Consider the following 72,089-nt stretch of genomic DNA (forward strand, 5'->3'; position numbering starts at 1 on the left):
CTGCAGCCATTGGGGTAGCACTGCATAGGAGCACCAGGACAGGCAAAGGCATGCGGAAGACAGAGACTAATGGAACGCACAAGGCTGGTTAGTTGACTTTTGTATGGAATACTGGACGGTTTGATTGAATTTTTATTTTATGTTGGCTTTACTTTAGCATTGTGGCCAAGCAGACTTTGTGATGGTCAACTAAAGAGGAAAAGTAAAGTGTGGGACTATTGTTGAATGAGGAATTGGGGTTGTGTTTGTTTCATTTTGAGTTTGGGGTCAAGATGCGGTTTCCTTAGTGTTTGCCTGATTTCCTAAGAATGCTACCATAGACTGTTATTCATAAAAATAATTGTTGTTTATTTACAGATCTGTATACACCTTAGTACTTGACATGGGTCTGTACTTCTGCTTCCCACCAGGTCTCAGTCCCTTAGCCATGTGTCATTGCATCATAGTTACATCAGTAGTTACATCAGCATCACACACTCTTGACGTTTACCTTTTTTACTCTTCAGGGTTTACTAATCAAAGCTGGATGGATGAGTTGTTCACACACTGCCCAGCCAGAATGAGGCTGTCTAGGTTCCTTCCTCACTCCTCATCCTGTTCCTCAACTAGACACCGTATAGCTGGTGACAAGAACTGTGGTCCCATGATGATGAATTGGGCAGCATGCAGCAGACCACCACAAATCTTGACAAGAGTGCTGCAGGGCTCCTCCAGAGTGGTCCAGGCAGTGGAAGTGTTGTTCAGTATGTAAACTGTCTGTCATAAATTGTGACCATATGGCTCTCATAGTATGCATGCAGCGCACATGTGCAAGAGATACACACCAAAGGACAGCCTCAGTCACCCAATAACCACCCTCTGATTTGTCATGGTAGCCCAAATGAAGATGGCACAATGGACCTCTGTAGAATGAAGGCTGCCAGGATACCAGACATTGATCTGCATGATACACTGTGTATGGTCACACTCCGACTGGACACTGAGGGAGTGGAATGCATTTTGCTTGTGATACATCTCAGTTTGTCATGTGATGCCCACAAAGTCAATGGCATCCTGCGCCATAGAGAAGTCTGCAAACCTCGCCAAGCCATGTGTTTGCACCACATACTTCTCTCTGGCAAGAGATGTTGAAATGTATTCAACTCTCTTGGAATACAGAGCCTCAGTGGCGTCCATTATAGTAAATGGCAAGCTGAGAGATGTTGCAAGTATCACCTCCTTCAACCTGGAAGCAGCCTGACATATAAAAGTTCATGGTCAAGGTCACATTCACAACCATTGGGAATGCCTTCCTGGCCAATGTTCCCTCCTAGCTGCAGGACTGCTCAACAACCTGACTGTTCCCACACAGGAGTCAGACAGTTTATGTTACTGTGCATATGTAACCATGTAAAACAAAAATCAAAGGAGCCGCACACTTAAACAAATCACATGCACACTCCAAAAACCATTAGAGAGTCCATGGATCCCCTCCCTCCTTCAGCTTGCAATTGTGGCTGCAACAGGTAATAGATTTCAGTGAGAACATCATTATTGAAGCACTAATGTCTGACACTCCTCGCTGAGGTTCATGTAAGGGAATTGCTCCCTGAACACCTGGATGTATTTGGGCTCCTACTAAGAATCCTCATCCCTCTCTTCTTCCTCCCTCTTCCAGTAGCCTGTCCTGCTCCATAATGCCTCTGCTTATTCTCCCTGTCATGCTGTACTCTAAGGGGATGCATATTACTCCACCTGTATCTGGGAGCTGGTGGTTTGTGCAGAATCTTTGAAGTCAGGTGAACATCCTTCAGTATGTGTCAAACGATTTTCTGTCGACTTATAGCAATTTTAAAGAACACTAGAAACCACCAAACACTTCTACAATCACAGCAAGAGCCAATAAAAATTAATCAGCAACTAACCTGTAACCAGTTGATCATTCCTTTAAATAAGGACTACGGTTGGAGGGTAGGGGCGTTCCTTCCTGCTTCTGAACTGGTGCTTATGGAATGGCATTAGCTGGAGCATTGAGTTCCAAAATGGCAGAGTGGCAACAAATCAACAATGTCATGATATTCCTACTCTGCATATTTCCAATGGCCACACATTGTGCATGACAAACATCCTCGTCAAAATGGCACTGGTAGCACCAAACAACCATGCACTGAGAAACCAAATTTGGTGGTTAAAGTTTGTAAAGCTATAAAAAAAGATTAAAATACAATTAAAATAACTAAACTTACTGGCCCCAAAAATGCATAGGAACATTTACGATGTTGGGTTATTACTTGTGACACTGAGCCCACCATAAAATGTTGAGTCAGCTGATTTAAATGCCATTTGGCACTTCTGCCATGCAACCTGCATGCAATGGCTGATTGACCTGAGATTTTGCAGCACCTTTGAAGAATGTCTTCTACCAGTGGAACTGGCAGATTTACTGGATAAAAAGGAGGAGTAGGGCATTGGAAGGAGAAGAAAGAGGAGCACACAATTTTGATGAGGCCGGCTTTCAGGCACTTCCTGCATAAAGTGCAGCAAAGAATGCTGTCTGCACAGGGGAGGAATCAACAAAAGAAGTGTCATGCATCTTGAGAGGTGTCAGTGGTACTGTGGTGAGGCTTCTAACTCCTGAGCAGAAAGCCAAGCCAGAGTTGCTGAACCTCCAATAGGAGTTCTCAAAATGGGGTGTAAGGAGGTAGCTGGCTGACTACCAGGAAGCAAGATTGGGCAGCCTGAATTAGTAACTCGTGAGTATTGTTTTACAGGGTTCCATGGGCAGGTAGAGGGTGAGGGGTGCAGGGCAGCAGAGGCCCAAACATCCCCTGTGGTACCTGGAGAAGCATCCCAGCTTTTCCTGTCCAGCATGTTTCAATAGTCAGAGCAACCATTGAAGTTATGACCAAGTGCCAAGTAGCTGTTAAAATTGCCTCGAATTCCTACCCGTGTGAAGAGATTTCTCCTGGTCTCCATTCTAAATCTCTTACACCTAATCATGTAATTGTGAGCACTAATCAACTGCTGGAAGCAGTCTGCTCCTATCTATCTTATTCCACCCTTGCAAATTTTAAACTCTTCCATTTGATTGCACCATAATCAACACTTTACTAACAAAAGAAGACCTGATTTTTCAAGTCTTTCTTTGCATTTGTATTTCCTCATGCTAGGAAACACCTAGGGCAGAATTTTCACCTTGGCGGACGGGTGCACACCCAACCCACTTGAGGGTGAAATGACACGCGTTGGCGTCGGGTGAGCGTCCCAACATCAATGCGCAGTCGTGCGACAGCTCGGTCAGCAGGCACACACGGGAATTGACAGTGCGACTGCTGACAATGAAAGGCCTGTTCAGACCAATAAAAAATCAATTAAGTTAAATTTTTTCCTGCCCATCTAACCTAACGGTTGGCGGGCAGGTGAAAAGGCCAAGTGCATCTTTTTGGAAACCTTATCCACGGGCAAGATGACGTTTCCAAAAACAAATAAAAATAAACTAAAAGTTTTAAAATTTAATTCATAAAAAAAACTCTTCATCTCCCTGAGGCAGTTCTGTGCCTCAGGGAGATACCCAAGTGAGCTAAGTTTGCACTCGCCCTCCTCCTCCCCGCCCGCATAGGCAGCGCTGAGCACTGCCACTCGCATTTCACTCTGGGAGGGCCTTAACTGGCCCACCAGCATGAAATCGCCTCCCAGCCTGGGTCATGGGCAGTGGTCGGCTTCCCAACCGCTCCCGCCCACCCTCGCCGAGCCCACCCAACAAGGACTAAATTCTGCCCCTAGTGAATCTGCATTGTACTGTCTCTAAAGCCATAATATTCTTCTTGCAATATGGAACCCAGTACACAGCATTCTAACCAAAGTCTTATTAACTTTAACATAACCTGATCATTACCTCTTATCTTTACTATTCTATACCCCATGAGGTGAAACCTACAACTCTATTAACTTTGTTTTAAACCTTCTAAATCTATTGGGTTTGCTTGTACTGAAATGCCTCACCTCACACTTGCCTACATTGAATTCCATTCACCACTTATTAGCCCATTCCCCATCTTATCAAAGTCCCTTTGCAATTTCCTTAGGTTGTCCAAAGAATTAACTGTACCTCCTAATTTGGTATCATCTGCAAATTTCACAATCACTCCCTTTTGGACTACATCCTGATCATGGATATACGCAGTGAACAGAAGTGGCCCAGAACTGAATCCTGAATCACAGGATCTGAAATTTTATTTTATAATTAAACTGATTTGCAAAGTGAATTGCTCCTGAGAAGATTTTGATACTTTAGTGTGGAGCACTTGGACTTTTAGTAGCACATTTGATTTCCCACTTGGTAATTCTCCAATTTCAATTGCACCATGCACAGGAAGTACTGTAATAAAAAATCTTTGAAAAAAAAACTTAAATGTGTATTGATGTGTGTGCAAGTGGGGGTGGGGGTGAGGAGGTTTTATCATCCTTTCTCCCATATAAACTATCCCTACAATTTACATTACTTAGTGTGAACATCCTTAATTCATTATTTGGATTTCAGGAGGCAGGTGTTTAAATTCAATCTTATCAAACATCAAGGTGCAGAATACTACTAGATAAACATCAGTGCCTTCAGCACAATCCAGGCTGTCATCTCTGGTCTGAGCCCACATTACTTGCTGCTAGATATGGGCTTGTGCAGTCAGTGTGCAACTACCGATTTAACTGAATGACAGAAATGCATTAGGATCAGGGATTCATGAAAAGTATTGGTTTACATATGATAAGAAAAGTTAGCAAGCAGATTATAGACCACCTGCAGAACTACTGCATGATAATAAGACTGACACACATAAATCACAGCCCTACTCATGATCTGATGCTGCCAATCCTGCTTTGCCAAGCTTGTCAAAAAAGCGAATAGGCACAACTATTACAAAAAGTCTTTGTTAAAACCAATGTTCAATGATCTATAGTTCGCTTGGCTCCTTTAAACTTTTAAGGGCTGGACAATCTTTTCACCCTTACAATATAGCATATTTACAAAAATAATGTGGGATACTTCTCTAAATGATAAGTTTTATAAAGCCATATATAGAGAATCAAAACTCAAATGCTACTTAATTCACATTATTCTGGGGAAAAGTCAAATATTGTGCCTTAGTTACTTTTCTGTCAGAAATATTGCTATCATCCAAGCAGAGTGAACATAAGGTCTGGGAAGCTTACTCTCAAAGTGTTACCTTTTCTTCTTCTTTCAGATGCTGATTGACTTTCTGTGCATTTCCAGCATTTTCAATTTCTATTGACGCATGGGGAACATTCTCCCTTTACAATGTCACATGATCAAAACATATAGGCAAACACAAATGATGCTCTGAAAAGTAGGACCCCTAGTGAGTATTTTAGAGACTGAGCATCAAAAGGCACCATATTATTTTTAAACCATTATAGACTGCATGGATCTTTATCTATTGGATGTTTGCTGGCTACCACCATCAAGTTTCAACCCCTTGAATCCAGCCCCCAAACCCTGCCTCCGGCACACCCTCCCTCGCTGAGATCCCGACCCAGGGCTAACCTTGGCTCCTCGGTGTAATGGGACTGCCTGTAGCCTCAGCGGTGGCCATCACTCCTGGCTGGCTGACGTTACTGGGACTGCAGTGCTACCAGTCGTCCAACAGGCTAGCAGCTTTTTAAGGTGGGACTTCCTCTCGAGATGGGGTGGAAGTCTCGCCTTAAAGCAATTAACACTGTTCTCAGTGATAAATTGCTACAGGGTTGCCACAGGATCATGAGCAGGTTCCCCATGATTTCTTAATTGGGGCAGCGGGGACCACGGTGCCCTGTAAAATCCAGCCCATCAGCTCTGTTTCTTACCCCACAGATGCTGCCAGACCTGCTGAATACTTCCACCACTTTTTGTTTTATCGTAGATCATTTATAGATGCGTCTAACACCAATAGAGTGAGAGAACAGGCCCATTTCTGAATATAAACTGTGCCGGAATAAGCTTCTGTCATCACCTGCATGCTATTAATAAAAATAAATATTTTTCTTGGTATTAATCTTACCATATTATTCATTTAACAAACAGTATTAAGTTACCTGTCTACATGTCAAACAAAATTACTTTTAGCACAAAAACTAACATCTGGTGGAAGAAGACTGCTTGTCCTGGGCAGAAACAGCAATCTGAAATCTGTTTAAATGATGTTTTCAGACAGACACATTCTTTTAGAGGGATCTTACAGTTTACAGTTATGTGTGGCCAATGTGTAGCATTTTAAGTGGCAAAATTAACACAAAATGTGACGCTGAGTGAGGATTGCTCAGTAATTCTAATGGTGAAGACTGTTTTTTGAGTTTAAACCTAAACTCATATTCAAACTCAGCTCAGGGAATGATGTGGTGGATAAATTGGCACAGGGGTTTCCTCCCCAACCCTGAAAAATCTAGTTACTTAACATGGAGAAGTTGGGCAAAGATCCCTTGCTAACCTAAGCCACCCAGCTAGCTGGGGGTTAATAGCAAGGATGTGGGTGTTAGAGTTCTATTCAAATTAAGTCAACTGGAGGGTACTGATCCTGAATATATGCAATTCGGTTCAACTACTGTGGCGGATTCATGTTGTGCTATTGTGACGACATTTCGGACTCTGCTTAAATTTCCAGGGTGAGACAATTAGAAAACATCCTGTGGACATCCATGCCAGTTCAAGAACATCTAGGGTGCCCGTTTGAGCAGGGGGAGAGGAGAATGTAGTGCTTGAAAGTCATATCGGGCTGAACTCGGCTGTAAGTTGAAACAAAATGGAAACTAGCCACTTATGTAACAAGAAGAATGGTTTCAAGGTATCAGCCGCAAGTTTCTGGAATATTCCCAGCTATTACTTTGGCCTGCATCACTGCTGTGGGCTCCGTTGTTTCAGCGACTGGATGCTAGCACTTAGACATGTTTCAAGACACCAGGGAGCAGAGAAGGAGGGAATAGCTGGAAATTTTCTGACAACGTTTACCTCCAACAGGGATGTTTTCCCAGACATTACTTGACAACTATCAGACATACAACCATGCCAGCTGACCCATTGAGCCCATCCTATCCTGTGTAACTTCCATGTAACTATTATTCCACCCAACTCCCAGGCCCACACACAACATTCAGCCACTAAGATGAGGTATGATTTGGCCCAAGAGGACTGGGAGCAGCTACTTGCAGATAAACTGTATCAGAACAGTGGGTGGCATTCAAGGAGAAAATAGCGAGTGTACAGGGCAAATATGTTCCAGTAAAGACAAAGAGGGGAACCAAGTCCGGAGAATCTTGGATGTCAAGGAACATAAAGGTTAGGATTAAGAAAAAAAGAGACGCTAATGGCAGATACCGAGGGCTCAATACAGCAGAATCCCTAGAGGAGTATAAAAAGTGCAGAGGGGAACTTAAAAATTAGGGAATTAGGGAAGCTAAGAGAGTGCATGACAAAGCATTGGTGGGTAGAATAAAGTAGAACCCAAAGGGGATTTTTAAATATATAAAGAGTAAGAGACTGACTAGGGAAACATAGGGCCAATTAGGGACTATAGAGTTAATAAGTGTGTGAATCCGGAAGATGTGGGTATAGCCCTCAATGAATACTTTGCATTGGTCTTCACAATGGAAAAGGATGAAGCAGGTGTAGACATCAGGGTGGAGGACTGTAAAATATTAGATGAAATTAACATAGAGAGAGAGGAAGTACTAACGGGTTTAGCAGCTTTAAAAATGGATAAATTCGCAGTCCCAGAAGAAGCTGTTGAGAAAGGTTGGGGAAGAGATATCAGAGGCCCTGGCAGTAATTTTCAAGCCCTTTCTGGTCACATGCGAGGTGCCAGAGAACTGGAGAACTGCTAACATTGTCCCATTATTAAAAAAGGGAGGAAGGGATGGTTCAGGAAATTACAGGCCAGTCATTCTATCCTCGGCGGTGGGGAAGTTACTAAAAAGGATTCTGAGGGACAGAATATATCTGGACTTGGAGAGACACACATTAATCAGGGACAGTCAGCATGGGTTTGTTAAGGGAAGGTTGTGTTCGACAAATTTGATCGAATTTTTTGAGGAGGCAACCAGGAGTGTTGATGAGGGTAATGCACTGGGTATGTCTACATGGGCTTCAGCAAGGCTTTTGATAATGTCCCTCATGGAAGACTGGTCAAGAAAATAAAAGCCCATAGGATCTAAGACAAAGTGGCATGTTGGATCCAAAATTGGCTGAGAGGCAGGAAGCAGAGAGTGATGGTAGAGGGGTGTTTCTGTGACTAGAAGTCTGTTTCCAGTGGGGTTCCATGGGCTCAGTTTTGGGGCCCTTGCTGATGGTGGCATAAATCAATGATTTGGACTTAAATGTAGGTGATATGATCAAGAGGTACACAGATGATACGCAAATCGGTAGGGTGGTAAATAATGAGAAGGATGCCATAAACGGCAGGAGGATATCAATGGACTGGTCAGGTAGACAGAGCAGTGGAAAATGGAATTCAACCTGGAAAAGTGTGAGGTAATGCACTTGGGGAGGGCTAACAAGGCAAGAGATTACACACTATGAAGGTAGGACCCTGGAAAGTACTGAAGATCAGAGGGATCTTGGTGTGCGTATCCACAGATCCCTGAGGGTAGTAGGGCAGGCAGGTAATGTGGTTAAGAAGGCATATGAGATACTTGCCTTTATTAGCAGAAGCATAGAATACAAGAGCAGGGAGGTTATGCTGGAACTGTATAAAACACTAGTTAGGCCACAACTGGAGTGCTGCATGCAGTTCTGGTCACCGCATTATAGGAAGGATGTGATTGCACTGGAGAGAGTGCAGAGATTTACCCAGAATGCTGCCTGAGCTGGAGGGTTTGAGCTATGAGGAAAGATTGGATCGGCTGTTTTCCTTGGAGCAGCGAAGGTTGAGAGGGGACCTGGTAGAGATCTATAAGATTATGAGGGGCATAGATAGGGTCGATAGGAAGGTACTTTTTCAATTAGTAGAGGGGTCAATAACCAGAGGGCATGGATTTAAGGTAAGAGGTAGACGGTTAAGAGGGCAGTTGAGAAGAAATTTTTTCGCCCAGAGTTTGGTGGAAGTCTGGAACTCACTGCCTGAAAGAGTAGTTGAGTCAGAAACTCCTAACATTTAAGAAGCATTTAGATATTCAATTGCATTGCCATAGCCTCCAGGGCTATGGGCCAAACGCTGGAAAATGGGATTAGTGTTGTCAGATCTTTGTTGACCAGTGCAGACATGATGGGCTGAATGGTCTCCTTCTGTGCAGTAAATGTCTATGAGCCTAAATGTCCTGGGAGAAGAGGGGGTTGGTGAGGGGTGGTGATGGTGGGGGGAGCGGAAATTAAAGAAAAAGCCATACCTCTGTTTAGGAGAAACTCTCTGGTCCCTAAAAAGACCAAACAAGCTCCAAGGGGACATGATGACTGGGTCACATAACTCCCAATGGTTCACTTATTTTCTATAGACATAGTGGGCTAAGTTCTCACCTTTATTACTTGTGTATTAGGCATTGCATGAGAAGAAAACAAAGAGAAAAAAATGGGGTTGAGAGTAAGGGTTGGGGTCAGGACAATACACATGTATGGAGCTGATTTTGCTTGAATTACCAAGCAGTATTTTTGCTTCAGAGCCTTTTGCTATAACGTTACTAAATCCATTCCTAATAAATATGCAGTGCTGCTGGCATAGTCCATGAAACTAGCACATGGTATCTTCCTGAGAGGGCTCAAATTTTACATATTGTGTGGTACGTGACTGAATCCAATCTGATTAAAATTCAGACAAGTACCTGCAATAAGTAGTAGGACTGCTGAAAGAGAAACTAGAAACCAGAACCACCTGACAATTGGCTAATATTCTTCTGTATGTTCTTTTTATTTTATCGTGCTATCTCTTTTTTGTCTGTAGGTTTCAAGTCATCGCAGATAAAACAAGTTTTCACAGTGCTCCACCAAATAACAATGAGATCTGATCATTTCAAAATGCATACTTTCATGGTGTGCGCAAACAAGAAATTCAGATCAAATCTAATCAATTATTTTTTTATACAATTTGATTTACTTTAAGGAATAGAACTATCATTATCTTCTGCAGGCTTTTGAAGTTATTTCTAATTTTGAAAGATTACTGCTCACAGTTGAATCTTTCCCAAGAAAAGTTTTCTTACTGATTAGCATCAAGTAAGATCTCTGTAGAAATATATGAAAAGGTTGCAAGAAACACTGTATATTAGGAAAAACTTCGAACAGCAGCTTAAATAGTCAACTCACAGTGTAAAGTAAAAGAGCTTTAAATAAGAATGGAACCATAGTTTATACATAGCTTTGGTTTGGGCCCAGGGAGCGCATTTTCAAAATTTGTTGATGACACAAATATGGAGGATTGGACAATAGCAAAGAGCATTGTAAAAGTCAAGTCTCCAGAGTATATGGACAAATTAACCAAATGCATAAGCTGGCGCAAGATGCAATCTAATTGAAAAAAACGTTGAAGGAATGAATTTTGGATTGGGAGAATACATTCAGTGTAAAGGTATGAAGAGGATGGGTGAATAGAGAACTACTGGTTCAAACAAATATTTCTCTGAAAGTAGGAACATGTGTAGATGAAGTCATATCCTATCAGCCATATTGACTCTGTGGCCCAAGTTTAGCATAATAGTGGAATACTTTGTCATAAATCATTTTTCCCCTAACCCTGTCTGAAGTCCATTCCTCTTCTGGTTTCTTGCGCTTAGTTTCACAGTACTTCTAAAGTACTTCTAAAGAAGTGGTCTTCTAAAGTGTTCTTCATTCTTGTTCTAGCTCCAAGCTCTTGCTTTTCTATGCTCTGCGCTGCTCTGCCACTGCTTTTCTGTACTTAAATCCATTCCTCTTCTTGTCCTCTGGCTCAGACTGTGCCCCTTTGCTCATCCTCAAACTTCACTGACACCTGTCCATACATCTGCTGCCACTATTTCCCTTGACTCTATGATCACCTCTGCTCTGTCAGACTTTTTTTGTTCTTTCATGGAATGTGGGCATCACTGACAAAGCCAGCATTTGGTGCCCATCCCTAATTGCCTTTGAGATGGTAGTGGTGAACCGCCTTCTTGAAACATTGCAGGCCATGTAGCGTAGGTACATCAACAGTGCTGTTAGGAAGGGAGTTCCAGGTTTTTGACATAGCGACAGTGAAGGAACAGTGATATATTTCCAAGTCAGGATGGTGAGTGGCTTGGAGGGGAACTTGCAGATGGTGATGTTCCCATGTGTCTGCTGCCCTTGCCCTTCTGGATGATAGAGTTCATGAGTTTGGAAGATGCTGTTGAAGAAGCCTTGTTGATTTGCTGCAGTATATGGCACATACTGTTGTCGTTGTTTGTCGGTGGTGGAGAGCGTGAATGTTTAAACCATTGAATGGGATACTGATCAAACAGACTGCTTTGCCCTGGATGGTGTCAAGCTTCTTGAGTGTTGTTGGAGCTGCAATCATCCAGGCAAGTGGAGAGTATTCCATCACACTCCTGACTTGTGCCTTGTATATGGTGGACAGGCTTTGGGGAGTCAGGTGAGTTACTCACCACAGGATTCCCAGCCTCTGACATGCTTTTGTAGTCACAATATTTATGTGACGAGTCCAAATCAGTTTCTGGTCAATGGTAACCCCGAGAATGTTGGTAGTGGGGGATTCAGTGATGGCAATGCCATTGAATGTCAAGGGGCGATGGTTAGGTTCTTTCTTGTTGGAGATGGTCTTTGCCTGGCACATGTGTGACATGAAAGTTACTTGCCACTTGTGAGGCCAAACCTGGATATTGTCCACGTCTTGCTGCATTTGGACATGGACTGCTTCAGTATCTGAGGAGTCATGAATGGTGCTGAACATTGTGCAATCATCTGCGAACATCCCCACTTCTGGCCTTATGATGGAAGGAAGGTCGTTGATGAAGCAGCTGAAGATGGTTGGGCCGAGGACACTACCCTGAGGAACTCCTGTAGCGATTCCCTAGAACTGAGATGATTGACCTAGAAAATAATCAAATGATTGGGCAGATTGTCATAATGACATGATTGCTGGAAAATAATGGTACAATTGGGCAGAGATAACGTGGATTTATGAGAGGGAAATCATGTTTGACAAACCTGTTGGAGTTGACCTGCTGGAGGTCTGTACATAAAATTAGAGCACATGGGATCGAGAATTGGTTAACAGACAGAAAATAGAGAGTAGGAGTAAACAGGTTATTCTTAGGATGGTAGGCTGTAATGAGTGGAGTATAGGATCTGTGCTGGGGCACGGCTATTCACAACCTATATAAATGATTTGGATGTGGGGACCAAATTTGCTGATGATGCAAAACTAGGTGGGAATGTCAGTTGTGAGGAGGATGCAAGGAGGCTTCAAGGGGATTTGGACAAGCTAAGTGAGTGGGCAAGAACATGGCAGATACAATATAATGTGAATAAGAGTAAAGTAATCCACTTTGGCAGAAAAAAACAGAAAGGCAGATTATTTCTGAAATGGTGAGAGGTTGGGAAGTGTTGATGTCCAAAGGGATCTGATATCCTGGTTCATGAGTCACTAAAAGCCAGCATGCAGGTGCAACAAGCAATTAGGAAGGCAAATGGTATGTTGGCCTTCATCACAAGGGGATTTGAGTACAAGTTTCAAGATGTCTTGCTGCAATTTTATAGAATCTTGGTGAGTTTGCACCTGGAATATTGAGTGCAGCTTTGGTCTTCTTATCTAAAGAAGGATATACTTACCATAGAAGGAGTGCAACGGAGGTTCACCAGACTAATCCCTGGGATGGTGGGATTGTCTTATCAGAACAGATTGAGGAAACTGGTCCTGTATTCTTTAGAGTTTCAAAGAATGAGAGGTGATCTCATTGAAACTTACAAAATTCTTGCAAGGCGTAACAGGGTAGGTGTAGATAAGATATTTCTTCTGACTGGTGGGTCTAGAACCAGGGGACACAGTCTCAGAGAAAGGGGGCAGGCCATTAAAGACTGAAATGAGGAGAAATTTCTTCACTCAGAGGGTGGTGAATCTTTGGAATTCTCTACCCCAGAGGACTGTGGTAACTCAATCATTGAGCATGTTTAAGAAAGAAATTGATAGGTTTCTGGATACTAATGACATTTAAGGATATGGGGAGAGTGGGAAAAATGATGTAGAGGTAGATGATCAGCCATGATCTGTTTAAATGGTAGAACAGGATCAATGGGCAGAATAGCCCACCCTTGCTCCTATGTTCTTAAGTTCCTCTTCTGCACTGACGTGCTGGATCCCCCATCTTTCAGGATAGGGATATTTGTGGAGCCTCCTTCTCCAGTGAGTTGTTTAATTGTGCACCGCCATTCATGACTGAATGCTGTAGGACAGTAGAGCTTTGAGCCCATCTGTTCATTATGGGATCGCTTAACCTGTCTTACATCATGCCATTCATGTTTCAAAATCTCCTCCAACTGAACATCAGGAAGAAAGAACCAGCATCTTGGTCCTAACCAGTAAATATATTCCCTACTTAGGCGCTCCATGCTCTTCATCATCTGCAAGTCTCAAGTCAGGAGTTTGATGGAATACTCAACGTTCATCGGAATCAGTGAAACCAAAACAATACTCAAGTAGCTCGCCAATATCCAAGACTCAACGTCTGATCAATCACTGAACTCAATATCGAGCCTCTACGCCAACAGTGTACTGTGGCTGCAATATGCACCAAAGCAAGTTTCCAATATCTCCCAGCACCACAATCTTTATCCCCAAGAAGAAAAAATCAGCAATATCTACATAATGTCATACCTCCAAAAATTCTCTTCCTCCAACCCCCAAGTTAGACACCATACTGACTGGGGCACACTTTGCCATTTTTTTCATGAAAATAAATGGTACTGATGGTGCTGGTTGCTGCAGCAGTTTGGTTTTCTGCTCCCACTCTGTTTGAAACTGCCCAAGATCTATTCATTGTGGTGCAGGCAGCCACCCTGATGATGAGTCACCCCTCATTCTGAATACTCCACAGGGATGGGGAGGAGTTCAAGCATGGCTGTCACTGTTGTTCAGTTCTCCACACTTCCATCAGCAGAGAGCCTGCACATTTCTAGCATCATGGGCTTTAAAATATTGGCGCACTTCTCATCTTTTGAAGTTAATTCCAGACACTTGAATTAAACCATGACTGCACTGCCTTCTTTGTTTAATTCTGTTGCTGTGTTGGTTTCTGAGCAGATGTCCTTTTGTTCCATTGCCTTCTGCATAAAGTCCACTTGCTTCTTGTGCTTAGCTTCAATGTACTGATGGTCTTCTAAGCTGCGCTTCATTCTCCCTCTGGCTCCTAGGTTCTTGTTTTCTGATGTTCATGTCGCTCTGCCACTAGTTTCCTGGGCCTAAATCCATTCCTCTGTTCATTCTCTTGTTCCAACCATGCACCTCTGCTCATTTTTTTTTTGGAAAAATATACTTGATTCATAAAATATCTGAAAGAACTTTGCAAAACATTTCAAAATGGCCATGACAAAAAGTGCAATCATATTCAACTTTTCCACATAGATCACGAGGTACTTCAGTACAATCAATGAATATTACAGACATTTCAACTTGGTCATTTCAGACAGAGCAATGGTATTAAAGTTATCGACATAGATCATGTTGCATTCTGAGATGATTCAATACAATTATGATACATTTAGTATTCATTGCATACATTCCTTGTCAGTCATTCAGCCGGAGGAGTCTATACAATTTCCAGTCCCTCAGTGCACTATGGCAGAAAGGTCTTAGACAGAGACCTTTCCTCATTGGGCCTTTGCGGCAGCTGCCCCATGCTTTAGTGCGTCCCTCAGCACGTAGTCCTGGACCCTTCTGCTCTAACCTTAGTTCAAACTTCACTGACTTCTGTCCACACATGTACTGATTGTTTTGCCACTATATCTTTCGATTCCGTGATCACCCTGTTATGTCAGACTGCCTGTCAGCACCAAGGGCTGGACTTTCCATCACGGAAGTGGAAAACAAAAGTCAGGATTCTTTCCAGACCCCGAACCCGCTCCTGAGCAAAGTGTCACTCACTGGGATTTTCACAGTGTGGTAGGGATGGGCACCTCTTAATTGTCACAGAGTCAGGTTCTCATTCAATTAAAGGCAGCAGGTGGGCTCTTGAGGCTAGAGGGCCAATCAGAGGCCTTCCAGTTTGAGAAGTGAAGCAGACCGCAAGAACAGGTAAGTAAGGGAGTGCTTCAACATGAAGCCACCCTCTCTCTAAGTTTTTTAAATGTTTAATTGAAAAAGTGATTCAGCAGCCAGGTCACCACCTTGGGGGCAAGGATGGAGCCCTTGTAAAGGGTTGCCTGTAGCTATTCTCGCTTAGCCTGTAGCTATTCTCACTCCCAGGCAGTCAGGCCTGCCACTGGGTATCCATCTTCAGGCACCTAATTGGCCCCCAATGCTGTGGGATACTGGAGACCGACTGGAATTCCAGTCAGCCTCCTTCAATTGGACTTAATTAGGCTGTTGATGACGTAAATCAGCAAACCAATGCATGCGGGTGTGTAACCATTCTGACCCCAGTGTCACCTCCGCAAAATTGACTTGGGGGTGGTATGGATATGTGGTTCTGCATGCCCAATGGTGGGGTTAATTTTCACCCCACCTTTGAACCCAGCCGCTGGGGGGCCAAACAATCCAGCCCCTATTTGTTCATACTTCAAAACCTTCTCCAACTGAACAACAGAAAGGATGAACCCAGCATTTTGGCCCTAACCAGTAAATCTATTCCCAAGCTACGGACTCCATAACCTTCCAGGATACATTTTTGGATTGAAGAAGACAATATAAAACCTTGCCATTTATTTTCAATGCAGAACTGACCCACGATTTATCCATCACCAGTACTGTTTAATTCCATCTTAAAAGCATTGTCCCCCTCCACTCCTATTAGGCCAATAATCAGGAAGCCTAAATTTGGTTTGTGTTCCCTGACTGAGGGGTGATCTAATCAAGGTCTTGATAAAGGGACACAATAAGGTAGAGACAAAAGGCGGAACCATCCCAGATTTGCACTAAGTGTGATAGTGAGCGGGAGAAAGGACGTTTTACCCAGCTGCAATGGCGGCTTTTCACGCCGTATTGTCCCATTCCCGCCTCATTAACAATGCATTCCCTCGAAGCAAGCCATTTCACTAGCGGACGGTCTCCGGTTCACCCGGCACGCCATCACCTCACTGCTTCCTCACACCAGGTGCCGTAATGAAAGTGCAGCTGCGTGCGCGCCTCTCAGTGCTTCTAGCTCAGGACTGCTACACAGAAGTTAGGATGGCCGCAAAAGGCAATGAGACTGCAACCTCCTAATTCAGTGACACATCTCTGGAACGCCTTTTGGATGCCATGGAGGTACTCTAACCCCACTCTGGCTGCAGGAGGGGCAGCAACATCACCAATCCGACTTGGGAGGCGATGGCAGAGGTGGACAGTGCCAACAAGATGTCAGCCATCCAGTGTAGAAGGAGGATGAACAATCTCATCCGTGTTGCCAGGGTAAGTCAACCATCTCATCACTCTAAACTTTCATACTTGCAAGCCCATCACACATTCACTGGCATCTCACTCATTACCAGCTCAAGGGACATCACCACCCATTCTCTTGCATACACCCTCACATCTCCATCTGGTTTCATCTCCTCTGGAGACTGCCTCCTCATCCTATCCATGGCTCCACTCAGCACACACGCACACACACCTGGCATCTTTCTCATATGGCTGTGTTTGCTCACTTGCTCACACTCTATCCACCTGTCTTTATGTACGATAAGATCGCCCACAATAAAAGGGACAGCTCCCAGGCTGAAGGTGGAGTGCCAGGCATCAAGGTCCTCACTCCCTTCAAATATCATGCTTTAGAGCTGGCCGGTGGTGACGACGAGTCGGTGCCAAGCATCCAAGAGAGGATCATGCACCAGATCATTCCTCTGGCAATCCAACTGAGTCCACTGTTCTGTGTACCATGGCAGCCTGCACTAATAATCTCCACTTTCTCTCATAGGCATATCTGCCAGGTCACCCTCAGTCAACATTGGCTCTGACTCCAGTTCCGACAGAACCTTAGAATGAGGACCCTGAGGACAGTAACCTCTAAGACCTACCACGGTGCTCAGTCACACCTTCTGCCAGTGCAGTGACACATATCTCGTTGGGACCTACATTTGCAGCAGGCTTGGATTCATTATCTGGTGAGCAGAGCACACAATCTGTTCCACAGCAGGTGGAGGAAGGGACACCCAAGGTCGCCAGCACTCGGAGGATTGCTGGAGGCAAGGTATCTGCTGAGTCTGAGTCAGCTGCTGGACTCGGTCCTCGATCAGATGTCGGAGCTGCAGTGACAATCACGGGAACAGAATGAAGGGACGACAGCTGCACTCCTCAGATTGCAAGGCATGATGGAGGAGTCCATCTGCCTTTAGTCTGAGGTGACCGCGCCGTCGTGCCAAGGTACCGAGGTCAACATTGGTAGGATGGCAGCCACCATGGAGATCTTAGTGCAGGACATTGGTCCTCCACTGCTGCATGGACTGAACTCCATCGCTGAACCCAGCAGTGTCAGCACGAGAGGGGTGCAGAGCAATTCGATCTCTCTCCAGCTTCCTGTTTTCCTCAAGGAGTCAGCCTAGGGTCCTCGAGCACCCACGGGGAGGAGGATCAGCAGGTGCACACCACGAGGCCATCCACCCAGGTGACCTCCAGCCCATCCAAAACCCCAATTCCTGTTACCCCAGCAGCTCCAGCTCCATAGGCTGAGGAGAGAGTCACTGCAACACAGCAGGACCCCTAAAGCAGGCTGGGGCCCTCCAAGTCTCAGCCCTCCAGAGGACGCCCGCCGAAGTCATCACAGATAGGGTGTTGCAATCAGCAGGCTGTCTCCACCTCCGCTGTGGATGTCTGGGGAGCACCAAGACGTAGCAGCAGGGTTAGGAAGGTTAAGAAGATGTAATTGCATAGCCTAATCACGGGTATTAATCGCTTCTACATAATGATCATTATTGTAAATAAACATCCAAGAATATCTCCTTGCCAATGACTCCTTCTGATGAGCAGTGTTTATGTCAGTCAGATGTGAAACCTTGGTCCCTGTACAAGATAAAGGCAAGTGTCTCAGTCCAGGGCCTCTTTCCTGTGCTTTGTGTAACCTTCCCAGCACACTGATGGTGTGCCTTCACTGTCACCAGTCATGCCAGTACCTCGATGGGGCTTGTCATTGCTGCCAGAATGTTCTAGGCTGACAGCACAGAGTTCCCTCATTCTCTCTGTGTGCTCTCAGCACCTTTGAGGTGCGGCTGGGCCCCCATCACGTCAGCATCCGTGTCCGGTGACAGTATGGCCCTGAAGGGTTCAGCTCACAAAGGATGTTATAGGATCAGGAGAGGTTAAATTTTCCCCGCTGCATCTCCATGCTAAGACTCTTTTCACAAGCGACCTGCCATCAGCCAGACAGGAGTCAGACATTCACATAAGCTATGTGAGGATCTATGGAATGCCCCTACTACATGTTATCATCATCCTCCTGGCATGTAGGGACTATGGGCATCTGCTTTATCACAGAGGGTATGTGCACTGCCATCAGCCAGACGGGAGTCAAACATTTAAAGGTGCAATGTGAGGATTTCTATGGTGTCTCCCCACTGCATGTTGTCATCATCCTCCATGAATCTAGCAGCTATGAGGACCTACCAAGTATGTCTCCCTTGTCTGACCAGTGCGATGGTCTCATTGCCATCATCCTCACCCTCGAGAGCCTCCTCACCCTCATTCCAATTGACATCCTCCTCATCGGAGGAGACATGCAGCTCCTCCACTTCCTTCTTAGCCAGCTCCATTCGCCTTTGCATTGCCAGGTTGTAAAGGGCACAGCAGGTGATGACGATATGTGACACCCTCTGTGGACTGTATTGCAGGGCTCCACCAGACTGGTCCAGGCACCGGAGCCTTATTTTCAACATTCTGATGGTTTGCTCCACCAAGTTGCGAGTTGCAGCATGAGCATCATTATACCTTCTCTCTGCTACAGTCTGAGGGTGCAGCACGGGTGTCATCAGCCACATCCTGTGTGGGTAGCCCTTGTCTCCGAGGAGACTACCCTGAAGCTCCTGTGGACCCTGGAAGACGTCAGGGATCTGAGACCCACTGAGAATGTAGGAGTTGTGAACACTCCCTGGGAATTGTGCACAGACCTGTAGGATACATTTGTGGTGGTCACACACCAGCTGAACATTCAGCAAGTGGAAGCCTTTGCGGTTGACATAGTTGACTACATGTTGCCATGGAGATCTGAATGCCACACGAATACAGTCGATGGCGCCCTGCATCTATGGGAAACCTGAGATCTGCACAAATCCCAGCACTGTTGCTTCCTGGCTTTCCTGATTCCGGGAGAAATGCACATAATTATGTGCCTTTGCGAGTATGGCATCTGTGGCTTCATGGATGCATTTGTGTGTGGAGGCTTGCGATATCCCACAGAGGTCACCTGTGGAGGCCTGAAAGGAGCCACTGGCATAAAAATTTAGCACAGTGGTCACTTTCATGGCCACTGGCAGTGGATGCCCTCCATGTCCCTGTGGCACCAAATCCTGCAGCGGGTGGCAGATGTGACCGACCAGTTCCCTGGACATGCATAGTCTTCGACAACACTGGTTCTCGGTCATCTGCAGGAATGACAAGTGCCGTGTATAGACCCTGGGTCTAGCTAGGCGCCGACCAGTGACAGCTCGCTGTGGCTCTTCAGCAGCATGTGCAGGAGCTGCTCCTTCTTGCTGGTGCTGCCACTCTGCCTAGCCATGTACCTCCATCGCTCTCTTCTCCTTCGTCTCTGCTCCCTGTAAGCCATGAGGCATACAGCTAGGTCACTAGGCTCCTTGCTCCTGATATGCTCCTCCTGCAGAATGAAAGAGAGAGATGCGCGAGTTAGCATGGGTGTACTAAGGCCCTTAATCAATGCCAGAGTGTGCTGGCAACCACTTGGATGGCTAGAGTTTAGTGCGCTACATGGCTGCCTGAAACCTCAACCACCTCCATGCCACTCCACCTGACTGCTTGGCTGCAGCTTTGTCCATTGGACCACATGCTGTGCTCCCAACTCAGGCATAGGCATTCTCCTAACCTACACCACAAGACTGGACCATTAGCTTGAATGATGGGGGAAACTGGTCCAAACCGGGATGAGGACATTACAAGGGGCTGTGAGCGTCTCCACCAGTGACTGCTCCATGGCTAGCTTTAGCAAGGAGATTGTACAATGTGCCCAGTCATCCAACTGTTCGGCAGTCCACTGAAACGCTCATTAGCTTGCAACCTGTACCCAAAGGTGAAAGGTTCTGGAGCATTTGGTGGCACTTTCATGTCTCTGTGCTGCTTGAGTGGGCAGATAAGCTAGAGGCCCGATTCCAAGCATATCACTGTGGCTGCATCTGAACTGTCACAGCTGCAGAGGAATGATCATTTTATACAAGGTTTCCCTAATGTATGGCCGTTTCCTCCCACATCTTGTGCACCACCATCAGGCCAGTCTGCCTTTGCCCCCCAACTCACCTCAGATGCAGTGCAGCTCTTGTCCCCCCACTGGCCCACCTCACAGCGTGCTGCATTGCTCCCCCCTCCAGCTTACCAAAAGCACAGTGCAGCCCTTGCCCTGACACCGCACAGTCAGCCAGCTGGAATAAAGCAACTTGCCTGTGCCCTTGCCTGAATGCGCAGCGCCTCAACCTTGAAGTCAAATGGGCGACTCTCACAAGCACTGTGCAACGTTAGTGAGCACTCACCTCCGAGTTCCCTTCGAAGTTCAACTCGCCAGGTGCACGCCTTTTAAATGCTGTTGTGAAACACGTCGACGTGCAATTACGCCGACATGCCCGGATGATCCAGGATGGGGGGTGGGGGGGGGGGGAGGATGATTCCAGCGAGCAAGGCTTAAAATTATATGCGGATGTATTACAAAGACATTGCCTACGTCTGGCGGCAGGAAACACTGCCCGCCATTGACAGGCAGAGTGGACAATCACAAACTGGTTTTGCGAAGTCGTGAAAGTGATTTTTGGCCTTCCTGCCATATTGTCAGCACACACCCGCCATGACACCCGACGCCAACGGGGACGAAAAATTCTGTTCAGAATATCTATTTCCTTTAGTTGGGGAATCCAGAACAAGGAGCTATAGCATAAACTGGAAATTAGAGCCAGGCTATTTAACAGAGGAATTAGAAAGCACTTTCCCACATAAAGGGCAGTAGAAATTTTGAACGTCTTGCCAAAAGGCTATGGATACTAGGGTGATTGAAATTTTCAACACTGAGATTGTTAGATATTTTCTTGAGTAGGGGTAATAAGGGATATGAAGCAAAGAGGGTAAATGGAATTGAGGTACAGGTCACCCAAGGCTGACTGAAGGCAGAACAGGCTCAAGGGCTGAATATCCTACTCCTGTTCTTATGTTCCGACAGTATATTCTATAATGAATTTCCTCTGTTTTTAAACCGTTTAATGTGTATGCTACAATGGACCACATAGGTGCAGCAAATAAATGTGTTAGCAATGTGGCACCATTGATATTAAAATGCTAAATTTCAAAACACTTTTCAATAAAATATACAAGGTAAGTGTTCACTTTGTATTTTTTAAATTTATTTAAACATCGGTTGCACTTTGGTGATTTGCCCTTCTTTAAATTTTTTGATAGCCTTTTCCTTTTTTAAAATTAAAAGCACAAAATCACATCCTTAACAAGGACATTGGCCCTTTAGTAACAATAATCAGAGAATTGGAATCAAAAATAAAAGGGTGGAATCCTAAATAAATTGCCATGTCTTGAATATCCTTATTGAAAGTATGAATTCCCAGCCTAGACACTGCTCATATATAGTGCTGGAGAAGCCAAAATGATGGGCTGGATTTTCCGGCACTTCCCAACACTGGGATCATCCAGTCCCGCCAAAAATCAATGGACTTATGCCGAATCTCCCGCGACGGGTCCCATCATGACGGGGCCGGAAAAATCCCAGCCAACATTACAGTTAGGTTCATCTAAGGCTCAGGCCAATGTGCTCACAGCAGCCAAGAATTTAAAGGTAACATTTGTTCAGACACGATTTCATGCTTCTCAAGTGTACAAGATGTAGAATCTGCAGCACAAATATAGGCCATTTGACCCAACTGGTCCTTGCCAGTATTTGTGCCCACTTGAGCCACCTCCTACCCCTCTTCAGCTAATCCTATCGGCATCATTCTTTATTCATTACTCCCACATGTGTTTATCTAGTTTCTTCTGAAATGTATCATTACTGTATCTGATAGCTGCTGTGTGTTCCACATTCTAACCATTCTCTGAATAAAAAGTGTTTTTGAATTCTCCATCAGATTTATTATTGACCATCTTATATGGCCCGTAATTATGGCCCACCCCACAAGTGGAAACAGCTTCTCTACATTTACCTATCAAACGCTTTCATAACTTTAAAAACCTCAGGATACCTCTCAACATTTTATTCTCTAGAGAAAAGAGCCCCAGGTTGTTCAATCTTTCCTGACAGGTAGTACCTTTCAGTTTGGTATCAGCTTTGCAAATCTTGTTTGCACATTCTCCAGGGTCTCTGTAGCCTTTTTATGGTAGACACCAGGGGCTAAATTTTCACCATAGAGTCAGGGAACAGGTTTGTTTTTGTATCAGAAACCTGCCTCTGATGGAAAACTGACTAAAGTTCAGGTTTTCATGTGGAGAAGCCTTTAATTGGTGTGGAGCCAGAGGGGGCAGAAATGGAGGTGGATGAGATTAAGTGTGTGACTCATTTAGACTCACCATGGCAGTCTTCATTGAGACTGCTGGTTGTACTAAAGGAGAAAAATATGCCAAAGCCTTTCACAGTGCCAGTGGGAAGCGTGATGTTGCAGGGGTAGCTCAGGCCTGGCAAAAAAAGGATAGGAAATGGCATAGAAGGGGGGAATAAAAAAGGGGATAAAACCACAAATAAATGAATAAAAATAAAAATAAGTGGATAAAAAATAAAAATGAAAGTAGAAAAAAGGGGATAAAAAAAGTGGTGTGTAGATGGAGGATAGAGTTCATGGTCTAAAATTTTTGAACTCAGTGGTAAGTCTGGAAGGCTGTAAAGTGGCTAATTGGAAGGTGAGGTGCTGTTCCTCCAGTTTGCGTTGGGCTTCACTGGAACTTTGCAGCAGGTTATGGATGGACATGAGGGCATGAAAACAGGGTGGTGTGTTGAAATGGCAAGCGATCGGAGGGTCTGCAGACAGACCAGAGGTGTTCCACAAAACAGTCACCCAGTCCGCGTTTGGTCTTACGATGTAGAGGAGACCGCATTGGGAGCAGCAGATGCCCTAGACCTAATTGAAGGAGGTGCAAGTGAAGAGCTGCTTCACCTGAAAGAAATGTTTTAGCCCTTGGACGGTGAGGAGGTAAAGGGGCAAGAGTTGCACCTTCTGCGATTACACGGGAAGGCGCTGTGGGAAAGGAATTAGGTGTTGGGGCTGAGGGAGGAGTGGACCAGGGTGTGCCAAAGGTAATGGTCCCTATAGAATGCTGACAGGGTGTGGTGAGGGTGAGTGGATCAAAATAGAAAGTCGGGGATAGGTGGGAGCTCAGGAGAGATTGACAAAGATGTCATGATCACAGGACAAAGGGGAGTGTTAATGATAGTGTTAAAGACTAAAGGAGGTGCTGATAGTCCATAAAGGTAATAGTAGAATATGTTAATAGCAGAACAACAGTCAGTGCTCTGTAAAAGCACAACATAGAAACCAGAGGCAGATGGCCCTGTGGGCGGGGGCGGAGCGGGGGCTGTGGGGGAAAAAGGAGAGCAAGAGCAGAGTTAGCCAGACCTGCGAGGGACACCTCTACTCGGGCAGTGGACTGAGTTTGCAAAAATCCAGGAGTGACATCACAGGAAAACTGTAACTTCATTAGTTTGTGAGAAGCTGCTGTTTCAATAGCTTAAAACTATAAAAACGTATCATTTATAAATAAGTAGCTACTTGGATTTCAGTAAGGAACACTAGCAATAAGGAAGTAAAGTTAAATCAAGTCAAAGTGAAATAAAATAATAAAGTAAACCAAAGTAAGATAAAGTTAACGTAAGTGTAGTAAAGTTAAGTTAATAGTAATTTATTCTACTAATTTTATTTACTCTTAAGTGTAATAAATAGTTTTTAGAGTAATGGGTTGGCAGGTCAGCTTGGCCAAGCAGAGTGTACATCCTGCGGTATGTATGAAATCGTAGATGCACCATGTGTCCCTGACAAACACATATGTGGGAAGTGTCACCAGCTGCACAAACTTGAGCTCCAGATTTTGGAACTTGAACAGTGGCGGGAGTCACTGTTGTGCATCTGCAAGACAGAGCACTACATGGATAGCACCTTCAGGGAGGTGGTCACACCGTAAATCAGAAGCATACAGCCAGGCAGTCTAAGAGAACCAGGCAGGTAGTGCAGGACTACCCTGAGACTATCCTGCTTGCTATTTGATTTTCCATTTTGGATGCTGATGAGGGCAATGGTTCCTTAGGGGAATGCAGCCAGGGCCAAGCCTATGGCACCATGGGTAGCTCAGCTGTACAGAGGGGGAGGAAGAGGAATGGAAGGGCAATAGTAATAGGGGATTCCATAGTCAGGGGATCAGACAGGGGTTTCTGCGGCATTAAACGTGACTTCAGGATGGTATGTTGCCTCCTTGGTGCCAGGGTCAAGATGTCACGGAGCGCCTGCAGGACATCCTTCAGAAGGAGGTGGATCAGCCAGAAGCCATGGTCCACATTGGTATCAAAGACATGGGTAGGAAGAGGGATGAAGTCCTGAAAGCAAATTTCAGAGAGTTAGGAAGGAAATTAAAAAGCATACCTCAAGGGCAGTAATCTCAGGATTACTCCCAGTGCCACGTGCTAGTGCGCATAGGAATGGGAGGATTGATCAATTAAATACGTGGCTACTGGTGAAGGAGAATTGGTGCTGGAGGGAGGCATCAGATTTCTGAGGCGTTGGGAATGGTTCTGGGGCAGGTGGGACCTGTACAGTCTGCACAGGTTACATCTTAACAGGACTGGGACTGATATACTCGCAGGGAGATTTGCTAGTGCTGTTGGGGTGGGTTTAAACTAATTTGTCAGGGGGGGTGGGAACCTGAGGGTGGCCCAGATTGGAAGAAAGTAAAGTTGGTAACAGGAAGTAGTAGTGAAACTAGAAGGCAGGAAGAACAAAACGGAGCATTGAGTATGTTTCAAATGCGAAATGATGTCAAAAAGATAGAGTTAAGGACACTTTTTCTGAATGAGCACAGCATTCGCAATGAGGTATTTGATCTAGAGGCACAAATAGAGGTAAATGGGTATGATATAATTACCGTTATAGAAACATGACTGCATGGTGACCAAGACTAGGAACTGAATATTCAAGGATATTTGACATTTAGCAAGGAAAGACAAGAAGGGAAAGGAGGGAGAGTTGCATTGATAATAAGGGATGGGATCAGTGCATTCTTAAGGGAGTATCTCAGATTGGAAGGACAATATGTGGAATCTGTTTGGGTGGTGCTAAGAAACAGCAAAGGGCAGCAGACATTGGTTGGAGTTATTTATAGGCCACCAAACAGTGGAGGTAATGTGGGGCATGGGATTAATCAGGAGATGAGAGAATCATGTAGCATGGGCAGTACAGTAATCATGGGTGACTTCAATCTGCATATAGACTAGGTAAACCAACTGAGTACTAACGCTGTGGAAGACGAGTTTCTGGAGTGTGTTAGGGATGGTTTTCTAGAGCAGTATGTTGAGTAACCCACTAGAGAACAGGCTACTTCAGATCTAGTATTATGTAATGAGAACGGGCGAGTTAATAGTCCTGTTGTAAAAAAAACCTTTAGGGATGCAAGACTGCAGTATGATAGAATTTTACTTTATTTGAAAGTGAGGTAGTTCATCCTGAAGCAAGGATATTAAAGTTGAATCAAGGAAATTATGAAGGCATGAGGAACAAATTGGCTGAGGTGGATTGGAAAATACATTAAAAGGTATGACTGTACGTAGTCTTAAAGATAGTCTTAAAGAATTATCACATAGCTTACAGCACATATACATTCCTTCAAGGTGCAAAAAACCCAAAAAAGTCAGTCAACCATGTCTGACAAAGGTTAAGGATTGTATAAGATTAAAAGAAAAGACTTATAAAATTGCCAGAAGTAGTAGTAAATCTGCGGATTGGGAGGTTTTTAGAATACAGCAAAGGAAGACCAAGAAACTGGTGAAGAAAGGGAGAATAGAATATGAATGCAATCTAACAAAAAACATAAAATGGACTATAAAAGCTTCTATAGATATGTAAAACGAAAACATTTGGCTAAGACAAATGTCCATTACAGGCAGAGTCAGGAGAATTCATAATGGGGAATAGAGAAATGGCAGAGAAGCTAAATGATTACTCTGTGTCTGTCTTCACTGAGGAATCTACAGGAAATCTCCCAGATTTAGAGATCCAAGGGACTGTGGAGACTGAGGAGTTGAAGGAAATTAGTATAAGTAAGAAGGTTGCGTTGGAGAAATTAATTGGACTGAAAGATGATAAGCCCTCAGGACCTCTGTGATATTCTGCACCCCAGACTGTTGAAAGAAGTTGCTATAGAGATAATGGATGCATTAGTGATCATTTTCCAAAATTCTATAGATTCTAGAATGGTTCCTACAGATTGGAAGATAGCAAATGTCACCCCACTATTTAAGAAGAGAGGAAGAGAGAAAACAGGGAACTACAGGCCTGTGAGCTTTACATCAGTAGTAGGGAAAATGCTAGAATCTATTATAAAGGATTTGATAAATAGATACTTGGATAATCATAGTCTGATTGGGCATAGTCAGCATGGATTTGTGAATAGGAAATCATGTTTGACGAACTTGTTGGAGTTTTTTGAAGACGTTACTAACAGAGTTGATAAAGAAGAGTCTGTGGGTGTAGTATACTTGGATTTTCAGAAGGCTTTTGATAAAGTCCCCCACAGGAGGTTGATTAGCAAAATAAAATCACATGGGATAGGAAGCAATATACTGGCATGGGTTAAGGGTTTGCTAACAGGCAGAAAACAGAGAGTAGGAATAAACAAGTCATTCTCACATTGGCAGGCTGTGACTAGTGGGGTACTGCCAGGATCAATACTTGGGCCCCAACTGTTCACAATGTATGTCAATGATTTTGATGTGGGGACCGAATATAATATTTCCAAGTTTGCGGATGATACAAAGCTAGGCGGGAATGTGTGTTGTGAGGAAGATGTAAAGTGGCTACAGGAGAATTTAGACAGACTTAAATGAGTGGGCAAGAACATGGCAAATGGAATATAATGTGGAAAAATGTGAGGTTATCCACTTTCGTAGAATGAAGAGATGTGCAGAGCATTTCCTAAATGGCAAGAAATTAGAAAGTGTAGATATTCAAAGGGACCTGGGTGTCTTTGTCCACAAGTCACTGAAAGCTAACATGCAGGTGCAGCAGGTAATTAGGAAGGCTAATGGAATGTTAGCCTTTATCGCAAGAGGATTTGAGTACAGGAGTAGCAAAGTCTTGCTTCAATTGTACAGAACTTTGGTTAGACCTCACCTGGAGTACTACATGCAGTTTTGGTCCCCTTATCTCAGAAAGGATATTATTGCCATATGGGACTGCAATGAAGGTTCACCAGACTTGTTCCAGGTATGGTGGGACTGTCTTATGAAGAGAGATTGGGGAAACTAGGCCTGTATTCTCTAGAGTTTTGAAGAATGAGAGGTGATCTCATTGAAACCTATAAAATACTTAAAGGAATAGACAGGGTAGATGCAGGTAAGATTTTTCCCCTGGCTGGGGAGTTTAGAATCAGGGGACACAATTTCAAAATAAGGGGGAAACCACTTAGAACTGAGATGAAGAGAAATTTCTTTACTCAGAGGGTTGTTCATCTTTGGAATTCTCTACCCCACAGTGCCATTGAAGCTCAGTAATTGAGTATGTTTAAGGTAAAGATTGATGGATATCTGATTAACAATAACATAAAGGGTTATGGGGATAGTCTGGGTAAAATGCATTGAAGTGTTTGATCAGCCATTATCGTAATGAATGACAGCAGGCTCGCTGGGCTGAATGGCCTTCTCCTGTTCCTATGTTCCTAAGGCCTATGTTCTAAATAAAGAGTTAAAATTAAAATTAAAAAACAGAAAAAAAATAATTGGATAAAAAGGGTAAAGACGGAGGAGAGGGTTCATTGTCTGAAGTTGTTGAACTCACTGTTAAGTCTGGAAGGCTGTAAAATGCCTAATCAGAAGATGAGGTGCTGTTCCTCCAGTTTGCATTGGGTTTTACTGTAACATTGCAGCAGGCCAAGAACAGGCATGTGGGCATGAGAGCAACATGGTGTGTTGAAATGGCAAGCAACAGGAAGGTCTGGGTCATGCTTGCGGACAGACCGAAAGCGTTCCCCAAAGTGGTCACCCAGTCTGCGTGTTGGTGGCGATGGAGGACTGGAGCTGGGAAATTGGCATGGATTTTCACTACCTCCCCACCCACTGTATTCCTGCCTTCAGAGAGATCTGAAAATTCAGCCCAATAGGTCAAATGGCCTCCCTCTGTACCATAATTTCTATGAATCTATCATAAGGGTAGTTGGATCAAATGAGCAATTACAAACATTCAAGGGCAAAATGAATTTGTAATTTCTATCTTATTTGATGAACAGAGGTATAGAGGATAACTCTTGTAACCTTTAGCCCTTTTCTGTTTTTTTTACAATGGCTAAGGAGCCATTTTTCTACACTTTGGTTGCTTACAGGACTTTAGTATGCAAGCTTAAGTTAAGAAAACATTGTACAAGAGCTTAAGCGTGTACGTGCATTTGTGCTGCTTTCCTTTTTTGCAAGTATTTAAGAAGAGCTGGTTGTTTGTGAAGGGTGAGACAGTGTGTGTAACATATGTTTTGGATGGTACCACTCAGGTCAATAAAGTGCAGAGGATTACACAGTTGAATTAAAGAGAAGAATGTGTTAACAGAAAGTTAACAGATCCCAACTGAACTCAACATGATGTCACATTGTTTAGGATCAAATAACACTTTTGGGTTTGTCAGACGAATCCATTGTGTGCAGTTATTGTGAAACACCACAACATATGCCTGTCCATTAGGGGCTACACTACAATGATTAATTAACTACCACCACTGATAGTCTAGTATGAAGTTACTAGCCCAGGTCTCTCTGCTAAGATATACCTGTAAAGAAAAACATGACACCACCCTCATTCTATGCCAACAGATTCTGCAGTGTTGATTTAACTCCCTCCTCTCCCCACCCCAGCTCGGTGGGGGGTTTTTTGCCCCAAACTGGTGACTGCAATTCTAAATTAAGACATCAGAGGAGGATGTGGTGCTGGCTTGCCCGTCAAGCCAAACATGCCAGGTCAAGGAGCCAAGGCCAGAAGACACGCAAGAAACTAAGCATTTAAAATCCAGTTTTCAGTTCCACGTGGGTCAGAAGGAGCAAGGAAACAATGTGCCTGTCCTGTCCCAAACCTCCCACATTCGCTGACTGTGATGTCCCTCTTGCAGGGTTTACCTTAGGTTGATGACACTGTCCTCCTGTTACAATAAAACTTGAAACAAGATGGAGTGGGAGAAGATTTTACAGACCTTCAGGCTGTGGGATTCCTCAAGGGGAGCAATGAGAACACTTGGGTTACAATACGCTCCTGACATTTGCATTTTTTTGTTTATTTGTATGGCAGGGTAACAAGACAGGAAACACTTTCAATAAGTGATTTTTAAAATTTATTACAAAACAGGCAGTAGAATAAAAATTACGATGATAGAACTAAGTAGATTTTAAAAAATTATAAAATCATAGAATGAATGTTACAGTACAGAAACAGGCCCATTGAGTCTGTGCCAGTGTTTTTCTCCACATGAGCCATCAGGCAAGATTTTCCAATTAGTTCCCACCAAATCAGGGTTGCCAGGGGCAGGAAGATATCCCACAAACCTGTTTCACTGGCAGTTACCACCAGTTCAAGAAAGAGAACCTTCCAACCAGACCTCGCTTGGTTAATTAGTGACTCCAGTCCAACTCTATGTGATTGACTCATAACACCCTCTGAAACAGTTGCACAAACTACTTTCTCACTTTTTAAAACAAATATTACTTTTAAGTAGCTTTCGAAAGAAGGCTAAGCCGATGTAATCAAAACAAATCATTTTTATGAGAATCCAGCACTATCCTTTAATCCAGGTCAATGCCTAGTTGTAAAAATAATAGACGATTCTTTCTGAATGAGATGTGATCTTTCATTACTTCAACAAAGTGCCCAATGGAGATATGCAAAAAGCACAGAACAGTCCAAAATGTGTCACAGATTGTGCTACTTAGCAGTCACAGGACGACAGAATATTAGGACTGAAAAAGTTGCAATGGTCAATAAAGTGTTCTTTATCTAAATTAGTGTTTGTTATGAGCTTGTTAAGGTGATATGGAGGAAGCACAACCCAGCACTTGACCTGAGTGCATTATGTGTAAACAAGTGAAAAAGTGGTTAAACAGTTCATTCCTTATTATTGCTATCTCACTCTTTGAATACAAACAATTAATTTTAATTGAGGTTCCTTTTGGCGTTGTTGTGTATGGTAAATGCACATATGACCTGGTGTCAGATGAAAGGTAATCATATCCCAACTGTTCAATATCCAAAATCATAAACCAATCTACTACAAATTGTCAGATTATTTACAAAAACTCATTTAGATTGCTTGATCCGAATGCAAACATTATAAAAGAGTGCATTTTAACAAAACAGTTAATTGACATTTTGCAAGTTTATTTATACAATTGTTGGACAACTTTGTGAAATAGGCTAGAAAATGTGAGCTATACTGTTTTGTCAAAATTAATAGTTACCATTCATTAAAATAGAGTTTAAAATAAATAGTTAATTAGTTAAATCCATTAGTTGATCCGGACCTCCGGGCATGCAGTATCCAATTACACATCACAATTAGTCATTCTGCCTTAAGTACATTCACAAAAACATGGCAATTAACAGAGACCTGAGACTCACCAAGTGAGAGCCAATTTTCTACTGGTTTTCTTTATGTATTTAATGCACCTTATCATTGGCTTTAATATAGTGTATTACATAGTAGCTGCAATGACAATACAGGCTTCGCTTGGCCTAAGTAGCCAAGTGGTTATGGTACTGGGCTTGTAACCCCAAGATCAAAAGTTCAAATCTCACGATGGCAAAACTATGAAACAATGTAACTTCATCTGAATAGGAATAGATGGAAATGTTTTTGTACTCGAAAGAGTTACAATGCAGGCTTCGCTTGGCCTAAATAGCCAAGTGGTTATGGTACTGGGCTTGTAACCCCAAGATCAAGAGTTCAAATCTCACAATGGCAAACTATGAAACAATGTAACTTCATCTGAATAGGAACAGATGGAAACGTGTTTGTACTCGAAAGAATTACAATGCAGGCTTCGCTTGGCCTAAATAGCCAAGTGGTTATGGTACTGGGCTTGTAACCCCAAGATCAAGAGTTCAAATCTCACAATGGCAAACTATGAAACAATGTAACTTCATCTGAATAGGAACAGATGGAAACATGTTTGTACTCGAAAGAGTTACAATGCAGGCTTGCTAAAGGGCCGTAGCATTCAGGTAAAGTGGCTGCGATGTAATTTTACCAGGTTTGTAAATAGATGCATGCAAAGGCACAACTGACACACTAAAATTGTTGATCTACAGTTTCCTCTTTTTGCAAAAAAAAATTTAGGAATCGAAGTGATGGTTAATGCAATACCCCAATGATAAGTCGGTATATCTATACATCAAGCTTTGTCCTGCATACCTCAAGAGTTTCATTTGCAATAATTAGCTCAAATACCATATTTTCAAAACATAACAATTTTAAGAACAAATATAAAGAGAGGGGAAAAAAGTCAGCTATTTCCTGAAATATTTGATTAATCTTGATAACTTAATTGGTTTCTGCCCATGGGGAGAAGCTATTGATTCACAATCAACTGCCAATGTAGATCTTTAGGAGACCAATGAATCATTTCCCCAAGTCTGAGGAGGGAGACATTGCTGCTTCAGTGGGCAGAATTTTCAGGTTGATGGGCGGGCGCAATCGGCAGACCCGGGAGTGGCCGGGGAACCATCAACTGCAATTGGCTCCCATCCACAATTTCACGCCGGCTGCCCAGCCAGTGTAAAGCATGCGCTGAAATGCTCAGCACTGCCATGGTGGGGGAGTGGGGTGGCAGGAGGGCGGGCGCTGACGTGAGTGCAGGTGCGGGCGAGCGCAGAATTAAAACTGCGTCCGAGAGCTGAAGACTTCAAAAGTATTAAATAAAGATTTTAAAATCAGAACAAAGATGTCCAAGCATCACAAACAGTCACTTGAACATTTACATTGCAAAAATTCTGTCCATTGATTTTAAAAAGATTAGTAATGGTAACCTCATCCCGCCCTTGGATGTGGTTAGGAAACCATAAGACATAGGAGCAGAAGTAGGCCATCTGGCCCATCGAGTCTGCTCTGCCATTCAATGAGATCATGGCTGATCTGATAATCCTCAACTCCACTTTCCTGCCTTTTCCCCATAACCCTTGATTCCCTTACTGATTGAAAATCTGTCTATCTCCACCTTGAATATACTTAATAACCCAGCCTCTACAGCCATCTGCAGTGGAGAATTCACAGATTGACTACCCTCTGAGAGAAGAAATTCCTTCTCATTTCTGTTTTAAATAGGCGACCCCTTACTCTGAGATTGTGCCCTCTGTTCCTAGACTCTCCCACAAGGGGAAACAACCTCTCTGCCTCTACCCCATCAAGCCCCCTTAGGATCTTACATGTTTCAATAAGGTCACCTCTCATTCTTCTAAACTCCAATGAGCACAGGCCCAATCTACTCAACCCCTCCTCATAAGAAAAGCCCTCAATACCCGGGATCAACCTTCAGAAACTTCTCTGGACTGCCTCCAATGCCAGTGTATCTTTCCTTAGATAAGGGGACCAAAACTGTTCACAGTATTCTAGGTATGGTCTGAGGTTTCATGAAAAACGCAATTGCCACCTGGCCGATTTTCCCATTTGCCAGCCATGAGGCTGGACGGACCACGAAAAATCAGGGACAATTACAACTTTAATGGGCTTAATTGTCCTCTTAATTGTTACGAGGCACGCTTCCTACTTCTGCGCGCGCCCGCTGACCGAAATATTACGTGAGCGTGGGATGACGTCAGGACATGCTATTTTACACTCTAGTAGGTTGGGCCACGCCCACACGCCAACCTGGAAATTCTGCCCATTACCTTTTATTCACAAACTTATTTATCGACAACAATTAGCCTCCAATTGACCTTTGTGTGTAACCAATTGGAGCATTCCTCTAAATGAAGTCATCGAGCAGGCAGTAGGTAAGATTTAGGTTTGCTCCGGTTTCATTTTATGGCCTTAAAAGGATAGATCTTTTAGAGAGCCAGCTAAGCAGCTTGTAACCTTAAGGCCTTTGTGTTTATTGTGAAGAGATGTAAACACATTTCTCGTCAGTTAATAATCATCGTGGATCACATGATGCAATGCTTCTGTCACCGCCACCTTCTCAAGGGCAATGAGGGATGGACAATAAATGCACTTCTTGCCGGTGACACCCGCATCCCATGATGAATATATAAAAAGAAATACAATTTTAAAAACATGAAGTATCATGCTAGCTCACTTATTGTGAACAATGCTCAGAAAATTCACAGACGCATCTTCCGAGCTGCTTCTTTACAGAAGAAGGAGAACCAGGTCGTTGGCAGCATGCATACAAAGAGCTCCATGTTGGCTAAGAAATGGAAGCATGTTTTATTCTGCACCATTAACATCTCTCACTATAATAAATACATCAAAAAGGAGAAAAATATTTCAGACATAGCTTACAGTTTAGTGATGAGCACTTTCAGATTCAACTAAAAACAATGGCATAAAAAGAAAAACATATGGGAAGCATTCAATAATTTCAATGTATAGACATTTCTGTCAAGTGTAGAAATTATTTCTATAAACATACTTTTATGCTATAGGTGTTAGGTGAATAGCAGCACAATCCAACTGCCTTCTTAGACAAGGGAAGTCAGCTCCCCCAAATTTCCCACTAGGTTAATCCCACAGATGTCACCACCAACCAAATCTCATGATCCTGCAGTATGTAAATTGTATGTTGTACGTACATCTATTCTAAAGAATTCATCACAGCATTAGTGTAGTCTCCTGGAAATCACACATAAACAGATTGTACAACTATGCTGTATGTAAACCAAACTCATAAAAAAAATTTAAACATCTATTGTTACACCTCACTATAAAGAAGGTGAAGGCAATAAAACATTTTTATGACTTTTTAGAATTTTTTATGGAAGATCCCCCCTTCCTCTGTAGACTAATACAGCAAAGTGAAGGGAAGAAAAGCAGAAGTTGTACTGTACACCCTTGTTGCAGCAGTTTGCTGCGATCTAGCTACCTATCAACCCTCAATTAGCTCACTTTAGAGTAATCTGATCCTGAGAGCCGAGCTGACTGCAATGCAGGCCTCACACATCACTGTGTCATTCTACCAGCATCACACATGCTTCTCTTTGGTACTTTTGCAAAAGTTACAGTAACATGTTAAAGCCCATTGGCATTTACCGGCACATCAATGATGGATTGAGTGTCTCTTACTTATATATTAGGGCCTTAACAAATTAAAGAGGGCAGCTGATAACAGACGCAAGGTTTCATGCCATCAGTTGCACTTCCATGTGCAAACAATCTAACCAATTATTTGCTGGTACCTTATTACCATTGGTAGCTCTCCTATTATTTTCATATTGCCTTGGAACTCCCTAAGTTTGCTTAGTAATGTAAGGGTTTGATCAGCTTCTGGGCTACATTTAAGCTCTAGAAGAGCCATATGAAAGAATAGTAAAAATACAACAGAATATATATAAAATATACATAATTTATTATACACTTTAAATATTTTTGGATGTAATTTGCATGTTCAGGAAAATTTTCTCCTTCTCTTCATCACACCTGATAACTTATTTGAGTAAGAGGATAGTGACCAACCTTTAGCCATCTCAGCTGAAGCTCATTTGTGAACATCACTGATAAAAATTCTTCTCCTTGTGACTTGGACAAGGTTATCAAAACTTATCTTCATGAGTCATCCTAATGTGGCTAGAACAGAATTCCACACTAACATTGTAGCCACTAGGTCCACTGGTAATTTGTGTGGTATTTTAGTTGGATAGTTCATGACAATATTTATGTAAAGGCAATATTTAAATATTGATTCAATCACTGCTCATTTGACATACTTGGCCTTTTATTAACCTTAAATGGTCAGGCTAAAGAAATGTTTTGGTTTCTTGGAGGGAATTGCTAACAAGCAGCTTATGCTTATCCAACCATGGTAAGAAATAACCATCAGGCCAATATGTGTTTCGCTCTATCTTTCAAGTAATTTCATTTGCAGGTCAAAAACATTACCTCCCGTAACCTCTACAAGAGGCAAAACAAGCAGTGACCTGTAGCCAATGCAGGGGTTCTCTAACAAAAAGTCCTCCCAAATTCTTTATAGGTGATTAAGTGAGGCCTTGAGGACCTACATGCTTTCATTATTATGCAGGAATAATTTAGTTTTTCAGTCCACAGAAATGTGATCACCTTGAATTCCACAAATGCTCTATCAACTTGCTTGATGTAACAATGTTAAATAACTAAATCATATTGAAGTCTCTGTCCCATCAGCAAGCACAAACATATGTTATCAAGAATGTCCTCATTAGTCAGCAGTCTCAGGCTATGAATCGTGCCTCTCTGTATCTTTCCCAGAGTTTTTTTTTATTATTCATTCAAGGGATGTGGTCTTCGCTGGCTAGGCCAGCATTTAATGCCCATCCCTAATTGCCCTTAAGAAGGTGGTGGTGAGCTGCCTTCTTGAACCACGCAGTCCAGCTGGTGTAGATACACCTACAGTGCTGTTAGGAAGGGAGTTCCAGGATTTTGACCCAGCAACAGTGAAGGAACAGTGATATATTTCCAAGTCAGTATGGTGAGTGACTTGGAGGGGATCTTCTAGATGGTGTTCCCATTTATCTGCTGTCTGTGTCCTTCTAGATGGTAGCGGTCAGGGGTTTGCAAGGTGCTGTTTAAGGAGCCTTGGTGAGTTTCTGCAATGCACCTTGTAGATGATACATACTGCTGCTACTGTGTGTTGGTGGTGGAGAGTGTGAATGTTTGTGGATGGGGTGCCAATCAAGTGGGTTGCTTTCTCCTGGATGGTGTCAAGCTTCTTGAGTGTTGTGGGAACTGTGCTCATCCAGGCAAGTGGGGAGTATTCTATCACACTCCTAACTTGTGCTTTGTAGATGGTGGACAGGCTTTGGGGAGTTAGGAGGTTAGTTACTCACTGCAGGATTCCTAGCCTCTGACCTGCACTTGTAACCACAGCATTTATATGGCTAGTCCAGTTCAGTTTCTGGTCAATGGTAATCCCCAGGATGTTGATATTGGGGGATTCAATGATGTTATGCCACTGAATGTTAAGGGGCATTTGTTAGATTCTTTTTTGTTGGAGATGGTCATTGCCTGGCACTTGTGTGGCACGAATATTACTTGCCACTTGTCAGCCAAAGTCTGGATGTTTTCTAGGTCTTGCTGCATTTGAACAAGGACTGCTTCAGTATCTGAGGAGTTGTGAATGGTGCTGAACATAGTGCAATCATCAGTGAACATCCCGACTTCTGACCTTAAGATGGAAGGAAGGTCATTGATGAAGCAGCTGAAGCTGGTTGGGCCTAGGGCACTACCCTGAAGAACTCCTGCAGTGATGTCCTGGGGCTGAGATGATTGACCTTCAACAACCACAATCATCTTCCTTTGTGCTAGCTATGACTCCAACCAGTATGTAGGGTGACTGAATTAGACAGGATGTGAATTTTTGATTTCCTGATGGTAGAATGAGATGCAGAGATTAAGGGCAGGATTTTGCCCTTAATTGTCTTGTCCTGCCGAAAGTCATTGGACATTTGGCTGGGCCGCCAAACCGCCCACGGTGGGTCCCGCCATGACAGGGCTGGAAAATCCTGGCCTAAGACAGCAGCTGTTTATGATGTATCGGGCCTCACACCAGCTTGTGGTGAGTTCCTACTTCTAACACATTTGCATGCCATGGATATTCATTAGAGTAAAACATTTTAAAATTGTCTCCCACCGTCAAGATAAAGTCAGTGCGTATGGGAATCTTGCGGCACCCAGTTCAGAATTGTTTAAAGGTGGCATACACCAGTCAGTTTTGAGCAGTTGCACCTGAGATCAGCAATTTTCTATGTTGAACTCTGCAGCACAAGAGAGGGGAGCAGGAGAATGGCTGCTTGCATGAAGGCTTGGGATTGGCAAGAGTGAGTCAGGGGTGAGGAGGGGTGGGGTTGGGGTTGAAAGGGAAGTAAGAGGGTGGTGTTGGGGACATGCAGGAGTGAAGTGGCAAAGGCCTGGTGTCCTGGGTGTGGTGGGAACAATCAGTCAAGGTAAGAAAATGAGGGGCTGAGAGGGTGGTGTCACTACTGTCCAAATGTGGGTTCATCTCAGAGTGTTGGCTGACAGAGTCCTCATGGGGTTTTGGGTTCGCCCACAACATATCAATTATCCCCGCTGAGAGGGATCTCGGACAATCTGCTTTATAAGAAGGGAAGCCAGCTGAGCCTGCAAGTTCAACCGTGTCCCTCGCAGTGGCAAGTACAACACTGGACACTAACATAAACTTTCAATGAAGAGCAATCACAAATATACAACATTGTTCCTTCCATAATAAATGAAATGTCCCTAAATCCCCTGTAACTATCAATGTGTGCCAACCATGATGCATACCAGTACATTTAGCTCTCTGACTGAGCTAATCTCAACAAATAACGATAATGCACGTATGATAACGTGAAACCAATGTAATGTGAAATATTTATAATTAAAATTAAAATTTTAAAAAATGCCCATGCTCTCAATAACTCCTATATTAATGGCGATGGATTTGGGCAGGAAAGTTGTGGCCATGATTCAGAGCCTCCCTGTTTGACCAGATGGCTCTTGTATATCCTGCTCAAGCTCCGGCATTGTCAGCCGACGGCGGTTTTCACCACTGAAAAGCTTACCCTGCTATGGCATTGCACATGTCTCCCATGCCCACTGCCAGCACTTTAAATTTTAATTCCCGTGGGAAACAGAAAAAAGCAAGAGAACTGAAGTAACGGACACTTCCGCTTCCACTGTTGGGAATGGTGTGTCACTGATAAAATTCCAGTCACAGATTCTCAGTCAGCACAAAATCAGGTGCAGAGCCATGCCATCTGTTGCAAAGATACCTGGCTGGCACATCCAGTGACCTGCATATGGCTGGCACATCCAGTGACAGTTAAAGCCTGAAACTTAGTTTCACTTCTTTGCAGGCAAGCTGCAATGCTGATATATAGGGATGGTGTCACAGAGTAACTCACTTTGCCCCTAATCCAAATATCCCCACCTCCACTTCAGCATATAAATATAAAATTAGATGCTGACTTACCAACTCTGAATCATATCTGCTGTTTATGTTTCCACCCTCCATTTTTGTCCATCGCTCCTCCTTCAACCTTGGCAAAAGCTGCTATTGGTTAATAATCTGTTTTAGCCTTTCTAAAGGCTTTTGGAAATGTTTCCTTAGTTCTAATGTTCTCTTCTAATTGTCTCTTCTTTAAATTTCGCAACTATGCAGTTTTCCATTTCATTACAAGTGTGTTCCCCACACCCATCAAAATCTCAGGTAATCCAAATGAACCGACAGTAGAAAATTGTATGTAAACAACACACTTTCATCTGAGTTAATTTAAAACTGGTCCCGAATAACTTGGCTACAAATTGTAACTATAGCAGAGAATCGAGGCTATTGTCTCAGAGCAATGGACTCAAAACGTTAACTGTGTTCCGCTCCGCAGATGCTGTCAGACCTGCTGAGTTTTTCCAGGTATTTCTATTTTTGTTTTGGATTTCCAGTATCTGCAGTTTTTTGCTTTTAACATTACCATTTAGCTCTAAGATCCCTCAGCCATCTTTGGGTCACCCAAAATCTCTTAACATTTATGGGCCAAATGTTCCTGGGCAAATAATGGTGAATTCACAGCACACATCATTATTAATGCACAAATCAGTCAGCAAATCCAAGGGAAGGGGAGATATGTTGTGTCTTGCAAGTATCCAGAACTTGCATGTCAATTTACCTCCCTGTCTTTTTAATGAACTTCCTGGATTAACTGCTCATTAAACTCACTGCAGAAAATTAGAGCTCATTATTAGAGTTCAGAACAGCAGAATTAGCCTTTTAACAATGTGATCATTTTTAATACAATGGCAGTCAATCTCTCTGGCAAGGAAAGAGAACAACTTAGTCTGTTTAGCCTCATTCCTGCATGTTGTAAATTGTTCGTAGGGCGTTAAATATGTTTTTAACAATCCCCATACTTTTTCTTTCTGTCTTTTTTTTTCTCTCTCGTAATCCAAAAAGTCCATCCCCTTCTTTATTTCTTTCTGAACCTGACAACTCTAATTCACCCATTTTTATTCACCCTCCTTATCCCTTATTCTTCTGATTCTCTCAATCCCTAAATCTCATTAAGGAGATAGACTGTTGGTCCCATCTTTCACTAAGGTCCCAGATGTCTCATTGCCTTGGTTGCACTGTTATCAATCTGGACATCCAGCAATTTGCGGCACAAATTTTATTTGAGCTGAAGGGTGCAGGAAACAGTCTAGCCAGCAGGGCACCTTGCAAGTTACCCAACTCCAGCAAGATTTGTCTCCGTATGTAATACTGGAGAACTTGCAGCAGTTTTGCTGCCAGTTTCAGGCCAACAGGTAATGTAACAATCTCCTGCCCACCCCTTAATGAACAGCAAATAGTGCTTTAAAAAAAATAGTAATTTTGCTTGGCGCCAGGTTATGGTTCAAGTTAATTTTCGATGAAGGCTTATGCTGGTACCCTGGTAGAATTGTTGTGTGGTAAAACTGTAGTAAACATGGTGGTGAGACAAACATAGTATGTAATTGCAGTAATGCACTAGTTGATTTCAAAATAAAAGTACAATAGAAGTCGAGCAGGTCTAAGGGATTGATAGAATTATCATAAATGTTACAAATCAAATGGCATTGTAACATTTCAATCTGTCAAGCACCTCGTATTCCATTTTCATTTTTTCGACCTGTAAAGAGATGTCATTTGCACATGCCATGCAAACAACGTTCTTGTACCTTTTCAAACAATTGCAGTGTAAATTGTTGGAACATTTTCCAGCTGACTGCAGCTGCACAAGAAAGTCTCTGTACCTCTTCTTTCATAACCCAGGTGCATGTCAGCTGGAAAACAATATTTATGAATAGAACAAATTCTTAAGCAACAAAGTAACCAATTTACATGTCCCACAATTAATTATAAAAAGTCATGTTTGGAAGATTTTTATCTAGAGTATTTCAACATTCTAGAATAAGACATTTAAGTCATTCTGCTCAAATGAAGCATAAACTTCAGTGGAACTGAAGGCTTGCTCACAGCCTTGCCTGCACAGCTATTACCTTTTTCTCGATTAATCATTCAGCATTCAACTCAGGAGATTGATGAAACTAGGATAGAGTCTTGCGTAACATTCAAACAGTTAGTAAAGTCAGCCTTTCTGCTTATCATTTTATTGTTAATAATTATTATAATTTTCTTTCTTAAATAAAATAGAAAGCTTTAATTCTTAAATGAGTAGTCTTATAGCCCCAATGCTAGAGTTATAATCATGGGCAGAACACTTCTGTTCAAATCCCTGTTTAAAAGCATGCATCCCATACTTCTCAGGAAAAGTTTGTCACTTGTGCCATATTATCTGTGGGATTACTATCTATATACTCTCCTTCCCTCACAGTTCAAGAATATGGGCAGGATTTTCAGCTCGGTGGGTGGGCACTATCAGCGGTCCAGGATCGGCTGGGGAACAGACCACCGACTGCGATCAACGGCCAGCCAGCGTGAAGAGTGACCTGGAAGGCTGAGCGCTGCCGGGTTGAGGGCGGGAGGAGGGCAAGCACTGAAGTCAGCGTGGATGTGGGCGAGCGCTCACCGAAAGCTACCTGAAGGCAGAGAGTTGCCTCAGGAAGCTGAAGATGTGAACAACCTAAAATAAAGGTCACAGAGACCGGAAAAAAAGGTATCCAAGTCTCATAATCAGTCACCTGAAAATGTAGGTAATGGGCTGTCCACGGAAATTTATTTTTATTTTAAATTATCATGGAAACCTTATCCCACCCATGGATGAGGTTTCCTGAAAAATGCATAGGCCGCCTGACCGATTCACCCGCCCGCCAAATGTAACGTTGGACTGGTGGTGAAAAATCTCTGTTAATTGCACCATTAATGGGCTTAATTGCCTTCTCAATTGTTGGCGGGCGTGCTCCCGACTTTAATGTGTGCCCACTGACTGAAATATCATGCAAGTGCGCGATGATGTTGGGACGCTCACCTGACGTTGTCACGGGCTATTTCACACTCAAGTGGGTCAGACACAGGCCCACACGCCCAGCGAAAAATTCTGCCCTATGTCTTTCAGGGCACTCAGAGAACTCCAGTGAAAGCACGCTGAGAGATATATGAGATTACCTGGCCTGCCCGCCAATGTAGGCCTGGAAGTCATCTTAGGTAAAAATGAGCACACAATAAACATCTTGGGAGCAGCATTTAAGATGATTGCCAGATCATGGGGTATATTAAAGTACAATAATGGAGACGCATGAATGGAGACTTGAAAGCTAACATACACATATCTATCAAGGAGACAGGACAAGTTGATAAAGTTATTTTAAAAAGCACAGGAACAAGGCCTTTATAAATAGCGGTACAGGGTACAAGAACAAGAAACTATGCTAAACATTTATAAATTATTGGTTAGGTATCAGCTGGGGTACTAATTGTAATTAATTCATCTAATTCTGGGCACCACATTTTAGAAACAATAATAAAGTCTTGGAGAGGATGCAGAGATTGACTGAAGTGATGTCAGGGGTGAGGGACTCCAGTTATGTGCTAAGACTAGAAAAGCTGGTATAGTTCTCCTTAGAGCATGGAAGATTAAGAGGAGATTTAATAAACGTGTTCAAGGTTATGAAAAGTTTTGACAGCATAAATAAAAATAAAATTTCTACAGTCAAAAGACAGTGGTAATCAGAGAAGGCAGATTTAAGATAGACAAATAACCACAGGGAAGATGGGGAGAATGTTTTTTATCCAGCAAAGGTGGCAGGCACAGATTAAATAATAACTTTCAAAAAGCAAATTTGATAGATATTTAAAAAGCAAAGATTTGTAGGGCTGTAGGGAAAGAGCAGGGAAGTGGGATTATTTTGGTAACACTTTCGAAGAGCTGGCACAGGCATAATAGGCCAGATGATTTACACATTGCTGTAATATTCAAGGATTCCAGTATCTATGTACATAAATGAACACACATCATACACCTTGGGGGAGAATTTTCTCCATGTCGGGCCGACCATGCAGGAACGGGCGTGGACCCAATTGCCGGCAGCAATCAGGACCGCACCATTTTATGCGGGTGGGCCAATTAAGGCCTGCCCAGTGTGTTCCTCAGCTCCGGGGACAGCGGGAGTGGGCAGGTGGCAGCAGATCGGCAATTGCCATCGGGTCGAGTGGCGACCCGGCGGCCTGTTTAAAGGCCAAGCTGCAGCCACTCCAAGCCTTCTGTACATGGCCAGGGGTCGGAACCAAGGCAGATCCAGGCTGGTCATGCAAGAGGGTAGGGTGGGTGGTCAATGTGCGCCCAGGTTTTCAGACATGTACCTTGCTGCCCTCAAGGAGCACGGTGGGAGGTGCTCATCCCCCAGGACGGGAGAAGGAGGCCACCCTACTTGACAAAATGTGCATGGGAGGAGGTACCGGAGGTTGTGAGCTCCCACAACATGGTGCGGCGCACCTGGACCCAGTGCCACAAGCACTTCAATGACCTGCTGCGCACGGGAAGCATGAGTAGCATGTTGGCAATGTTCACTTCACCCATCATGTAAGTTTCTCCTCCTGGCTGCCCTACCCATGTCTGTCTGGCCTGAATGCAATGAGTCATTGACAGCATGTGTCCTTAGCTGGGCGGGCCAGTAGATATTCCCTATGCGTTGGTCAGCCTGAGAGGGGTGTGATGAGATGAGTTCTGTACCTGCAGCATGTGGTGGACTGACACCCACATGACTGTGGCGGGGGCAACCTGAAGGATCTGCACCCAGGCTCAGTGTTTGAAATCCAGGGCATGTCGGAGTCAGGGTGGGAGGGGGTCTTCAAGGTGGCGTGGCACAGATCGATTTGCTGTCCTCTGTGCTCCATGTCATTGTGCCCCCTTGCTACGGCAGGTTAAATTGTGTGCTCCCAACTGTGATGAAGACAGCATGTGGCCAAGGTTGGGGGAGGTTTGGGGGGTGGTTGGGGAAGGACACACCTGGCATATTTGTGTGAGTACTGGTCAGCAGCGGGGGAAGGGTGCGCTGCACCCCTGCAATGGGCAACTGTGCTTGAGGTGGGCTGGCCGCCAGGAGATTGACGGTACAAGTATCATTTATCAATGGTCTTTTCTCATTTCCAGGAGAAGAATTCTCATAACACCGCCGAGTGGGTGAGGACTGGCGATGAGCCAGGCCAGGTATTGCTGCTTAGCCATTTTGAGCAGGAGGCTCTCGATCTGCAGAGGCACCACGCGCCCAGGTCCATTGGAGCCGGACAGGCTGGGGTTCCACGGGCAGGTATCTGTGGCCAGCACTCATATCACCAGTGGTCTCGATGGCAGTGCTGATTGTTGTGTGTGTGGCGCTACCAACATGGCTTGCCCTTTGCATGTGGAAAGATGAGCGCATGGTGAGCTAGGGAACAGACACGTACATTGACATTGCCCATAGGCTAACTGATCGAATGTCCTTACTCTTCCTTTCAGCATCAGTGGTGCAGGGCCGGGACCCAGAATAGCAGGGACCCCCTCTGACACCTGAGGGCCATGAAGTTACAACATCACAAGTGTCACACCATCTCTGCCAGACAGGCACCAGCGCAGATACTGGTACCTTGATGGGCATCATATCCTCGGCTAGTGTCCCAGAACACAGCGGTGAGGGCACTTCACAGTCGCTGGAGGAGCTGGTGGAGACAGAGAGTGCCCATGGCGCCAGCAGTCGGAGGACTGCAGAGACTGAGACACATGCTCAGTCCATGGCTGGTGATGAGCCTCTGGAGTCGTCCGCGATGCAGCAAACTCATGAGATGCGGCCGGGTGTGCAGGACCATCTAGTGGCAATACATAAGGATCTGCTTGGCTTGGTGTCAGTGGTAAAGGAGTCTATGCGGACCATAGCTGATGCATTGAGCCTCATGGCTGAGTGCCAAGCTTCCTCTACAGATCGAGTGGTGACTCTCATGGAGAGACAGCTCCAAGGACAGGATCAGGGGTTCCTGGGGTTGTGCTCAGACCTACAAGCCCTCACAGTGACATTGACCTCAGGTGGTCAGTGCCCATGCAGGCAGTGATTTGGGCACCAGGTATCCAACTTTGGTACCCATCCAGCTACGGTGAGCAGGGAGGGCCAAACAGAACTCACGTTGGCTGAGCAGCTGCCTGTCATCTCTGTTGGCACCTCTCAGGGCGCTCCAGATGAAGCCGGCAGCCCCTCCACCCCTCTGCCAGTGCCTGCAGCACCCAATGAGGCTGTGACGACTGGGGTGATGCCAGCTGCGGAGCTGGCAACTCCCTACCAGGCAGAGTCAGCACAGGCTCCATGGGCCAGAGGACGTCCACCAAGGTCATCGAGGCCATCAGGACAGCAGAGAGAGCAGGCTGTCTCAGATGTCTTTGCCAGCAAGGGGGCACCACAAAGACAAAGCACCCAGAAACGTAAAATGAAGGCACCTTAGGCACACCACGGGTTCATCACTAGTGGTTTTTTTGTTGGCCCCCGTCTGAGTTCCTTCTGATTGTACGCCCCCGGAACAGTCCAGGCAATGGAAGCGCATTTTGAGAAGACCAATGGCTCTCTCCACCACAGCCCTTGTGGAGGCGTGGCTCCTATTGTACCACTGCTCAGCTTCTGTTTTTGGATGGCGGAGAGGCGTCATGAGCCACCATCTGAGGGGATAGCCCTTGTCAACCAGCAGCCATCCATCCAGCCGGGTTGGAGCACTGAAGAGACCCGGCACCTGGGTGTGTCTGAGGGTGTAGGCACCTGGGTACCTTGCACAGACTTGTAGAATCAGCATCCTGTGATCACACACTATCTGCACGTTCATGGAGTGGAAGCCCTTCCTGTTGACGAAGGCACCGGGTTCACCTGCTGGTGCCTTGATGGCCACATGTTTACAGTCTATAGCACCCTGGACACGGGGGAAGCCAGCAATGGCCGCAAAGCCTCTAACTTGCTCTGTCTGGCTGGCCTCATCCCAGCGGTAGTGGATGAAGGTCAATGCACACCTGAACATTGCATCTGTGACCTGCTTGACACAAGTGTGGACAGCTGATTGGGAGACACCGCAAAGATCACCCACTGAGCCCTGGAAGGAGCCAGAGGCATAGAAGTTGAGGGCAGCTGTGACCTTTAGAGACACGGGAAGAGATGAGATCTCTGGACCAATCACCTGACAGATATAGTTGACTGCCTCCCTTGAGACCTCAGACATATTGGGGTAGCTGCTTCTCCGCCTGTATACCCTGGCATTAGGATAGTGGCGTCTTCTGCGACCCCTTGTGCCTTGGACTACCTCTTGGCCCTGCACCCCTTGTGTCTGTGCCGGTCCTCCCAAAGGTGGCTCCCCTGGAGGCTGAATGTGCACTCCTGGCCTCCTCCCTCTTGTAGCCCTCGCTTCCTCCTCAGATGAGGCGCTTCCAGTGGAGAGATCACCTCCCATTCCCAGGCTCAGGGAGGCTCCCTGAAACCTACAGGCCCCAAAACAAATCCTCACTGCAAAGTGCTCACCTGAAGGTTATGAGTCCAGTCCAAGCAGCTGCTACGCATTTGCAAATTTTCCAAATCACACAGGCAAGTTTCAGTAACTTTTGTACAATAACTTTTAAACCTATAGAATCGCGACCCCACTGAGCCCTCTTATCCCACCCCTGGGTGAGGCTCATCCAAATTTCTGATACCCGCCTGCCCGTTGCGCCAGTGCAATGAGCCAAAGATCTTACGGACGCCACAAAATCCCCATCAATTGAAGCCTCGAAGGCCTTAAGTAGCCCGTTAATTAATGGCGGGCACGCAATGGAGATCGTCGCACGCCTGCCCACCACAATATCGCGATGCCGTGCGGTGACATTAGGACGCGCGCCTGAAGTCACTGCACATCATTTGACATGTTGGCGTGTGGGTCCCACCCCCACATGCCGACAGGAAAATTCTGCCTGTAGATTTTCTTCAAGAATTGTCTTGTGGACACCTCTTTAAGACTTCAGTTGTTCAGGTTACAGTTAGAAATTGTGTTGAGATGAGGCATGTTAATATATGAAGAAGGGTCAATACAGACTCGAAATGTTAACTTTGTTTCTCCCTCTCCACAGATGCTGTCAGACCTACTGAGTTTTTCCAGCATTTTCTGTTTTTGTTTCAGATTCCCAGCATCTGCGGTATTTTGCTTTTAAGCTATGAAGGATCTGATTAGGTCAGCTGCATGCAGCATTTGCGGGTGCAAAACCTGTTCCAGGACACTCCAGTTTCATGACAGCTGAATTCAGAAAAACTACCATCACATACCTAATCACCAAGTCAATTGTGCCCTCCGACCAGTTGCTGTAAGCACCAGGCCATAGACTGGGACCCCGATACATCAGGTTCCAGCTTAAGGAAATCCTCAATCAATCCAGTAAAGCCAGCTATGTAAGATAGGTCAAGACCAAGCAATGCCAATGTTGGTGTTCTCATGTCCCAAGAAGCTTAGTTAACAGGAGTAGGATCAATGGGATCATGCCAACCGGGCTTCTGAATGAAGGATGTGAGAGCTGGGAATTAAATGGCACATCCATCCTTACCATTAACAGTTTAAGTGGAGTAAAAACAGAAAATGCTGGAAATACCCAGCAGGTCTGGAAGCATTTGTAGAGAGAGAAACAGAAACTGGGCCATTCTGACAATAGGCAATCAATGTGAAATGTTAACTCTTTTGTTCTCCACAGATGCTGCCTGACCTGCTGTGTATTTCCAGCATTTTCTGTTTTTATTTCAGATTTCCAGCACCCACTGTATTTTGCTTTTGTATTAGAGTTCAAGTGGAGTATTTGGGGGATACAGGGAGTATGTTGGTAAATGTCTGTTCAACCTGGTACCAACTGGAAAACAAGCGACTCTGGTCTGCATCCCTGAGACAACTCATGATGGTCAGACACCATGCTGAACTCCTGCTCCACATCTGAATGCCCTTCCCAACCTTTACCCCTATCAACCCTGCAGCAGCAATGCTCTGTGGTTCATTGTGAGCTCTCATTCACATTTTTATATGTTTGGCAAGAGGTGTCTGTATCTGTGCTGGTGTCTCCTTCACATGGGTCTGGCAAGAGTTGATACTCATCTGACCCTTGCTGTCCAGCTGTGCACCGCAAACTATTTTGTCCTGATATTAACAGGGAGATGGGAAGAGCACAGCTGGGACAGTTTTGGGTTCAGGAAAGCCAGCGGAGCAAGCTTCCCTCAGGTCGTGCCGAGTTTAACAGCAGGACCTCATTACCATTTTTGGAATCCATTCCCCAGTCACAGTCAGCCAGATTGAGCAGGTTTCTTTTGAAATAACTTAATCACCAGATTTGTCCATGCTGCTACTTTATTCTTGCCTTATCTTGATTCTCTTTTCAAGTTGTGAAGCTCTATCTGAACCTGCTTAATTGCCCACAGTAGGCACAGCCAAGTTCACATGCTGTGTGATCCTAAGCTTTTTATTTTTGGACCATTCTCCTACCTGAGCCAAACGTCCCTCCAGTTTTCCACTGGCAATGCATAAGAGTCTCCCTGTTGTGGTCTATGAAACAGGCTTCATAAAATCGCTGCTGAGCAATGATTCTTAAATTGTGTGCACTCTACCAATGAATTAACAAACCATTCATTATTTATACCAATTAAGAGACTCACTAATTGTTTGGGAAGTGTGAAAGAGCAGGATTGCATCTTGATTGTGATTGGTCAGTTTTATGCCTTCCCCATAAACAAGTCCCTGTTACATGAAATATCTGACCAAAATTACACAAATCTGTCATTTTCAATGAGGTGGGAACTTTTAAAATGAGCAAAATGCACCCCCTAGTAGTATAGCATAAAAAGCTACCAATGAATTCTCCCCATCTTTATTTCTCTCTCTGAAGATTCACATTCAAACAAAGCTATGAGCTCCCCCTTGTGTTCTTGGGTTATGTGAGCTGAAACAGGACATACCCACGCTCGGCTGAGCTGGGAGGTAGGACTGATCCCGTTTAATGGGCTAGATTTTCAGTCCAGGGTTGGAAACAATTCCAGGTTCCGACACCACATCACTTCAGCTTCAGCGAAGCAAAGTGATTTTTAAATGCAAAGTGCTTAATTAGCCCAAAGGTGAGCTCAGTGCCCAGTTAGTGACACCAGGAGCAGCCTGGAGGCGGTATATGGAAACTGAGGGTCCTTTGAAAAGGCCAGCAGCGTCCATGACTTGGTTTTCCATTCACTAGGGAGATGGTGCAGGATCTGTTCACCCAGGTCCAGTGTTGGCACAGACATGTGTCCACAGGCGGCTCCAAGGTTCTCTGATGCCTCTCTTGAGGCACTGACTGAGTCAACTGCTGAGAGGCAAGAGACACCAAAAGGGCCTGGATGGAACAAAAACAAAAAGTGCTGGAAAAACTCAGCAGGTCTGACAGCATCTGTGGAGAGAAAGACAGAGTTAATGTTTCGAGTTCGTAGTTCAGAACTAAAGAGAAGTAAAAATATGGTGAAATACATGCTGTTTAAGGGGGGTGGGTGGGACAAATGAAGTTGGATAGAAGATCAATGATAGGTGGAGGCAAAGGAGAGATTGCCAAAGATGTCATAAACAAAAAGTTGAAGGTGTGTTGGTGGTGGCCAACATTGGACTTCAGCAAACGGGTCCTGCACCTTCTCCCTAGTGAATGGAAAGCCAAGTCATGGTTGATGGTGGTGATACTGGCTGAAGGAGGTGCTAATGGTGATGTTAAGTGTAGAAATCAGAATGAGCAAGTGACAGATGGCCCTCATGCTGGTGGGGTGGGGGAGGGAAAGATGTGGGATAAAAGATCAAAAAAGGCTAAAAGGTGCGGAAAAACAATGAATAAAAAGAGAATTTTTTTTTTAAATAATAAAAATAGGTGGGAAAAAAATTACATATGTATATATAAAAATTAAAAAATAAATCTTGAAGAAAGGGGATCAAAAAGGCATGAGGATGGAGGAGAGAGGCCATGGTCTGAAATTTTTGAACTCAATGCTAACAGGGATATCCTGGTCCACTCCTCCATCACCCCCAACATCTCAACGGCAACCCCCTCCCACGGCACCTTCCTATGCAATCACAGAAGGTGCAACACTTGCCCCTTCACTTCCCCCCTCCTCACCGTCCAAGGGCCCAAACACTCCTTTCAATTGAAGCAGTGCATTCTCCTGCATTCGTTGCTCCCAATGCGGTTTCCTCTACAATGGAGAGGCCAAACGCAGACTGGGTGACCGCTTTGCGGAACACCTTCCTTTGTATGTCCGCAAACATGACTCAGACCTTGCTGTCGCTTGCCAGTCAACACTCCACCCTGCTCTCATGCCCACATGTCTGTACTTGGCCTGCTGCAATGTCCAGTGAAGCTCAACGCAAACTGGAGGAACAGCACCTCATCTTCCGACTAGGCACTTTACAGCCTTCCGGACTTAATATTGAGTGCACCAACTTCAGAGCATGAACTCTCTCCTCCACCCTTACCCCTTTTTGAGCCCTTTTTAAAAAAGATTTATTTTTAAGTTTTTATATATACATATATAATTTTATCCACCTATTTTTATTTTTTTTTTAATTTCCATTTTTATTCATTATTTAATCCCCACCTTTTAGCCTATTTCAATTTTTTTTCCCACCACCGTCCCCTCCCCCCACCCCGCCCCGACTACGGCCATCTGTCACTTGCTCATTCTGTTTTCTACTCTTAATGTCACCATTAGTACCTCCTTTAGCCAGGATCACCACCATCAACACCCCTTCGATCTTTTGTTTGTGACATCTTTGGCAATCTCTCCTTTGCCACCACCTACCACTGGCCTTCTATCCAGCTTCACCTGTCCTACCCCCCTTAAACAGTATCTTTATCACCATATTTTTACTTCTCTTTTGTTCTGAAGAAGAGTCAAACGGACTCGAAACGTAAACTCTGTCTTTCCACAGATGCTGTCAGACCTGCTGAGTTTCTCCAGCACTTTTTGTTTTTGTTTCAGATTTCCAGCATCTGCAGTATTTTGCCTTTATCTTAGGGCCTGGATGGAGGTGCATATGGATGTCAGCAGCAGAGAAGTGACCAGGAGGACTTGGTCCAATATTGTACAAGATTCAATTCCGGAGAGGTGAGTGACAAGCAATACCCGAGTGCCAGGCCTCTAACTCTCCATGCGGAAACATGTACACGAGCTGAGTAGGCTGAGTGCCCATAGTTCTCCCTTAAATTGTCAGAGCAAATGGCCAATTGCATCCCTGAAAAGTCACTCTCATATATGGGGCATCACTGTGGAGAGCAACAACTCTTGTCACTGTCACACTGGAATGTGTGAAAGATGCCAGGCTACTCTTACATCATTCTCACAAAAGTTGGGAGATGTCTCAAACTGATTGTGTTGTGATGAACCTCACCAGCCTGACATGAATGGAGGAGGCAGCATTCAACATAGCGAGGTTGTCATCGCAGCAGGCCGTTGGCAAAAGCGAGACTGGAGGTCGTGTAGAGCAGGATCATGTAACAGCAGGAGCAGAGTGACACAGTGTCAGTTATGGGCAGTCCCCTTCAGAGGGTAAAGGACAAACACAGCTCCACTGAGCGAAGATGATGGGCATCATGTATCACAAGCAAGGAGGATCTTTCAGGAGCATCAGCGGCAGCCAAGTTCTTGAATTTCAGAGATCCCTGAGGCATTGCAGAGCCATGGGCAGACAATGGAGGGGTACATGCAGCACATGTGCTCCATCATGGCTCAGGGATTTGAGCACGAGCTCCTCCATTGAAAAAATAGCCAACCACTTGGAGAGCCATACACAGCACCACATTGAGTGTGTGCAGGAGCAGTGAGCTGACATGCACAGATAGAGTAAGACTCTTTGTATCAATGACCGTTCAGCGTTGCTGATGGTGTAGAGATGCTTCGAGTGGATGCCAGCTCTGTCCCAGCTGGTGGCTTCATCCAGCACACAAGGGCACCATGAAAGGGCTGAGGCAGTCAGAGAGGCTGCTGAGGGGCTATCACTCAGGAAGCAATGGTGTCACCTCTCACATGCCTCCTTAGTCCCTCCAGATCAGGACCCATCTATGCTGCAAAGCCCCGACAGAGGCTGCTCCATGATGACACAAGTTCAGCAGCCTGTCGAGCAGTGCCCATGGGCACCTCTAAGTCAAGGGCATCTCGGCCAGATGCAAAGTACAAAGGGATCAGGCTCCACCTCATCCTCAGCCCCAAGGGTAGCACAATGTAGAACTGGGAATGAATGTAAGATGCCATGCAGTTTGCTACATTGAATGGGTCACCTGGATGAAGTTTTCAATTTCTGTTTGGCCATTCATTTCTCCTGTGTTAATTAAAAATTATAATGAAGTCAATCAGATTGTTGTGTCAATTAAGTTTGATATCAAAAGTGAGGTGAGGTTTTAGAGGAGTAGTTAGTGGGCATTTCTTGAGCTTATTAAGGTTTCATGATCTGTGAGGTGCGGCAATTGGTGGCTGTAGAGACCACATTCTAGGTGTATTTGGGTAGTGATGGGATTAATCAGATGTGTGTGCTTGTTGGCTAATGTCTTTTTCTGATGCAAGTTGTGTTACAGAATCATCTGTCATAGGGCTGCATCATGAAAATATAATAATTCTCATAATATTATTGTGATTTATTGTAAAGGTAGGTTTATACTGGGGTTTGGATTAATTTCTCTGTGTGTATGTGTGTTTGTTCAGGATTTAATTGAATCGGAAACAGCTGGTCTGCTCAACACGCAAACATGGTTGAAGTTTTAGAATGTGAGGTGTGAGGAAAATTTGCATTTTTAGATAAATTAGGGTAGTTTGAATTTCAAAGAGATGGTAAGATGTTACATCTAGCCAGAAGCAGCTAAGCCAAACAGTGTGATTATTTTTCCCAAAGATTACTGATAAAAATAGTACTATGAAAAGATTTATATTATGAGAAAAGTAAAGTTGCAAAGACATACCGGAACAATAGAATTTGCATTAAAAAGGGAGAAACCTATATAAAGGAGATGAGGCTATGTGTAAGAGGAGAAGGCATTCTAAGATCTAACACAAGTGCGAAAGGCCTTCAGTCTCTGTGCATCAAGTTGCTGTCTACAGGAACCGAAGCTGAAAAAATTCACTTTGAAACGCATTGTCTATGGTATTGTGTGGCTTTGCCTGGGTCTGTTTAATTCTATATGTTTTTACTGTTGTCTTATTGGAGATGTAACTGGGAGTCAGATTAATTAGGGGTTTTAGGTTTTATTCCAGCTTTAATTTGTAGACCTATGTATGTGCTTGAAATCTTTTCTCTTTTAATAAATGTTTAATTTACTTTTCTAAAAACCTCTGAAGTCGTGATCTTGTAATAAAATACAAATTGCCAAACAGTTGTGATCACGTGTTCAAGTTTCCCTCAAGGATTTGATCTGCTTGGCACACAATATCTGCCACATCATAACAGGCTGTGGGATGCCCAAGTGAAGCATTGTTAAATCAGCATGGGCCCTGCAGCCATGAAACCCTGCTGATCACCATGAGGCCTAGGTCTGTCTCAGCAGTCTTCCTTCAAAACCTGGGCACCAGGCTCCTAACAGCACCCCCTTCATTCTTATCTTCCTCTTCCTCTTTCTCTTCACCATCCCCCTCTGAGGAAGAACAGTGTTACAGATCCTCCTCCTCCTCATCCAGCTCTAGGCCTCTAGGCAGATGACCACAATGCAAGGCACCTTGGCTGGCTTGTACTTGAAGGATCAAGCAGTGAAGGCAACAGAAGCATATCTTCAACATGTCAATAGTTTGCTCAATGCAGTGTTGTGTTAATAGATGGCTCTGGTTGTATCACCTCTCTGGATCCATGCCTGGGTACTGGATGGGGGTCAGGAGCTCATCTTCAGGGGTTAACGTTAACCTTTATCCTTCAGCAACCACCTGCGGAGTGTTGATATTGGCCTGAAAAGGTGATGCACTTGAGCTTTCGCTGGATGAAGGAATCAGGACAGCTGCCTGGGAACCAGGTGCAGACCTGGAGGATGTGCTTCCTGTAGTCACAAGAACTGGACAATTGGGCATTCAGTGAGTGGAAACCATTTCTGTTCAGGAATCTGTTTGGTTGGTCTGTTGGTGCCCTGATGGCTGGGTGGGTATAGCCAATGCCCTCCTGGTCATGAGGGAATCCATTGATGACAGTAAACTGCAATGCCCTCTTGATGGCCCATATGTCTCGAAATGAACATATTACCCAACCGATGTAATACAGCATTTATGACCTGCCTGATGGCATGATGAGCTTCCAACTCTGAGATGCCACCCAGGTCCGCAGCTGATTTCTGGAAGGACCTAGATGCATAGAAATTCAGGACAATGGTGACTTTGATGGCTCCAGGTAGGGCACTGCCAAGGTGTCCATGAGGCATCAGGTCATTGTGGATCAGGGCACAAACATCCAAGATCATCTACCTGGATAAGTGCAATCAGCAATGGCAGTGATGCTCCATGATTTGCAGGTAACTGACTCTTGAGCAGTACACTCAATGTCTTGGGTAGCACCTTCTTCTCCTTGCAAACCCTTGCAGTGCTCCTCTGGCCTCCTCCTGACCAGGAGGCTAGCTCTGCTGAAGCTCCTCCTCCCTATTCAGTCCAATGTCAGAGCAGCCAGCTCCCATTTCAATTCCCTCAGCTGGCGGACATTCATTCATGAGGACTTCCTTTGCCAACTTCTGCTGCCCAAGTGATGCCAGCTGCCTCACATCCCTCTCTGGATACCCACCACTTTGTGTATTCACAAATACACACTTTGCAGTATCAGCAGTGGCAACATACTGAGCGGCTGAGCATTATTCTCCACTTTGTTGACGAGTGCATCCATTAGCCCTCATGGCTCCCCACTGCGTTTATGGCAGCTGCACCCTGATGTGTATTAGACATGGCACTTTCCCTGTGCCTCCTAAATGAAACTTTGAAACTGCCCCTCTGAGGCCTGTTAAAGAGCTCATCAATGAGCTCAACAACCAGTTAAGTGGAGACTTACAGATTGCTGCCTTACCCCCTCCCACCCTCCCTTTGGAAATTGTATCCTGTTCCAGAGGCACAGGATCCAGTGATGCCCTCTGGGAACACAATTTTTAAACTGCACCCGGACCTGTTTTCGAGGTGCATTTAAAAATCCAGGCCAATGTGTCAGCTGATGGCAAACACAGCCATGTGGCATGCAGCAATCAAAATCCAGTTATTAAATGTAAGTCTAATACCTCTTCGTTTCTGTGGTGTGTCAGAAATACTCAGAGGAGGGAGCAAAGCTACAACTTTCAAACTATTCCAGTTCCAACTTTAATTAATTCGCTATGAAGCAGCAAGGATGCCAACATGAAGCTGTGCATATAAAACCAACACTTGTGCTATACCTGTGTGCCACATGTGGCACATGCATTTTAATTACTTTCCCGTCTATTAACAGAATAATACCATGGCAGTACTGGGTGAGTCCGTAAAAGGACTTAAAGAGAAAAAGCCTTTCTGGCAGTTAAACATAAAAAAAACTGACATTTATAAAGCACCATTTACAACCTACAATCATCCCAAAGTTTGTGAATGTCTTTATATCACAAACATATTGGCCTGAATTTTCCAGCCCTGTTGGCGTCGGGCATCATGGCAGGCAACATGGCGAGAAGGCCAAAAATTAGTTTCACGCTGTTGTGAAACCAGTTTGCGATCATCCACTCCGCCTGTTAATGGCAGGCCGCATTTCCTGCTGCTAGACGTCGGGAAACTAATTTCAATTATCTTGCCTGCTCACTGGAATCAACCCCCACATCAACTTTACCACCCACATCAGTGGGAAAACACACTGGCCCAGAACACTTGTGGACAAGTGTGATGTGCAGAAGTCAGGGTTTACCGTTTGGGCCTTGCTCAGAACGCAGGCATCCGAGGAGCAGAAGATGCTGGAGCCCTACAGCTCCAACATATGCTGCATGCATTCTCATGGAAATGGCTCTGCTGCAAAGCAGTTCCCGCAAGGTGGGAGGTCTCCATTGATGTCTGGGGCCAGCTTCGGGGCATCGTGGTCTTGGCCATGGGCTGCTACAGATGATCAACTAGTGGGGAAGATGATAGTCCAGCTGTGAGTGGGAGAGGAAGGTGTACTGGGGGAGAGTGGGAGAGAAAGGTTCGGGTTTGCTTGGCTGTGGGGGGGTGGTGAGGCAGTGGGGGAGTTTGGGATGGGAGAATGAAGGTGTCAGGGGAAGTGAGATTGGGAGGGGGAGGGAATGCAGGGGAGGATGGTGTAAGGGGGAACAAAGCAGCAAATGAGGAGGTAGGAGTAAGGTGGGAGGAAGGTGTAAGGGAAGAAGTTCAGAGGGGGAAGGGAGTTCAGGCGGAGGAAGGAGGCTGGGGCGGGAGGAGAGATTAAGGGTGGAGGAGGGATTAAGGGGGGGTTATCCAGGTGAACGTGCAAGGGGGGGGTGCGGTCTGTGAAGTCAATGACTGCCTCCTGGGGCACCTATTGATGGAGGACATGGTAGGAGGGAATGGTGAGTACGAGAGGGGGCAGAGTGAACCGAAAGAGTGGGAGGCTGAGAGTGCGATAGGAGTGTTGGAAGGGACGGTGAGGGTAGTTGGTGGGGACTCAGAGGCAGACATGGACCCTGGTGTCACGGCTTATTGGGGATAGTGCGCAGTAATATCAAGCCCCACTGTTCCCTGAGACGTGGCGAATGTGAAAAGTTTGATCAAACCACCAGATTGCCCCAATTTTACCTGACTGTTCAAGTTAGGTTAACAGAATATGAGCACCAGGTTTGTAAACTTAATAATAACTGTTTATTGAACAAATTATCTTTAACCAGTGGCAAAAGAAAGAAATATGAACTGCTAACTTCTAACACTATAACTTAAACTCTACCCCTCCTTAAATCCCTATACACACACATACACAAGACATAAGACACACAAAACATGGATTTTAAGGGTGGGATAAAATAGTTCAATAGTAGCAACTCCGGAGTACAGGATTCGATGGGTTGATTTTGATCGATGTCTTCCAAATTCCTTTCAGTTCTTATTGATGACACAAGGTGGTCTTCCAGTACTTTCAGTCTTTAGTTCTTTGGTTGAGAACTTGCCTTTCAATGTCTCTGACAATGGTTTTCCTCTTTTCCTTTTTACAGGGGTTTCCTCAGAGAGAAAGCAGATTATGGCAATATGAGGAAAAGAGATTTTAGATGTTTTCTCTTTGCAGGCCAGGAGCTTTCTGCTGCATTGCTACCACACAAAACTCTGGTCACGTAGTCAGGAGTCAGTTAAAATACTGTTGTCAGGAAGGTCCCTTGGTCCAGGGATCCTTTCCAGCACCATCTTGTCTTTCAAGGCACAGTCTGTTCCAGGACTGCAACATTGTATATATCTCTCATCCTGTTCCAATGGGTATGTCCTTTAAACTGCAGCCATTGTAATTCTAATCCATAGTCCAACAGAAAATAAAAAGTTATGTTCTATACAACAGTTCAACAGAATTAAAAAGATATGTTCCTTACACTGGGGGTGGGAAGAAGGAGGTTGGGGAGTTCAATATGCTGGGTTATGATTCTCAGGAATGTAGAGAACGTGGAAATCCTGGGAAGTTGTTAGGTGATGCTGGGGAGGAGGAAGATGATGCCGGGGGGTCAAAAGTGATGGGGGAAAGGACATGGGTGACATGGGGAGCGGAAAGGACAGGGGAGCTGAGAAGAAATCTTTCTACGACCATGTTTTTAAAATCGAAAGTTAGCGGAGCCTCATGTTGGGCGGGCACAGGTGCTGCATGGGAGTGTGATCATTGAGTGGATGGAGATGCAGGTCAGCTCAGATGGACAACTGAAAGAGAACCCCAGCAGGCAGCATTGAAAAGCTGGACATTGAGATGAGTGTGATGGAGGAAAGCTCCATGTGCATGGGAGAGTGCTTGTACAGGCTCCTAAAAGCCCTGCCACACACACACTTCTCCCTCCAGAATCATTGGTTGTCTGGCTGCGTGCAGCTGAACTGCTAATGGGGGAGGGGGGGTATGCAGAGGGAGGACACGTGAAACCTGTAAGTGAAGCTGAAAGACACCATTACTCAGCATAAGTGAATATACTATCAGATTATCGAGTGACAAAATGTTTTCACACGTGCAACTACTTGTGATCAGAAATTCTTAACTTTTCTAGGCCTATCACTTCTTCTGCTGCCCTGATATCCGCAGCAGGGGTGGAGACAGTCTGTGCAATGGTTGGACCTGTTGCCTCTGATGAATTCGGCTTGGGTCCTCTGGAGAGCTAAAGCCTTGAGGGCCCTGGCTTGCTTTGGCTGTTCATCTGTGGGACAGCTGCTCCCTCTGTGCTGACAGGATGAGGTTAAGAGGGTCACAGGCAAAGGGGACTCAGAGGGAGAGGGCGGCCTCTGAGATTCCTAAATGGATGACCCTGCGGTGTCTAGCTACCATTCCTCCTCCCTTCGGATGCCTGAGGGTCCTGGCCTGACTCCTTGAGGGTAAGAAGCACCTGGAGAGATGTGAAGATGCCCGTTTCCCTCTCATGTCGCGACTGCAGGAACTCACCCATGGTTCCTGCAATTGGGTGCAGGTCTGTACACATCTCCATGTTCTTCTGCTGGACCAAAGTCTCCATGGTGCCCACCTTCCTTCCCATGGAGACCTCTATGCATGCATATGTGGGCACAACTTCATCAGAGAGCAGGTAGACAGAAAGAACATATACACACATTGAGCCCATTTCAGCTAAATAAAAAAAGTGACATCCATTTGTTAGCTCATTCCCCAGGCAATGTCTTGACCAATTAGAGTCAAGCTGCCTGGTTTAAGTTTCAAACAATGCTTGGCAGTTAACTGTCAATCACCATCAACTGGGCATTCTCCATAGCAATGCCTCTACCAATCAGAGTCTACTTGCCAACCAATTAGGACTCTCATCTGATTCAGTATAAACATGTTGATCACCCTGACATTGGTATTTTCTTGTGAATTGTCCTGATGAGTGCAACATGAAAAGTTTCATCAAAAAAGTCTATTGTTTCAGCAATACTCAACCAACTTTGTCATGAATTCTACCTCACTCGTATAATCTTCAAACAGTCTAATATATGAACTCCCCGATACCAAAAAATTATCTTCAGAATATTTGCCTATCCTCAGATCTCCACTATTGAACCTTGGGTGCTATCATCTAGGCAGCAACGTTCTGCTTTCTTGACCAGTCCTAGCCACATAGAAGCCATGTTTCGTGGAGTGCTTAATAATTTCAGTTGACACATGTCCCTATAACACCAGTCTTATTCCTAACCAAATACGTACTCAATTAAGCCAACAAGAGACAGCTAAGTATTCTGAATGATTGTTGCTAGCTTAGATTTGTTTTTCACACTCATTAGTAGTTTTATTTATTTTCACAATTTCAATACATCTCGAATTTGCCTTTACATCTGTGCGTGCAGTTGTGACTATTGAAATTCATTGACCTGAGCTGTCTTTTAGTAGCAAATTGGGTGCTCAAGTAATTCCAATTCTGGGAGACTGCTAGTTTGAATAGTCAACAAACGTTCTTGGCAAGTACAACTTAAACGTTCCACTCTCTTCTGTGTCAAGAACACCCTTCTGTGTCAGATGTTAGCTCAGATACAAAATATGTAACCCCCTGTTAATAACTCTCTCCTTTTTAACAGGAGTTACTTTATACAGTTCCTCTTGTGTTTTTCTAGTCATTTCTATCAATTATCCTGCTTCCTCTGGACTTAATACTGTTGCACATTCGCCAGAGGATCACATCCATTTGTCATTTAGTGTTATTACAGAAGGAGCAGCAGTTTACAGGGAGGCTGTCTGTCACGCTGAGTGAATACCAACATTTGCAATCTAATTGCACCAATAAAAGTAATTCTTCGGTGCACCTTCAGCAGCAAGGTTTCATAATAGAAACTCTGTTTCAAAAAAACATTTAAAATACTTCATACAGAAGGTCATACAAGTCACACTTGAATGTGTTAAGGACTTAAGGTAGCTTTGTCTAAATTCCACTTATGAATCGATTGTAGAGAAAATACATCATGGAGATATTAACCCCCAAAAACAAGTATGCGGATCAAGATATGCAATTACCTGGTGCCCATTCATTAAGTCTCTGTATCCCATGATTGCTGCAAGCAGTTAATGCTATTCATTGGTTGCACGCATTGGCAAGAAGCCTAGTCTCACAGGTGGCTACAGTTACTTGCACCTCTTAAAGGGGAGAAGGATTGTAGCTGCAAGAAGTGCTGTTCTCTTTATGAACTGAACCTGTGCTGTAATAGATTGAAGTTGGCTGAAAATGTGAGAGAATGTGCACCAAGGTTTTCTGATCAAGTATTGGAGTCCTGGGTGCTAGTGGGGAGAAGGAGAGTCAACCTTTATCCACACATGCTCAGGATAGTGGGAGGAAATAGTTGCAGAGGTCAATGCTAGGAGTATAGCTCCAAGAAGTTGGATGCAGTGCAGGAAGAAGCTTAATGATCTGATATGAGTTGTCAAAGTGATTAGATTCAATCTTCAAACGCCATATCCTACCAACTGCATCATGAGCCTCATCAACTGCTTTATTCACCACACCCATCATCCGCCAGCCAACAATCTCTATTAATCAGTACCCAATCCTTATCTCCATATGGTTTGCCTCACCCACACACTTATACTGCTCCAAAACTTAGAGCTCACACAGACTGGCAGCTATCTAACCATGAGAGTGAATCCAGCCTTCCCTTCCTTCCTTCCCTCTGATCCCTCCCTCTCTCCATCCCACCCTTCCTCCCTTCCTCCCTCCCTCCCTCCCTTCCTTCCTTCCCTTCCTTCCTTTCTTCCTCCCTCCCTTCCTTCTCTTCCTTCCCTTCCTCCATTTCTCAGCTAAAAGACCATGCAAAGCATTTCCATCGATTACCCATTAGTTGTTCCCATGGGTGAGACTCCTGCCAGGATCCAAATAGTTTATAATTATTTGGGCATTATTATAATACTGGTCTCTAATCTCATTAAGTACTAAATGTTTATGAAGTGAATAAACCATCAATCAAACATAGTAAGGTGAATTCTATCTGAATCAGTAAATAAAGTTAGATGGGTGGAAGCATTGGGCAATGTAGCTCATGGTCACTGTGCTTTCTTGGGATTCATTTCAATCGCTTTGAGGATTAGAGAGGAATTTCACCCTCATTACTCCCAGGGTTTTTGTCTTTGTGATGCACATCCCTCCCAGTAGATTAAATGGCTGCTAGTGGGTGAGACATATTGGGGATTCTGAGGCTCAGTTCCATAAATGTATGGGACATGTTGGTCTTTTCCTGAATAGTGTATATTTGCCTGTGCATGAAGCTCCAGGTCCTTGGATGTGTGATCTCTACTGAGGATAGAAGGACCATTATTTTAGGCAGATAAAAAGAGGTTGAATTAAATGCAGTGGGCAAACTGTTCGTGTATAGACTGTAAATTATTGAAGGGATAAAGGAAACCTCCTTAAGTGAACTGGAGGTAACTCCTCTGTTCCACAAAGTATGCCAAACTACTGTGTTTTGAGATATGTATAATGTCATGCATTGTGATGAATAGTTTACTCAAAACATCTGAACGATATTGAGTTCAGTTTTATACTTTGGTAGCATGTGTTTCAACTCTTAACATTTAATCTACATCTAAGGTTACAGTATTTCAAAGTAATTAATTACTTGGAGAGTTGTTTCAGATTTTTGAATGATATGTTAAGGCAGGATAGAACTGCAAGTCTCTCTTCCCTTCTGCATTTTCTTGTATGTTTGGGAGAAATGTAGCTGTCTTGAAATATCCTGATGGTTAATTTTTTTTAATGTATTTGGGAAATTTAACTTTTCTGTCCCAGCTTATGTACAGATTTTGGGCTGGAAATTAGTACGCAGTGCACTCATATTGAGTGTAAAATGGGGTTAAAGCAAACCAATTCTATGGTGGATCAGCCTGTGTCTAACCTGCACAAGTGTTGGACTCCCTGCTAAATTTATTAGGCACAATTTTGAGACAACCTGAACAACTGCCTAGACCTTTTGAATATGTTAATTAGGAGCTGGATATCTGTTGAATGACCCCCTGCAAAGTATTAATTTGTTATGAATGAAACAAATGTTGGGCTCTACCTCATTCAGGATTCTTCAGTACCCCCAATAACTTTTGTGGAGCTAGAAAGGGGACAGGTGCTCTTCCTGACTTATGTCAATGTATTGGAACTCAAAATTGCTGAATCATAAGTAGACTTAGCTCTGGCTGTACTCCCCAGAGGAACCATCGCCCTCACCAGTTTTCAGAAATGAATGCCAGTTAGAGAACAAGATGCACAAAGTGGATTCCTGTGCACTATCTATCTGGACTTCTTCTCTGTCAGGCAACCACCCAATCCCTCTCTAGTGCACAGTCTTAGGCTACCTCAGAAAGCAGATGCACCGCAGTGATAACAGCTGCTGCTCAAACTCTGAAACTCGGAACACAAGCTCCTCAGCTGATGGCACTTCCTGCGCAAAAGGCTGCCCAGGACATGAGAAATGTCCTGGAGGTCTCACATGGTACATGATGCACATTCAACAGGACTGAATTCCATTACCATGTATCTATTAATTAGATGTGTAATTTATCAGAAATAAACTTAAACCTCAATTGCACATTCTAGTTTAAGTTATAGGTAAGTTAAATTAAACATTTATCCGTAACTTAAGTCCACAACCCTTCCTCGTGATGTGATGTCTTCCTCCTCTGCCTTTATTGTTATGCTACTTTCTCAAATTCCCTCAGAGTTTGTTTTTCTGTGCCCTGCTGAATCTGCTGCTGCCATGCTGTTTAAATCTCAGAGGATAGGCACAATTCTCTGCAGCCAAGATCAAGAGGCCAGAAGGCTGTGTTGCCTGCCTGGTGCCAAGGTTCAGAACATCTGCTCTGGGCTGGAGGGAGGACCCAGTTGTCGTGGTCCACGTAGATACTAACAACATATGTTGAACTAGGAAAGAGGTTCTGCTTAGAGAGTATGAGCAGCTGGGGGCTAAATTAAAAAGTGGAACCAGGAAGGTAATAATCTCTGGATTATTACACGAGCCATGAACAAATTGGTGTGAGGTAAATAAGATTAGAGAGTTAAATATGGGGCTCAAAGATTGGTGCAGGAGAAATGGGTTTTGATTCATGGGGCACTGGCACCAGTACTGGGGAAAGCAGGGACTATACGATTGGAGTGGTCTTCACCTGAACCATGCTGAGACCAGTGTTCTGGTGAGTCAAACAACTAGAAATGTAGAGAGAGCTTTAAACTAAATAGTGGGGTGAGGGATCATGTGAGAGAAGATGCAATAAATTTAAGAGATAAGGGAGAACGAGAGACCAAGGTAGCATTAAGGGAAATGATAAACAGAGCGTGTCAGGAAAGGACAGAGCATACAAACTTAAGAGTGTGCCAGCAGATCAGGCTAGAAGTTGTGAAAATAATAACAAGAGCAAATTAAAGGCACTCTATCTGAATGCATGCAGCATTTGCAATAAGGTAGATGAATTGGCGGCACAAAGAGAAATAAACATATATCATCTAATTGGCATTCCAGAGACATGGCTGCAGGGTAACCAAGGCTGGAAACTGAATATTCAAGGGTATTCGCCATTTTGAAAGGATAGGCAAAACAGAAAAGGAGGTGGGGTAGCATTGCTAATAAAGGATGAGATCAGTACATTAGTGAGAGACAATCTTAGATCTGAAGATTAAAATGTAGAATCAGTTTGGATGGAGCTAAGAAACAGCAAGGGGCAGCAAACACTAGTGGAGAAAAGCAATATACTGCGGATGCTGGAAATCTGAAACAAAAACAGAAACTGCTAGAAAAACACAACGGGTCTGACAGCATCGGTGGAGAGAGAAACAGAGTTAACATTTCAAGTCCATTTGACCCTTCTTCAGAGCTGAAGAGAAGTGGAAATGTGATTAAATTTATACTGTTTAAGGGGGTGAGGAGCAGGTGAAGCTGGATAGAAGGCCAGCAATAGGTGGGGAGACAGTTGCTGAGGAAGGAAATATGGCTTTGAAAGTGAGTTTTGATAAATATCTTGTCAAATACCAGGAGGGAAATGGAAGGCAATGAAGGTGAACAGTGTAAAAGAGACAAGCGGAAATCCTGTCAGAGAGAAGAGCAGTACTTCTTCAAGGTAGCCATTCTCCCACCAATGGATTAGTCAGGTGAGCAGAAACTTGGCAAATAGAATTCAATCTGGAGAATTGTGTGGGGTAATGCATTTATTGATGGAGAAAACAAGGCAAGGGAATACATACAAAGGGTAGATCCCTGATGGTTGGCAGGGCCAATAGTTAAGATGGTTAAGGCATATAGGATACTTGCCTTCATTAGCCAAGGTATAGAGAGCATAAGAATGGTAAGGTTAAGCTAGATCTGTATAAAATACTACTTAAGTCATAGCTACAGTACTGTGTACAGTTCAGGTTACTGTGTTACAGTTTGTGATCACACTGAAGAGGGGAGAAAGGAGGTTTACAAGGATATTGTCAGGATGGAGAATTTTAGCCATGAGGTAAGATTTGACAGGCTGAGGTTTTCTTTGTTTTCTATGAAACAAAAGAGCCTAAGAGGAGAATAAATTGAGGTATACAAAAGGCCTCTAGCCAGAGTCGATAGGAAGGATTTATTTCCTTTAGCAGAGTGGTCAATAAGCATGGGACATAAATTTAAAGTGACTAGCAGAAAGATGAGAGGAGTTGAGGGAAATATTTTTCACCCAGAGGGTGGTGTGGGACCGTAACTCACTCCCGTAAAGCAAGGTAGAGGCAGAAACCCTCGTTGCATTTTTTAAAAAGCCCTGAAATGCCAGAACATACAGAGCTATGGATCAAGAGATGGAAAGCGGGATAAGGGTCGATAGTTTTTTCTCGGCTGGCACAGACATGATAGGCCGAATGGCCTCCTATGTAGCCAAAATTTTCTATATTTTGACATCCCCATGGCCTGAATTTTTCAGTTGGTGGGCAGGTTCAGCGGGAGCCGGCAGGGGAGTTCAGGGATGAGGATGAGGTTTCCTGAAAAACCTGAAGGCCGCTTGGCATTTTCGCCTGCCCACCAACCTTAAGGTTGGATGGGCAGCATAAACAAGTACACTAATTAATCTGTTAATGAACTTAATAGGCCTATCAGTTATCAGCGGGTGCACAGCCTACTCTGGCCTGCTGAATGAAACATTGCAAGACAGCGTGATGATATTGAGACGCACACCCAGTGTCATCACGCGTCATTTTACGCACCAGCATGTCGGGCCCGTCCCTATTTGCCAACTGAAAAATTCAGGCCTATGTTTCTATCTCTCCCACACTTTGTGCAGAGAGATGTTTCATAACTTGTTTCTTGAATGATTTAACTCTGATTTTAGGATTCTGTCCCCTTGTCCTAGATCCGTCAACAGTGTGTTTGACACTGAAGCGAGTCTAGATTTTGTGCTCAAGTCTTTAGAGTGTGGCTTTATTGACCCATCAATTTCTAACAGTGCTACTGCTGAGCTAAGTCTTTCAAACTATCTATCTACATTTATAGTCAACAAGCCCTTTATGGTTTTCATCAAATCAATTATAGTCAAAAAGTTGATCAAAATGTTGGTCTATCTAGGCTATCAAATATAATTTACTAGTATGTCAACTGATGTTAAGAATGGAGTCCTTTTAAGTAAGTCCTTCATGTTGCCTACTTTTTCCTTAAAATTAATAAACAGAGGAAAATGTACTGCAATATAACTGATGGAAAAAGTTTAACAGTTATTTTCTTACCAGTTTCCACCAACTTCAGTGAATGATTTCCCATAACACATATCTCAAATGTTAATTCTGTAAATTTACATGCAATTAAAGGTCAGTGATTCAGGCTAAACGTTTAATCTGAGCTATAAAAACCATAATACAATAGCGTGTTAAATTGCTATGTTAATAAGGCCCCTTTGGTTGTAGGTCAAGGATTCCATTCTTAAATCATCTTCTGATCATTAAAATGGTGTTTTCCCCCAATTTAAATAGCCTGCTACTGAAATCTTAATCACACAGACCCTATTTATATGGCTTATAATGTCAGGTTGTTAGTTGTTCTATGTTCAATGAAGTATAAAATGTTTTAGCCTATTTACATATCATTGTTTTTTTTTAATTAAATTTTGCCAACATAGAGATTTGTCAGCAATTTGTGCATTGACTCATTCTAGAATTTTCTAAACTCTAATATGAAAATCAAGTTAGGCAAAGTAGCTGCTAATTGTGTCATTGCTTTGTCAAATAGTTTAAAGACTAGTTGCCATGATTTGCTGATACAATTTGCAAAAGTACATTTCTAACTTTTGGAATTTGACTGAAAATCCTCAATTTTAATAGCCAAACAGCTGTTAAACCATCACCTGCCATTATGTTACGCTGTTTACTATTTCTACATGAATACAAAAAACTAGCTGATTTAAATTTGTTGCTGATTGACCAGTTTGTCAATCCAAGAAGACTTTCTTCAAAGCCTAGAGCTGTTCATCAGAGGAGAAATGCATGACATTTGCGAATTAAAGCAGAGGATCATCTTAGTGGAAAACCAATGGAAGGAGTACACCATGCAAAAAAATAAAATCCCTCATTGTGGTCATGCTTGCTTAAAATTAACTCAATCTTACAAGGAAGATTGGAAATAATATTAATCTGTTAATCGTCTTTTTTTTATTCTTTCATGGGATGTGGGTGTCTCTGGCAAAGCCGATCCCTAATTGCCTTTAAGCTGAGTGGCTTACTAGGCCATTTAAGAGTCAACCACATTGCTGTGGCTCTGGAGTCACATGGAGGCCAGACCAGGTGAGGACAACAGATTTCCTTCCCTAAAGGACATTAGTGAACCGGATATGCTTCTACAACAATCAATGGTAGTTATCATGGTCATGTTTACTTAAACTAGCTTGCTATTCCAGATTTTATTAATTGACTTCAAACTTCACCAGCTGCCATGGTGGGATTCAAACCCTTGTCCCCAGAGCATTACCCTGGGCCTCTAGATTACTTGTCCAGTGACATTATCACTACACCACTTTTTCCCCCAAAAATAATTAATCATTAGTAGCTTTTAGTGAACGTTTGGAATGGTGTACACTCTAATATTTTCCTAGTGAACCAGTAGCATCAAGAAGGACAAGGGCAGCAGACTCATGGGAACACCACCACCTGCTAGTTACCCTCCAAGCCACTCACCAGCCAGACTTGGAAATATATCACCGTTCCTTCACTATCACTGGGTCAAAATCCTGGAGCTCCCTCCCTAACAGCACTGTAGATGTACCTACGCCACATGGATTGCAGCAGTTCAAGAAGGCAGCTCACCACTACATTCTCAAGGGTAATTAGGAATGGGCAATAAATGTTGGACTAGCAAGTAATGCCCACATCCCAAGAATGAATAAAGTAGTGATGGGAAATAGGTCATGTATGTTTTCCATCTTAACTTTATAGGAAAATCTAAAGTGACCTCTTAAGATCCAAACCTGAAAAGCATCAACATTTTGTCTGATAAAGACCAACTGACCACAGGTCCCTTTAAATCATTTCTATACAAATTAGGAATTTGATGTGGTTGTTAATAAAAATGTTCATTTTTTTGCAAGACAAAGGTGGCACAGACAATGGAATGAAATCAGCTTCTCTTAAAACAACAGCGCTGTAAAAGTTGGTAATGGCCTTTCCCCAGGTGCAAAATCAGTGTTGGGTGTGGAACTGAGACCTGGGGGAGCTGAGCTTTGGGCCTCATTTGAACAACATAGGCTTGAAGCTGCCGGTGTCTGGCTGTCAGAGTAAGTCCTGGGAGGGGGGCTACAGCTGGGGAAGAGAACGGAAGGGACGCCATACCAACCTGACTCCAATTGGATGCTGTGGAGTTTTGGAAAGGACACCTGCTCCTCTTGGATTCACATCATGCTTACCTTTCTTGTGGCAGCCATTTGCTAAGCTTCATTCACAACCAGAAAATCTAGCCTGGTTTAGGGCAGCCCAATGTCTTACAGGAGTCTTAAAAGAGGAGTTAAGCCTCTCATTAACCTATGTTTTAGGTGGCTGCTAAAGGTTCCTGAAAAATCCACTGACCCAATATGAAGGCTATACCTATTTCAGATGCCAATGGATGCAGGAATTAACACCACAAAATTGGTGCTTTTGGTCCCTATTCTGCATCTGAGTTCAAATTCTCTCTCAACAATTTTAAAATGGTCCCAAACTCCTGTTGATCTCATCTGCATTCCTCGCTAACTCTCCTGTTAAACATGTGTGTGCTGCACTTTCCTTCCAAGACCAATTTCCACTGAGCCATATATAACCAACCATGCACACCATTATCTGGCCTTGCATTAAAACAATCAAACTGACATGGAAAATTGGATGTGGAGCCTGAGTAATCAATAATAAGGCAATTGATGGAGATATTCTATAATCAGCGAGTGCAACTATGAACACTGCTATCCTGAAGCTGCAATGGATTTAGATCACGCAATAAATCAGGATCAGGGCTACAAACTTAGGTTGCGTAGTGTCTGTTTTGTTTCCAAAGTATATACTTTTTAAAATTTGTAACGGAACATGAGAGTACAATTCAAGGTTGACAGTACATGAAATACGTTACAGATGAATTATACTCGATACAAGACGTAACACAGTGAGGTGCCTCTTACTTGTTCATTGGATGTGAGCATCGCTGGCAACAGCAGCATTTTTTGCCTATTCCTAATTGCCATTGGGAAATTGGTGGTGCACCGCCTTCTAGAACAGCTATAGTTCAAGTGGTGAATATATGCCCAGAGCTGCTCTAGGCCACTCTGCAAAGGCCATCTGTATTCTCCTCCTCTGAAGCTCAGCAGCCTTCCACTCAGCATGCTGCTGGCATTGGGGTAGCTTTGACAGGAATTCTAATACAGGCAAAGGAACATGGATGATAGGAAAACACAAGGATGCTTAGTTGACTTTTATGTGGCATACTGGACAGTTGGATTGATAAAGTTAGTTTGAAATGTATGTTTTGTGATAGCTTTTATTTCAGCATTGTGGTTACAAGGATGCTGTGATGGTCAGTAACAGACATAAGGTAAAGTGTGGGGCAGTTGGTGAATGGGAAAATGGGATTTACTGGTACCACAGTTAAATGAGCTGATCATAGACAGCCTGGCCAGAAAGGAGATGTGTTGGTTGCCTGCTACCTTCCTCCTCCTCCTTTTCCTCAGCTGCTCACTTATACCTGGTAGCAAGAGGTCTGCCCTCATGATGGTGAGGTCATGCAGCATGCGGCAGACTACACTGAATCATGGCACCCACTTTGGCAAGTATTGCACGGCTGTTTCAGAGCATTCCAGGCAGCGGAAGCATCATTTAAGAACCCTAAAGATCTGCTCAATCACATTTTTTGTGGTTGTAATGCTTTTGTTATTTGTGTGTGGATTGCACACGAGCGTCATGAACCATATAAAAAAAAAGATAGCGCTTCTCACCCAGTAACTGTGCTCAGGTTTGTTCTGGTGTCTCAAATATAGATGGCTTACCTGACTGCCATATAATTAAGGCATTATGGGGAAGAGGTGGCAAGTGGTAACGTCACTGGAATGGTAATCCAAAGGCCCAGACTAATGCTCATGGGACATGGATTCAAATCCCACCAAGGCAGCTGGTGGAATTTATATTCAATTAACTAATAAATCTGGAATTAAAAGCTAGTTCCACTAATGGTGACCATGAACCTATCGTTGATTGTCGTAAAAACCCATCTGCTTCACCATTAGCCTTTAGGGAAGTAAATCTGCCATCCTTATCTGGTCTGGCCTACATGTGCCTCCAGACCTACAGCAATGTGGTTGACTCTTAAATGGCCTAGCAAGTCACTCAGTTGTACTGAAAACTGATAGTGCCAAAAAGAGGGAAAAAGCTGACTTGACTGGTCCTCACCAATCTATCTGTCGCAGATGCATCTGTCCATGATAGTATTGGAAGGAGTGACTGCTGCACAGACCTTGTGGAGATGAAGTTCCATCTTCACATTGAGGATACGCCCCAGCGTGTTGTGTGGCACTACCACCGTGCTAACAGACCTAGCAACTCAAAACTGGCCATCCATTAGGGGCTGTGGGCCATCAGCAGCAGCAGAATGTATACAACCACAATCTGCAACCTCATGGCCCAGCATAGCACCCACGCTACCATTACCATCAAGCCAGGGGATCAACCCAGGGTTCAATGAAGAGTGCAGGTGGGCATGCCAGGACCAGCACCTGGCATAGCTAAAAATGTGGTGTCAGCCTGGTGAAGCTACAACACAGGACTACTGGCATGCCAAACATTGGAAGCAGCATGTGATAGAGCTAAGCGATCTCACAACCAATGGATCAGATTAAAGTTCTGCAGTCTTGCCACATCCTATCGTGAATGGTGGTGGACACCCAGAAGGGAAAACCAGTTTGCATCAGTACTCTTATTTCCCAGTTTTTACTGATGTTCCATTTTAAGGTATACAAGACCAGTTCGGACCAGTATTGTTATTTCCCAATTTTTACTGTTTTCTTGTTCGGGACAACTTGACTTGAGGGAGAGGCTCCATAAATATCCTTAACCTCAATGATGGGGGAACCCAGCACATCAGTGCAAAAGACAAGGCTGAAGCCTTTACAACTATCTTCAGCCAGAGGTGCCAAGTGGTTAATCATCTGGGCCTCCTCTGCAGGTCCCCAGCATCACAGATGCCAGTCTTCAGCCAATTTGATTCACTCCATGTGATATCAAGAAACAGCTGAAAGCACTGGGTACTGCAAAGGCTATGGGTCCTGATGACACTCTGGCAATAGTACTGAAGACTTGTGCTCCAGAACTTGCCGTGCCCCTAGCCAAGCTGTTCCAGTACAGCTCCAACACTGGCATCTACACAACTACTTGGGAAATTACCCAAGTATGTCCTGTACACAAAAAGCAGACAAATTCTACCCAGCCCCTCAGTCTAATCTGTCATCAGCAAAGTGATGGAAGGTGTCGCTGACAGTGCTATCAAGTGGCAATTACACAGCTCACTCTGGGTGTCACCAGGGCCACTCAGCTCCTGACCCCATTGCAGCCTTGGTTCAAATATGGGCAAAAGAGCTGAACTCAAGAGGTGAGAGTCACTGCCCTTGACATCAAAGCCCTTGACCGAGTGTGGCATGTAGGTTAACCCGCACTGCTGGGAGGGAGTTCAAGGACTTCTGACCAAGCATCAATGAAGGAATGGATTTGTCATTCCAAGTCAGGATGGTGAGTGACTTGAAAGGGAGCCTGAAGATGCTTCCTATATGCCTGCTGCCCTTCTCCTTTTAGATGATAAAGTTCTTGGGTTTGGAAGGTGCTGTCGAAGAAGAGTTGGCAAGTTGCTGCAGTACATCTTGTAGATGGTACACACTGTTGCTACTATGCAATGGTGGTGGAGGGAGTGAATATTTATGATGGTGGATGGGGTGCCAATCAAGTGGGATGTTTTGTCCTTGATGGCGTCGAGGTTCCTGAATGTTGTGGGAGCTGCACTCATCCAGGCAAATGGGGAGTATTTCATCACACCCCGGACTTATGCCTTGTAGATGATGGACAGGCTTTGGGAGTCAGGAGGTGAGTTACTTGTCACACGATTCCTAGCCTCTGACCTGCCCTTGTAGCCACAGTATTTATTTGGCTGGTCTAATTAGGTTTCAGGTCAATGGTAACCCCTAGGGCGTTGATGGTGGAGGATTCAGTGATGGTAATCCCATTGAATGTCAGGATACATGCTTAGATTCTGACCTGTAAGAGATCACCATTGCCTGGCATTTGTATGACATGAATGTTACTTGTCACTTATCAGTGGGAATGCTGTCCAGATCTTGCTGCATGTCGATTTCTCCAGTAACTGAAGAGTCCTAAATGGTGTTGAATGCTGTGAAATCATCAGTAAACATCTCCACTTCTGACCTTATGATGGAGGGAAAAATCATTGATGAAGCAGCTGAAGATGATTGCGCTTAAGACCCTATCCAGTGGCACTCCTAAGTGATGTCCTAGCCTGAGATGATTGAACTCCAACAACTATTGCACTACCTCTGCATAAGTAGCAGCAGTCTGGGCTGGCTGCCTGATGGGCACACTGGCAGTGATGGCATCAGGGCAACATGAATGCTGTCATCTTGAGAGGACAATAAATTTATGCTCCATGGAACCACTGGCGCTCCCACAGGGCTGTGCCTCAGCAATCCTTGTAATCTGTTCGAGCACATGTTGCTGGACTGCTGTCACACCCTGAAAGTTCCTATGAACGTGATATCCACAGCTATGGTGATAGCAGTCTGACCTTGCATGACATCAAGCTGAACTTGCATGATTTTCATCTGAGCTTCCACTGCAGCGTTCAGATGTTGGGTATCTGCTGCTTGTGCTGCAATGGAAGCCAAGGCATCGTTCATTGAAAGCTGGATCTTAGTCAGGTGTTAATGGAATTGCCTACCAC

This window comes from Carcharodon carcharias, chromosome 4, assembly GCF_017639515.1.
Source record: "Carcharodon carcharias isolate sCarCar2 chromosome 4, sCarCar2.pri, whole genome shotgun sequence".
NCBI classification, from domain to species: domain Eukaryota; kingdom Metazoa; phylum Chordata; class Chondrichthyes; order Lamniformes; family Lamnidae; genus Carcharodon; species Carcharodon carcharias.